At 49.8% G+C, this 60,948-nt stretch overlaps 3 protein-coding genes across 11 annotated transcripts; 1 reads left to right on the top strand and 2 right to left on the bottom strand.

The window, feature by feature from the left end:
• Positions 1–423: 423 nt before the first annotated feature.
• Positions 424–15,462, bottom strand: LOC102938505 (solute carrier family 22 member 6-A). Of its 2 annotated transcripts, none has more exons than XM_007070329.3 (10): positions 14,584–15,462; positions 13,152–13,255; positions 11,705–11,859; positions 10,313–10,481; positions 7,820–7,943; positions 7,049–7,164; positions 5,696–5,910; positions 4,676–4,784; positions 3,126–3,329; positions 424–2,846 (listed from the first exon to the last, which is right to left on the bottom strand). In XM_007070329.3, exons 1-10 carry the CDS (start codon positions 14,983–14,985, stop codon positions 2,762–2,764), a joined length of 1,683 nt encoding a protein of 560 aa, XP_007070391.2. In that variant the 5' UTR covers positions 14,986–15,462; the 3' UTR covers positions 424–2,761. The 2 variants fall into 2 exon arrangements, with proteins under 2 accessions (XP_007070391.2, XP_037761548.1); XM_037905620.2 differs by having other exon boundaries at positions 424–2,840.
• Positions 15,463–20,958: 5,496 nt separating this feature from the next.
• Positions 20,959–50,576, bottom strand: LOC102938287 (solute carrier family 22 member 6-A-like). 3 transcript variants are annotated; one of them, XM_043551972.1, is made up of 13 exons: positions 50,235–50,576; positions 43,538–43,765; positions 38,162–38,230; positions 32,861–33,719; positions 28,224–28,327; positions 27,450–27,604; positions 26,699–26,867; positions 25,939–26,062; positions 25,100–25,215; positions 24,229–24,443; positions 23,543–23,651; positions 22,934–23,137; positions 20,959–21,889 (listed from the first exon to the last, which is right to left on the bottom strand). In XM_043551972.1, exons 4-13 carry the CDS (start codon positions 33,260–33,262, stop codon positions 21,805–21,807), a joined length of 1,683 nt encoding a protein of 560 aa, XP_043407907.1. In that variant the 5' UTR covers positions 33,263–33,719; positions 38,162–38,230; positions 43,538–43,765; positions 50,235–50,576; the 3' UTR covers positions 20,959–21,804. The 3 variants fall into 3 exon arrangements, with proteins under 3 accessions (XP_043407907.1, XP_043407908.1, XP_027688329.1); XM_043551973.1 differs by lacking the exon at positions 38,162–38,230 and having other exon boundaries at positions 50,235–50,539; XM_027832528.3 differs by lacking the exons at positions 38,162–38,230; positions 43,538–43,765 and having other exon boundaries at positions 50,235–50,457.
• LGALS12 (galectin 12) lies at positions 41,574–56,424 on the top strand. Of its 6 annotated transcripts, none has more exons than XM_027832571.3 (9): positions 41,574–41,896; positions 43,613–43,701; positions 47,591–47,795; positions 48,818–48,937; positions 49,406–49,444; positions 50,572–50,598; positions 51,114–51,202; positions 52,313–52,475; positions 55,769–56,424. In XM_027832571.3, the coding sequence occupies exons 1-9, from the start codon at positions 41,843–41,845 to the stop codon at positions 55,913–55,915; spliced, it is 933 nt and encodes a 310-aa protein (XP_027688372.1). In that variant the 5' UTR covers positions 41,574–41,842; the 3' UTR covers positions 55,916–56,424. The 6 variants fall into 6 exon arrangements, with proteins under 6 accessions (XP_027688372.1, XP_007070390.1, XP_027688373.1 ...); XM_007070328.4 differs by having other exon boundaries at positions 41,581–41,896; positions 47,591–47,801; XM_043551975.1 differs by having other exon boundaries at positions 41,582–41,812; positions 47,591–47,801.
• Positions 56,425–60,948: the final 4,524 nt, after the last annotated feature.

Raw genomic sequence — 60,948 nt, 5'->3', positions numbered from 1 at the left:
ATCTACCTCTCCTCCCAGTTTAGTGTCATCTGCAAACTTGCTGAGGGTGCAATCCACACTTCAGTCAGGTGAGGTGGAGGGGGGGGCGCTGCGAGTCAGGACTCTGGGGCTCTATCCTTAGCTCTGCCACTGACTTTCCATCCTTTACCTCGGTCATGTTGCTCTGTGCCTTACTTTATTATTTCGTAACATGTGTACAATAATATTCACCTAACTCCCATGAGGAGGTGAGGCTTGGTTAAGCAATACACAAAAAGCCCTTTGAGAGCATAGAGAAGGGCAGAGTATGATTGTATGGGATGGCTGTGTTCCCTCCAGCACCCCAGAGACTGAGGATGTTACCAGAACCAGCATCTGTACTTGAACCCTGAGCCTAGCTTCCAAAGAATGCAGAACTCTCCCTTCAAGAAGAACTCTGCCAAGTGCAACAGAAACTGTTTATTTGTGACAGCATTTCACATAGGTATTTTCTTTGTACAGTAAATAGATGCTTTTGCCCCAGTTCTAGGTGGAGTTTAAACCTTACATGGATCAGGATGAGCCACATTTTGATCCTGTTAACTGGATTTTTTTTAACGTGGAAATGTGCATTTTATTAACACAAAGCATGGGGACAAGGAGACAGATTCTCAAATCCAACCTAGGCAGCTGAGTTAGGGTCTGTCTATGCTGCAGTCATAGGCTGCAATTGCAACTCGAGCAGACATACCCTAGCTTGTTTTAATCTAGCTAGCTTGGCTCCCAGAACAGTGAAGCTGCAGCAGTGCATGCTTCAGCATGGGCTAGCCCTGAGAATAATGACCCAGGGTTCCAGACAGGCTGGTCAGCCTGTGCTGAAGTATTGCTCTGGTACCTGAGCTAGGGAGAGTAAAGCTAGCTCAGTATGTCTGCTCAAGTTGTAGTCACACCTTCAGTCTTGATTTATACTGCTGTAATTGAGTGGTCTGGTGGTTAAAACTAGGCATCAGGACTCTTGGGTTCCATTCCCAGTTCCGTGAGGGGAGTAGGGTCTAGTGGTTAGAGCTGTAGGGGCTGAGAATCAGGACTCCTGGGTTTGGTTACCAGTTCCAGAACGAATGGAGTCTAGTGGGTCAGAGCAGCAGGAATGAGGGTCAGGACTTCTGATTTCTGTTCCCAGCTCTGGCTGGAGAGCAGTGTCTAATGGTTAGAGCAGATGGGGCTCGGAGTCAGGACCCCTGGGTTCCATTCCCAGCTCTGGAATGGGAGGGGAGGTTAGAGTGTGTATTTGTTGGGGGGTTGGGAGTCAGGACTCCTGACTCTGAGGGAAGTGAAATGTAGTGGGCTAGGGCAGGAGAAGCTGAGAATCTGGAGTCCTGGGTTCCCTTCCCTCTTTTCAAAACTGAACAAAGGAAATATCCTTTCTGACATGACAGTGTTAGACTGTGGAACTCATTGATACAGGATGACATTGAGGCCACAACTTAGCAAGATTCAAAGGGGAACTGGACATCTCTATGGGAAACAGGACTATCAATAATACAACAAAGAGTTTTAGAAGGCATATAAACCTCATGCTTCGGGCCTTAAGCCAATCTGTGACTAGTAGAGCTGTGTGAAATTTTTCAGCCAAAACTATTTTGGGATGAAAAATGCAGATTTGGTGACACTGCAATGATTCGTGATTTCATGTTGGTTTTGCTGAATTGTTTGTTTTGGGGGAAAATCCCGAAAAAGTCTAAATGTTTTGATTTTTCAATTTGAAACAACTTCGTTTAGAAATTTCCTTTAATTGTTTTTTTTTATAAAAAATACTAAAAAGTTGAAAAGCAATTTGCAATCAAAGCAAAATGTTTAGTTTGAAACCAATTTTTTACTCTTTTTGATTTGCTGAAAATTTTGAACAATTTCATTTTCAACCAAATCGTGTTTTTCCCTTGATTTTTCCAAATTGTGAGTGAGCTGAAAAATCCATTTTTGCCCAATTTTAATGACTGTTTAAGATAAAGTGAGACTTGATGGTGGGGAGATTATGACATATCTGCCCACTTCAGGGTTCTCACACCTTCCTCGGACGCATCTATTGCTGACCGCTGTCAGAGAGGCTCCATGGACCTTGGCTGTGATCAATCCAGCAGTTCCTATATTCTGCCACCATTTCTGTAATTATTCTTACAGAATTCCCTTAAGAATTGCCACCACGTGACTGTCCTGCAGTAGTGGGCTAATCCTCAACTACATGGATTAACACTTGCTGAGGATCTGGCCCAAAAGTATTTGCTGAGCTGTTGGGTACAATATGTTGGATCCCAGCAGAGTGCAACACCAGGTTTGGAACTACATGGAGGACCTACATAGAGTAATTGAGTCGTGTCCTCCACCTTGCACACCAGCAGGTCCCATGTATAAATTCTTGCTGTGATTTGGAGGTCAACATGCTGTTTGAAGAGGTTGATTCCCTGCATTAAGTGCAAAATTCAACCCCTATGGAGTTGTCACTGATGCCTGCATAATACTTCTGGCATGATTAAAACAGTAAAAGAGATAGGGGAGAGTCTTCAAACATGCCTAAGCCCCCTCTTTCAAAAGTGATTGGGAGCCACATTTTCAAAGGTATTTTGGTACCAAGAGATTCAGATAAGTGCCAAGTGGGATTTTCAGACGTGCCCAGGAAGATGAGGCACCTGTCTCTCATGGGAGTGGCTAAGTCACTGGTGAAAATGGAACATAGGCTCCTAAGACACTTAGGCACTTTTGAAAATTTTACCCATAGACCCTACAACAGTTGCTCGTTTTTCTTTCCTTAACTGGCTTCCTTGGCTGGGTCTGGCATGGTGGGTGTCAGAAGGATCTTCATCTGTTGTTCTTCACCTCTCAGATGCCTGGGTCTCAATGAAAAAGAATATCGGTAAATATTAACATTTATACAAGCATCAAGAGATGTACTTGGCTTAAAACATGCTTGGAGCTAAGGGGCCAGATCCCACCTGGTGTAAACCAGCCATAGCTACACTGGAGTCAATGGGATCAGATTATCTATCTAATCATGCCTATCATTTCTTGTTTGTGCTCTCTCTGTCTATCTCAGTGGACCCATGTCTATATCACAAAGCCCCCACATGGTGCATCATGGCGACTGTTCTTGCCTCCCAATAGATTCTACTAACCGTGTCTCCACCTCCTCTATGGTCTCAGGCAATGGCACGCTGAGCGTCTCTGGCAGGAAGGTTGCTGCAATGCCAGAGATGATTGGGGCAGCTCCATAAATGATCAGTGGCAGGAAGGGAACGTATTCCTCCAACATCTTCACCAATGGGGCAGTGATGCTGCCCAGGCGTGCCATGGTGTTGCTCAAACCCATGCCGGTCTGCCTGTGAATTTGAAATCATAACAAACAGAGCTATTAGCATAAGCCACAGTGATGAGAAAAATCTGGGCTAAGGAGCTCACGGACAATAAGCCAAGCAGTACCTCTCAGCTAGGCCCTGTGGACTAGTAGAGTGACTACGGAGTCAGGACACCTGGGTTCTTTTCCTTGCTCTGCCACCAACGCACTGCATGGCCTTGCGCAAGTCACTTCCTCTCTCCGTTCATTTCTTTCCCCTCACACCCTCAGTCTGTCTTGTCTATTATGATTGTGAGGAGCAGAGACTGCTGTCACTGTGTCTGGGCAGCACCTGGTACAATGGGGCCCTGCAGCACCTGGCACAATGGGGCCCTGATCTCAGTTGGGGTCTGTGCAGCACCTGGCACAATGGGGCCCTGATCTTAGTTGGGGTCTGTGCAGCGCCTAGCACAATGGAGCCCTGATCTCAATTTGAGTTTGTGCAGTGCCTCATACAATGGGGGCCCTGATCTCACTTGGGATCTGTGGAGTGCCTGGTACTATGGGGACCCGATCTCAGTCAGGGTCTGTGCAGCAGTTGGCACCATGGGGCTCTGGTGTGGTCTCTAGGTGCTAACTTAACAAATAGGAACTTTCCTTGGGGCAGGTTACCACACAAGTGCAGGGTTTCTTGCAGCTGGGACTGGGCTAGCTAGATCTTTGATCTGATGTGGCAATTCCTATTTCCTAGAAGGGCAATTTTGGGTGACTAGATTGAGATGCCTCAGAGGGCCCTCACTTTTCAGATGGCACATCCTCAGTAATTGCAGAGAATCAGACCCAGTTGCGGTGTCCTAACGTGGGCATCTCCTAAAATCCAAAGTGCCCAAAATCATTAGTAGAGCTGGTTGGGAAATTGTTTTCCTGTCCCATGATAAATTTTGAGATTTCAAACATTTTCCCCGTTCTGAATCTGGATGAAATATTGAAATTTCAAAAAATTTTGGGAATTCAACAGTATACAAAAATCCTGGTTTGGGTCCATCACATCATTTTGTTTCGATTTCGACCATTATGAATTAGTACAAAAAAGGATTTGCTGTTTTTTAATACACATTCCAAAACACAAAGTTGTTTCCATCCAGAAAAACTGAAATTTTCGTTTTGCAAATGTAATATCCAACCTTCCTCCACCTTCCCCCACTTTTTTCTAAACAGCCCTTTCCTGTGAAAAGCTTTGGCTTTGATGAAATAGCTTTTTCCGTCAGAAAACTACAGTTTGATGAAAAATTCCCGACCAACTCTAGTCACTAGTCACTTGGCTCTGGTTTTGCTGTTCCGCGGGGCTGCATGTGAAGTTTGAGCTGCACTCGCTGAGGTTTTTCTACCTACCTAATCACTGTGGGGTACAGCTCACTCGTGTAGAGGTAGACACAGTTAAAGGAGGCAGCGAGACAGCCTTTTCCAAAGACAGCCAGAACGGTGCGCAGGGTCTTCAGATCTTGGGAGAAGCACACAGTGGAGGAGGGGTAAGCACATGGGAAAAGGCTGACATGCTCAAGAAGGGTCAGGAGCTAATGGGATGGTGCCACTGGTGTCGATGGGGCCAGATCCCCAGCCGGTGTAAATCAGCGTAGCTGCACTGGAGTCAATGGGGTCAGATCCCCAGTCGGTGTAAATCAGCATAGCTGCACTGGAGTCATGGGGCCAGATCCCCAGCTGGTAAAAATTGGCTGTAACTTCATTGGAGTCAATGGAGCCAAATCCACAGTTGCTCCATTAAAGCCAAAAGGGGCAAGAAATCAATGGAACTGGGCTAATTTACACCAGCTGAGGATCTGTGCCTCAGTTTGCCATCTAGAAATAAGAGTGATATTCCTTTCTGTGTTGTGTCTGTTTAGATTGTGAGCTCTTTGGGGCAGGGCCTGTATCTCCCTTTAGGGCTTGGCACAATGGGGCCCTGATGTCATCTGGGGTCTGTGCAGCGCCTTACCCAATGATCAAATACTAATAACCATCCACCCAGCTTTGTTTGTGAAACTGTGTCTGTTACCCCTCCCAGACAGCGGCTCATCCACTTCGCAACCATCTTGCAACAGGCCAGCCTGGATCAGGCTGAATATGTCTCTCAGGTTGCTTCATGGGGAAGTGCCATGGCAACTGGTGTCATAAACACGTGTCAGCTGCTTCAATCCCTGGCTGCAGAAGGTGGTTCTGTACCCTGCAGTGCCTCAGCCACAGAACACAGCTGTGACATATCGGTTGGCTTGAGCCCCATTAGCCCTTATGGACCACTCTCCTGGCTCTTCTCCCTGCAGCCAACCATATTAGCCAGGTTTTGGACCTTTGGTTTGACAAAGGCTTGAACACTTCTGGATCTAACCCTGAAAATCCAGGATACCAAGTAACCACCTTGTGGGACAAAGATGTTGGCTAGGATAGAGAGTCCAGCCAGGATGAGGGTCAATGCCTGTGTGAACCGGCGCCCGATGAAGCTGATTGTGAGGACTGAGATGAACTTCGCTGGGAAATCAACAGCTCCAAAGACCATCTGGATCAAGAAGATATTGACACCGAAATTCTGCAGGTCCATGGCCAACCCATAATAGGCAAAGCTTGTGGAGAACCTGGAATGAAGAAGACAGGTATTGATACATAGAGGGTCCTTATCATTGAGTTTATTTGTTACAAGCATGTTCCCTTTCAGCAATAGGCCCTGCAAATGTGTTTAGTGGTTGAAGTAAGGACCCCTGGGTTCTCTTCACAGCTTTTGGGTGGCAGTGTAGTCTAGTGGGTAGACTGCACTGTGTTCTGTTCATGGTTGTGTGAGGGGATTAGGGTCTGGGGAGCAGCTGGGAGCCAGGATTCCTGGGTTCTATTTCCAGCTTTGGAAGAAGGGTGGGGCCTAGTGGTTAGAGCAAGAGGGGACTTTGCTCTGTTGTTAGCTGTTCAGAGAGGAATGGGGTCCAATAGCTGGAACAGGACACTGTAGGCGCCAAGGACTCCTGGGTTCTTTTCCCAGCTCTGTACTTTTGTCCTAGTAGTAGGAACAGGTGACTAGGAGCCAGGACTCTTGGGTCCTAAGCCTGCTTCTGGGTAGAAGTGCCTCCTGTTGGTTTTCTCTACATGCTGTCTCCCCAGGTGGGATTTACCGAAGTCTAGCTATAACATATTGCATTGTGATCTAGTGGGATATTCAATCAAGGTGAAATTGACTGTCATGCCGATTGAAATTGGCTGTCACTGACATGCCCTGGGGTGAAGTGGAGCATTAGTGGGGCTTAGTAGAGCTGAACAAAACTTTTCATCTAAAACTTTTTTCAGCTCAAAATGCAGACTCAGCAACATCAAAATGTTTAGGGAATTCATGTTCCTTTTGCTGAATTGTTTCAGGTTAAAAAAAAGCACCCCAAAACAAAAACAAAAATAAAAAAAATCTAAATATTTTCAGTTTTAGTTCAAAATGAATCGTTGTCTCAAACATTTCTTTAATTTTATTTTTAAAAAATCTTAAAATATTTGAAATCAAAACAAAATGTTTCATTTGATTTTTTCAACTTTTTGATTAGTCAAAAATTAAGAAAAAAATGGTTTTCTGTTCAACCCAAAATGATTTTTTACTGATTTTTTGGAATTGCCTGCAGGTCAAAAAAGCCATTATTTGCCCCGTTCCTCAGCAAATTGTCATGCCTGGTTTACTTGCTGCAGGCTGCTTCATATCATTGTCTCAGCTTCCGCTTTGTGCAATCACAAGAGCCGACTAACCATACAAAGCAGAGGCAGAAGGAGATCCGGCGTACAACAGGGGTCCGCACCAGGTCAATGAAGGTATAGCTGCTCTTTGTAGAGGCTATTTCTTTCTGCATGTTGGATCTCAAGACCTGGGGAGAGAAGAGAGTTCTGGGTAACGGCATGGAGCCTCCATCGTGGGAAAGGCCTGGAAACAGAGCAGGGGAATGGGAGAGAATGAGATTCTGGATCATCCAGTGGTGCCAAAATTCTTGTCTCAGAGCAGGCCTCAGTGCAGACAAAATAATGTGTACGTGTAGGAAGGGATGGATGGATGGCTAGATAGAAGGGTGTGCATGGGGATGGATGGATAGTTGAATGTATAGAAACATTTGTATGGGGATGGATGGATGGCTAGAAAGATGTGTGTGGGGATAACAGATAGATAGATGGAGATGAATAGAGATATTATGTTATGAATATACATTTATAAAAGATGTGTGTTTATGTCTAGAGATGGATACATAGATGGCTGGATAGGTGGTTATGTATGTACGGCTATAGGTAGAGAGATTGATAGAAGATACCTTGTACGTATGGGAATCCCATTGTACGAGAAAGAAGTCAGACCATGGTGAGAATACCATTGCTCAGGGAACACTAAAGCCAGTTGCACCACTAGTGTACATGTGCAGAGTCCCAATGACATGAGTGCAGCCATGCTGATTTATATCTGCTTGTCCCGCGTGCCTATATCAGCCGCTGAAGTTGGTGGGAACGCTCAGCCTCTCTGAGATCCAGTCTTACCTCTATGTTGAGTTTGTTTCCTTCTTCCTTCTTCCGGTTTATCCTGGCCACTCTCTTGAGCTGCTTCACTGCCTCGTCAGGTCTGCCAGCTAGCACCAGCCATCGGGCGGACTCCGCGAACCACCTGGGAAGCAGAAGAATTGAAAACACACCTGCACAGAACACGCGCATTGCTCTTATTGCACTGGGATCAGCCCCACTGGAGCACGGTGCAGTACTTCTACACTAGGGGCAGTGCCCAAAGCCAGTGCAGGGCACAAGCAGTGACAGAAGCAGAAGGGAGCATGTTGTGGAATAGCCTCAGTGGAACCTGCATTCTCTGCTTTGGAGCATGTTGTGGAATAGCCTCAGTGGAACCTGCGTTCTCTGCTTTATCTCCTCCCCCTGCTACCAGCAGCCCCCTGGTGACAGCCAAGTGTTACTGCACCCTGAAGCTCCAGTCCCACTAGGAGACTGCCCAGTGGCAGCAGATGGTACTGCACCTTGGCATGCATCAGGATGGAAGGATGGTTAGGGTGATAGCTGAGACCTGGCTTCAATTCCCTGCTCCCCTGCAGACTTCCTGTGTGACCGTTGCAAGTCACTTAGTTTGTCTCTGTGTCTGAATCCCCTCATCTGTACAATAGGATAATAGCACTGCTCTCCCTCAGAAGGGTGCTTTGGTTACAGCTGGTTGGCACTTTTCTGCTGAAATATTTTTCCATTGAAAAATGCGGATTTCTCCAAACTGAAACTCTTTGCAGGGAAAGGTCAGTTTCAATGAAGCTCTTGATTTAAAAAAAAAAAAATGGAAAAAGTTTCAAAATTTGACCTTTATCAAAATTAAAAGTTTCAACAATTTTGTTTCAAAATTTTTGATCATTTACACTTAAAAAAAGGGTAAAAAACAAACAAGCTCCAGATCAAAAAGAAAAATTTCAAAATTATCAAAAGGAAACATTTCAACTGACCCGACCAAAATATTTTTTCAGATTATCAATTCACAAAAGTTTTCCTGGTTTTGACTTTTGGCCAGATTCAGGATGGGAAAATGTTTCAAAGTCTCAAAAACTCTCATATTTTTTGCCAGCCAGCTCTAGCTGTGAGGATAAATATATTAAACATTGTGATGTGCCTAGATACTATGGTGGTGGGTGCCAGATAAATACGTATGATAGGTCAGTTCCTCATATTACTGAGTAGTGACATTATGGGTGGAGTAGCTTTGGTTTCACTGGAAATTTTTCACAATATTTTAAATTTTTTTCAGCAAAACAAAAGTTTTCATTTTGTCTCCATTTTGGGAGGGGTTTTTTTAAAAAATTATTTCCTCTCTTTTATTTCCTTTTGTCTTCATTTTCCACTGGAAAATGGGGGAAAGTGGAAAAAAATAGCTCCAAAACACTGAAATTAAAATTTTTGTTGTGTCAAAAAATTTACAAATTTAGAAATAATTGGTTGTTTTTCAGCAAACCCCCCCCCCCATCCTGAAAACTAAAATAAAATGTTTCCTTTTGTTGAAAATTTTTGAAGGAAACAGAATTTTGGGGGGGGAAAAGCCATTTTTCATGGAAAAAAATTTAAGACATCAAATCTTCAACTCTCTCTATTCATATGTTATCCTCTTAGTCTCGCCATTTCCCTGGTTTGCTGAAACAATTCCAGGTGTGAAAATCCACAGCTTTCATAGTTCTTTGTTCATTATTTGTATTGCCATAATGTCCTGAAGGCCCAGTCATGGGGCAGGACCCCATTGTCCCAGGCGCTGAACAAAAAGACAGTTGCTGCCCCAAACAGCTTATAATGTAAGGACAAGACAAGCAACAACAGGTGGATACAGACAGGGGAGCACAAGGAAACAGCGAGACAATATTGGTCAGCATGATAGGCAATGGTCTCTGCACACCAGCAGCCTAACTGTCGTCAGGTTTTTTTGTAAGCCTCACATTAAAGGAGAGTTTGAAGAAGGATTTGAAGAAGGACAATGAGATACCTTTGCCGATGTTTACAGGGGAACTCCTCCCAGGCATGAGGGGCAGCATGGTAGAAAGCACAAAGGTGCTTGTTTGAAAATTTAGCAAGCGGGCGACGGAGGCAGGCATCATGGGCCAATGGGAGTTGGGAGTTGGCATTGTGCTAGTGGATGACAGATGAGATAGGTACGGTGCAGTAGGGTATGAAGGGCTTTGAAAGTGAAGATGAGTAGTTTATGTATGATGTGATGAAGAACGGGGAGCCAGTGGAGGGCTGCAAAGAGAGAGGTGACATGGACAAAGCGATGAGACAGGGAAATGATCTTAGCAGGAGTGTTTTGAATGGATGTAAGTGGAGCAAGATTGCATTTGCCAAGGCCGGAGAAGAAGATGATGCAGTAATCGAGAGGCAAGATTATGAGAACCAGGATAAGAGATTTGTTTATTCTACTTGCTTAAAGTTTGTCTCATTCCTGCATCCAGTGAGAAAAGCAGGATGGAAGAGGAATGGATCAGAAAGGATAAGGGTGAGCTAACCTACCAGGAGTAGATGAAGCAGATGAAATAGGGCAAAGACACCACAAGCTGCAGCCAGCGCCAGTTGGGGATAGCGTAAGCCACCCCAGCCAGAATGAACTGCCCGATCGTGTAGCAGTATCCATACATGGTGCCCACAACAGCCCGTGTGCGGGTGGGTGTCCATTCCACAGCTGGGGAGAGACATACACAAAGGGAAAATAATCTCTCTGTCCTTGGGCTGATGACCTCCAGTGGTGAGAACAAGCATGAGTGGAGGCAGCAGGAAGCATGTACAAACAGCCTACCCCTGGCTCTTTGAGGCTGAGGTGAAATAGCTCCCCAGAACATGCATTCCCTGATCCATGCCTCCTCCCCCTGCTAGCTGCGTCCCACCTAGTGGCAGTAGGTGGTACTGCACACTGCTGGAGGCACTCCATCCCCCTCCCCATGGCAGCAGCCAGTACTGTGCCCTGCAGCAACTCCAGTCCCCTGGTGGCAGCAAGCAGTACTGTACCCTGCAGGGCTACAGTAGCACCAGTCCCCCAAGTGGCCACAGGCAGTACCGCTCTCTGCAGGGTTACAAACACTCCAGAAGACCCCACAGCGGCAGCAGGCTGTACTATGCCCTGCAGGGTTGCAGCAGCTCTAACACCCTGCAATGGCAGACATGCACCCTGAAGTACATCAGCCACAATACACAGCTGTTATATAATTGAATAGGCTGAGTCCCATTAGCCTCTGATACCCAGCTGCCCCTGGGTCCTCCAATTCCTAGAGGACCTGTATACCTTGTATAGTGCAAGGGACTTTCTAGAAATGAGGAGGGCATTCTGTAGCTCCTGGCTAATGCACATAGCCTGTGCCTGTTCTGTAGAAGATGTATTGTGGAATCTCTGTTCTGTTGTGGAATCATTGTCATTTGATGACGGCACACCGCTCAAAATAGCTTCCATTCCATTCTTGGGGACCTGCATGCTATTGGAAGCTGCCCTGTTTTGTGGCATCTCCTGTGCTCTGGCACTGCAGAAGCACACAGAGGTGGGATTGTTCCAGAGAACTCAATTCTCGTTTAGGTACCACATTTTCAGAGAGAACAGGGCCAGATTTCGAGGTGCATAATACCTCCTAAATAACGTGTTCAGGTCTTTGTCAGCTGTGGCAATCAGTGACCCAATGGGAGCTGCTGAGTGCTTTGGTAAATCCAGGTTGGAATGGGAGCTAAGATTCTTGGAAAATCTAGCTCACAATTTTTGGTGCTGAGACATTGGACATGCCACCCAGGCTATGTGTGCTTCTGGTCTCTCTGTGCTCCCACACAGAGTAATTTATCAGCAGCGGGAACAAGGCACCTCTGTCCATCCCCAGTAACCAGCTCATCTTGTGTCTGGGGATGGCAGGTGCCGGACACACTTACACAGAGAGACACCGTTCAACACAATGCCCGAGAAAGCCATTCCGGTCAGGAAGCGGAAGATGCAGTAGGCAGTGAAGCTGGGCGAGAAGGCAGTGCAGGTGCCCGTGACAGCCATCTGCAAGTAGCACCAGATCAAGAGAGACCTGCGGCCAAACCTGAGCCAAAAAAAGCCAAGAGAACAGGTGAGGGAAACCCAGGTTACTGCGGCAAGTATGTTCAGAACCTGGTGCAAGGAACTATTGGTGCCATTGACAGGCATGGCTTCCTGGCTAGGGGAATGGGCAAAGAGGCAGGAGGCCCCAGTTCTAAAACCAGCTGTGTGGCACGTGACAAAAGGTTATTGATGAAAATACTTAATGTCAGTCGTGCAGTAGCTGCTGCTGATGAGGCCTGCAGGGCTGAATTAAGGCAATCTAGGGCCCCTGGCAGTAGGGTTATCCCCTGGCTGGTATTTGACCGTTAGAAAAACATCCAATCTTGATTTAAAAATCTCCAGGGACAGAGAATCCACAACAGCCCTTGGGCCGTTGTTCCAATGGTTAATTCCTTTTGCTGTTCGAAATGTACATCTTATTTCCAGTCTGAATTTGTCTAGCTTCAATTTCCAGCCACTGGATCTTGTTAGATCTTTGTCTGCTAGATGGAAAAGCCTTCTGTTATCAGATTGCTGCTCCCCGTGTAGGTACAGTACCTTTATAGAGAGCCACATGTTTTTTGCAAATGTGAAATAATATGAAGTAAAGCAAAAAACTCACCCTGCAGTGGCAGCTCCTATCCTGTGAAGCTTGGCCTGGCTCCCCACTCTGAACGGGGAGGGGGTGGGGGGAGCACCTTGCCAAACTTAAACAGCACTGCAACCCCGTGTACCAGGTCACAACACCCTGAGTCGAGAGCCAGGCCCAACCACACTGCACAGGACCCCAACAGCCACTTCTGCAGGGTGAGTGCAGGGCAGGTTCGGGGGTGCAAGACTCATCTCCCCCAGAGCCTTCCAACCCCTGGTGGCAGGACTCAGCCCCCCTCTGGGGCCTCCCAATCCCCAGGGGCAGGACCCGATCCCCCTGCATGGATAAAATTAACAAAACAAAAATAACAAGAAATTCCCCCAAAAATAAAATATACAATTATAAAAAGAATTCACCGGGCTTCACTTACAGACTGTGGTCAAATCACCCCTTAACCTTTGCTTTATAGATCAAGCTCCTGGAGTCTCTCACTGTAAGGCACATTTTACAAGCCTTTAATCATTCTTGTGGGTTTTCTCTGACCGCTCTCCAACCTACCAACATCCTTCTGGAAGTGTGGACACCGGAACTGAACACAGGATTCCAGTAGCAGTCGCGCCAGTGCCAAATACAGAGATACAGTAACTTCTCTCCTCCTGCTCGAGATTCCTGATTCCGCCAGGAATCAGCCTTGCTCTGCTTCATAATGACATTGCTCTCACCTGTCTGACAGACCTCCAAAGATGATGCCTCCCGCCAGGATCCCAGCCATGTAGATGGACTGAGCCATCTGCTTCAGCTGCCGGGAGTCACACACCAGGTCCCACTGTAAGGGAGAGAGAAAACAAAGCTTGGCTCCAGGAGGAAGACTGGGTTGTAGTTAAGGCCCCAGACTGGGGCTCAGAAGAGCTGGGTTTGATTCCTGGCTTAGGCTGAGATTTTCAGAACCAGTGATGGCATTTAGACAGCCAGTTTCCATAGCAATCATTACAATCTGCAGGGCATCATAGCCTTAATCTCCCTGAGGTTCAATGTCCATCATCTGTAAAATGAGGGAGGATCATCCTGTCTTTGTCTCTGTGCAGCATGCAGCACAGCTGGGCCCCAGTCTCAGTTGGGGGTCCACCCAGCACAATCTCAGTTGGGGTCTGTGCAGTGCCCAGTGCAATGGGGCCCTGATTTGAGCTGGGGTCCATGCAGTATCTGGCACAAGGGTTCCCCAGTCTGAGCTGGGCTCTGTGCAGTGCCAGGCACAACAGGGCTCCACTCTCAGCTTGGGTCTGTGTAACATCTGGCACAGTGAGTCTCCAAACTCAGCTAGGGTCTCTGCAGTTCCTGGCAGAATGGGTCCTTTAGATGTTAATGTAGGATCAAATATAATGATCCCATGTGAGGCGGATGGTCTTGAATGGAGTGAGCATTCAAGAGACCAGGACCTCTACTCCTAGCTCAGACACTGACTTGCTGTGACCTTGGGCAAGTCATGCTGCCTCGCTGTGCCTCAGTTTCCCCCAGCTGTGAGATGGGATAGTAAGGTTTAGTCTCTATTGTAAAGCCCTTTGAGATCCAGGGGAGAGCAGGGCTAACTCTTAGCATCATTCATGGTTCCTTTAATGTGGATTAGTGGATTATGTCCAGTTTAATTGAGAGGAAACTGACTGCACAATGGATGGGGGAATTCCCACCCCAGCCAGTGCAACCACAGCTTCCTCCGACCGATACACTGAAGGAATCAAGACTCTGTAAAGCATAAAGGCCGTGTCCTGCTCTCCTTTATGCTTATGCAATGGCAGCCACTTGAAGCTGCATGGACTGAAATCACCAGGGGTGCCAGAATGTAACTGAGAACAGCACATGGCCCTGGATGAAATTCTGCACTGATTTAGGCTGAAACCAAGCTGATGTCAATAGACGTGCAGGGGCTGTAGGTTGGTGCAAATTTTACGGTCAGATACTAGGAAGAGGAGGATAAATAGATAGATACTATGACGCGCTCTGCCCATAGGACTGTGAAACTTAGTTGCAAAAATCTATGAAAAGGCATGATTCCAACAAAAATATTTTCAACTCATCCACCCCAACTTCCACCCCATGGTTTCAGCATCCTTTTCCAAGCCAGTTACCCGCACTGCAGCAGGTCTTGCTCTCACATACCTCTGTAATAATGGTGCTGGTGAAAATGCTCTTGTCGTACACCCACCCATCAGCACAGGGTTCAGTCTCCAGCTCGGTTAGGTTTGTGACGGTGGCGTTGGAGTCTAGGAGCTGCCACTGCATGGTGACAAAGCGGTGACACTTCTCTGGCTGCTGTTTGCTGTCCATGGGGACGGAGACCCTGAGGAGGTCCTTGGCAGCAAGCTTTCCGGTGAGGTTGGTGTAAGGAGTGTTGCTGATGTTGATATGGACATGGCAGTGGTGCGCAGAGATGGCAGCAGTGAAGTTCTGCAGGAGGTTATGGCTAGCCATCATGAAAACTGGGATAGCCAGTAAGATAGTATAGATGATTTGGAAGCGACCCATCCCCCCGACGTGGTCTAAGAGCTCGGCAAAACTCATGGTGCCGGGTTGGGAGATTCAACACTAACCGTCTGGGTTAAGCAAAAGTGATGGGTCTCGAATAACCGACGTTACCTGAATAGGTCAATTACTTGTAAAAATTAAACTTTGTGCGATCAAAATATCTACACAGAAAGACGTTAATTTGAATCCAGCTTGTATTCCACTTCACAACTTCAAAGACAGCCAAAAAGGGCAGCACTTCTGAGAAGAAGTCAGCTGTTGGCAAATAGTGTCTGTGGATTCTTGAGGGTGTAGTTTCCAAAGAAGAGGCATTGAGTTGTATTCTCCCTAAATAACTGAGTGTGCTACCACGTTGCTTCTCCTTTGTTGCAAAAATGCCCATGCAACCATTCCTAGTTTCCTGTCAGCTGCAGGAAAACTCCACACACCTTTTTTATGAACTTTAGATGCATAAGGGAATGGTTTTGCCAAGCTTAACTCCACGTTGATCCTTGCATTTTACCCTCTGGAAAAGCAGGTGGGGTTTATATATTCCTCGGAGGGTTATATAAGGCATTAACCAGGTCACTTGGTTAAAACTGTACTTTGTTTTGCATGGATTAAGTCCAAAAAAGAAAAAGTCTGAAAGCAATGTGCTAGATACAGCGCCAAATGCTTCCAGTGCAGAGGTGACAAACACACTCATCCAAGCTGTTAAACCAGATTGCCTTTGGGTGAGTATATTATTCACACCACAGGGCTAGAAATTAACTTAAACGAAAAAGGATCCAGATTTAGCTGAGATACCACAATCCCGCCTCTGTCCTGAGTCGTCACTATTCTTAAAATACCACCTGGATATACCCAGCTGAGATTGGGGCGCCGTTGTGCCAGGGATTGTACAACCCCATAGTGTGAGACATCCCTGTCCCAAAGAGCTTACAGTCTAAATAGACAAGACAGACCAAAGGGAGGGTTGTAATTAGCGCTGGTCTGAAAATTTTTAGCAACAGGTCTTTGCAGGAAATGTTCTGCAGGAAAGTGTCATTTTTGACAAATGTCTTGACTCTAAAACATCTTAAGAAAAAAGATTTGAAGATGAAAAATTGGAGATGACAAATTTCAGTTTTTCAGTGTAAAATGACTTTTTGTTTAGAAATTTGAGCTAATTATAGTAAAAAATGTTTGGAAAATACAAAATGGTTGAAAGATAAACAAAATGTTTCGACTGACCAAACCAAAATTTTTTATTTCTTTTTTTGAATTTTGAAATATTTTGAGATGTCAACTTTTCATCCTGATTCCAGGCTGGAAATATTTTTATTTATTTATTTTAATTAATTTTCTCTGGATGGAAAACCTGCCCTGCTCTATCATTATCTTCCTTTTACAGATGGAGAAACTGAGGCACAAGGAGAGCCTAAATGACTTGCTCAGGTGTCTGCGACAGAACTGGGGATGGAGCCCTGAATTCGTGGTTCCTCATCCTATGCATTAACTCTGAGGCCATTCTTCGTCACAAGGCTCTTCTTGCTGTGGTGTAGTTTTGATGCCTGATGAGTTGCTTGGTATGTCCAGTACTGCCAGAGTCAACCTAGTTGGCTGATTGGCTTAGTGGAGGTGTCCTTTGTTTGTTACATGCTGCCACTTATGCCTTGCAGTTCAGGTGCTAGGGGTCTCAATCAAGCCATTTGGGGGGGTTTAATGAAGGATAATATCTGAGTAAAAAGGAAATGAGATATGATCCTAAGACTGGTGCGTTATGGGTTGTTGTTTGTCTTGGTTCCCAGGTACCAATGACTGGCACAGATAGATTGATACATATAGGGATGGGGGATGTGTGGGGGGATAGATGGATGGACAGATATTTCTTTTGGGTCATGTCGTATGTTTCCTGCGGGGAGGGAAAAGCTGAGGAGCTCAGCAGAAGGGGGGCAGTTCTGTTCTGTGGGGTTGAGCAGGGCAGTGTGAGCTCACATAGCAGGTCTGTGCCCTGCCCCACAGCTCTGTGAGGGCCCCTGTCTGACCTGGGCAGACTCAGAGGCAGCTCTGCCATCTGCACTGCAGAATCAATGGCGGCTGTCACGGGGAGGGAAGTAGGAGCGGAGGCTACTGCAGGAGCAGCTACTGAGTGCAAACCATGGCCCAGCCCCTTTCTTCCTCCTCCCGCCAGGGGCACTGGAACAATTTCTACAGTGGGGGTGTTGAGAGCCATCGAACCAAACTGTAAACCCTGGATATGATGAAAACCACTTCAAGCCAAAGGGTGCTGCAGCACCCTCCACAGCTCTAGTTCCAGCACTTATGCCTCCCCCCTGTCCTGCAAACCATGGCCAAGACCCTCTCTTCCTCCTCCCCCACCAATTTCCACCCCTTTCTCTTGTTTCTGTGGTTCCCTGTAGGTGCTGGCCAGTGCTGCGTGGCTTGCAGGAGCAGTGGTTTTAGGTACAACTGATACCCTGGGGCCCACCGCACCGTTGGGGCAGAGGTGCTGGGATTGCTGGGAGTAGCCAGTGTCAGGAGCTGGATCTCGCAGGGGAACGATTTGAAGGGACTCGGGGATTGGGGTGCAACGATTGGTACCCTGCAAGGCCAGGTTAGGGCTGGCATTGCCCAGAGGCCAGTGCGTGAGGGAGGGAGCTGACACCCAGCTACCACAGGGAACGCCCTTTCGTTGGAGGCAGGGGTAACAGGGCGATTCACAGTCCTGAGCACAGTCCAAGAACCTCCCCTCCCCAGAACAATGGGATGGCTCTCCTGCTCCTCCCCCCTCCTTTCTCCCTCCAGCAACACCTGGCCTGGAAAGGGGCCAGGGGAACCTCACTGCAGCTGCCCCTTCTAGGCCTGGGAAAGGGGGGTGAAGAACCCCTGCAGCTGCAGGGGGAGCAGAGATGGGGCTGGGGGGCAGAATTGCTGTGGGGTTTGGGACAGTGCATAATTCATTGCTGGGCTGGCAAAGGGGCAGATGTGGGGTTGGGGGTAGAGCTGGAAGGGGAACGTTTTTCCCCCTCCCTCCTGAAGCGTCACGATTTTGAAATTTTTTCCCATCTCGTGTTTGGACAAAAAAATTGCAATGTCCAAAAAGTTCACGGACCGATAAACCTAAGAAAAAATTCCAGCCAGGTGACTGAAAACGCATCTTTCAATTTCCACCTTTTTCGTCTTTTTTTTTTTTCCCAGTAGAAATAAAAAACGCAAGACAGCCATTTAGAAACTGAAAACAAAACGTTTTGTTTTGAAAAGGGCTATTGGGACAAGTTAAACCACTCCCCCACCCCCCCCACCTGTAAATCTGGGATAACAGCCCTGACCTCCTTTGTGAAGCGCTTTGAGAACTATGTATGCAAAGCGCTAGGCACGAACTAGGGATTATTAACAGCAGCCATCAAGTGAGTCCTTTTTTCTCATACTGTCCTTTACTGGTTCGGGGGGGCTGCCTGACTGGTAAATGGAAAAATCCCAGTCTAATATTCTAACTAAAATCAATTTACAAAAGTTGAGCATAGTTCTGTATGGACCCAACAACAACAATTTAACAGCCTCTCTTCCTAAGAGATCTTTATTTACAAATAAGCTTCAAGTGTAGTTTCAAGGTGCATTAAAACCAAAGATATGGGGTTCTCAAACTGTGGGTCACGACCCCATTTTAATGGGGTCACCAGGTCTGGCGGTAGACTTCCTGGGGCCCGACGCTGAAACAGAAGCCCGAGCCCAATTTCCCAGTGCTGAAGCCCTTGGGCTTTGGCTTTGGCCCTCCAGCCCAGAGTGGTGGGGCTCAGGCAGGCTCAGGCTTCGGTCCCCTCTCCTGGGGTTGCGGTGTAATGAAGTTTGAGAACTGCTGAGAAATAATCACAGACTTTTCTAAAGCTGATGGGTGTGCCAAGCACTGTTTCAATTTGTGGAAGAAGCAATTAAGCCCCTTTATACAGTAGCACCAGCTACAAAGAATGAAGTGACCCCCTCTGGGAGCTCAGGGCTAAGCCCTGCCTGCTGAGGGGTTTCCCAGATTGCAGACACATGGGCTAGGAGGATGGTTTTGCAGCCTGTGTGTGCTGGAGGCAGGAAGCCAGAAGCAGTTGTGGGAGCTTGAGAGGAGGCAGAGAGGCAGGGCTTCTTGGGCACAGAGCCTGTTGGTGGGGCAGACTTGGGGATTTCTGAGCAGAGAAACTGTTGGCTGTTGTTATTTTCTTCTGTGCTTGGGGAAACAGGATTGTGTGTGCATTCTTTGTGAATAAACTAGATCAGGGATTCAAACTCAAATCACCACAAAGGCCACATGAAGACTAGTACATTGGCCCGAGGACCACATCACTGACACCTTTTCATACAAAGATACAAAAGCGCCCCCCCTCTGCCCCTGGCCCCGCCCCCACACCACCCCTTCCATGAGGCCCTGCCCCTGCCCCTGCCCTGCCTCTTTCCACCCCTTCCCCCACCCCCATTCCAACCCATTCCCCACAGTCCCCGCCCCAACTCCGCCCCCCTCCCTGCCCCTATTCCAACCCCTTCCCCAAATCCCCATCCCAGACCTGCCTCTTCTCCGCCTCCTCCCCTGGGCGCGCCGCATCCCCGCTCCTTTCCCCTCCCTCCTGGAAAGTCCTAAGCACTGCCAAACAGCTGTTTGGCGGTGGGAAGCTCTGGAAGGTAGGCGGAGGAACGGGGGTGTGGCGCACGGGGCAGGAGGAAAGGGGAGGTATGGCAGGCCGCAGGAAATAACTCCATGGGCCACATGTTTGAGACTCCTAAACTAGATTATATCATGAGCTCCCAGTGCGATGCGATCCTTAGTTGTATAAACAGGGGAGTAGTGAGTAGGAGCAGGGAGGAGATTTTTACCTCTGTATAAGCATTGGTGAGACCCAGAGTGGAATACTGCATCCAGTTCTGGTGCTCACATTCTTGAAAGGATGTTGAAAAATTGGCGAGGGTGCAGCTGAGAGCCAGAGAAACGATTTGAGGGCTGGAGAAAATGCCTGACAGTGAGAGACCTGGGCAGCTCATTCTGTTTAGCTTCTCAAGGAAAAGGAGATTGAGAGGTGACTTGACCACCGTGTACAAGGACCTTCATGGGAGAAAATCCCAGGTACTAAAGGGCTTTTTAGCCTACTGGGAAAGGCAGAACAAGAACCAATGACTGGAAGTTAAAGCCAGACACATTCCAATTGGAGGCAACAGTGTTTCCCAGTGTGAATGATTAGCCATTGGAACAAACTCCTGAGGTGAGTGGTGGATTCTCCATCGCTTGATGTCTCCAAATCCAAACTGGCTGCCTTGCTGGAAGATGCTTTAGCCAAATGCAAGTTATTGGGCTCAGTATAGGTAATCAGACTAGATTATATAATGGGCCCTTCTGACTTCAAACTCTGTGAATTTATGAAAACCTACCCAGAACATACCTGTCTGTATCATCAATTTCTCCTGATAATGGAAACAACCCTACAAGGCCCTGAATATTGGCAAACCACTGGGGCCGAGGGGAACAGCACTACAGAGAAAGCTTCACCTCACAGCTTCTCCATCTATGGAGCTTTCTCGCCACAGGGCCTCACAATGAGGAAAGTATTTGCAATTAACAGCTATGGGGATTGAGCATTATGGGTTTCTAGAGACAGGAGAATGGGGCAGACATGGAGGAGGCAGCTGGAAGCAGCCAGTCGAACCATTGATGCCCAGTGCCACGTGACCTAGAGGACTGAGCGTTGCCCTGTGGCTTAGAAGACCTGGCTCTGCTGCTGGGTGATCTTCAGTAAGTCATTTTCCCTTCTTTGTGCCTCAGTTTCCCCACCTTTAAACAGGGATAATGATACTCCCCTCCTTTGTAAAGCACTTTGAGCTCTGCTAATAAAAAGCACATTATTGTTACTACTGTTTGAGTTAGAACAGCTCAGCCTGCTGTTGTAGTTGCAAGAGGAAGACACTAGGGGGCAGACAGGCTCACATGCACTGTTGCATGTATTTCCCCCCAGTCTGTTGCATCTCACTGGACCAGACCTGGGCTCAGAGGTTAAGTCATCACAAGACACTGTGCTGTGAAATGACTGTGTGTTTATTATAGGGCCATGTTTGCTCCCCACTATACAACGACTTGTTTTCTCCAGTGCATAGGCTGAAACACAAGCTTTGGGACAGATCCATCCCTGCTGTATTTCCAGTGGGGTCTATAATCTTTATCCCCCTCTTGTGACAGGCAGGTGCAGAGCAGCCTCTGAGAACAGCAGGGAGCATGTCATACCCCACTGGAGTCTGTATCTCCTGTTCTGTGCCTCCTCTCTCTGCTATCTGCAGCCCCCCAGTAGTGGTCAGGTGTCCTGCGCCATCAGGACATGCCTCAGTGGCAGCAGGCAGTGCTGCTGTACATCAGCCAGATAACACAGTATAATGATATCCGTGTCGGTGCTGAGTTACATTAGCCCCTGGTCCCATTCCCTGTGCAGCTGTGTGGTTGCTGGGCATTAAGAAGTGCATGGTTCAGAGTTTGTCCCGGACTCCTTTCAAAGCAGCGGGGGAACAGGTTGCATTACAGAAAGCTGATGTCACCATGGAGATAAAGGGCATCTCTGTGCTCTTTGGCACGCTCAGAGCTTTGGTTAGCCCTGGGGGTGGGGGGGTTCCTGCCTGCCCCTGAGGGCTTTGAATCAGCCCGCACATTCCTTTCCCAGTAGGTTTCTCTTGCAACCCTTCCCCGAAGCTGTGGTGCAGATTTAACCCCTTTCCCCCCTGAATCCTTGTGTGCAAAAACCTGCCCTGTGTGTGGGTCTCAAGGGACAAGTTGTTACCTGTGAGAGTCATGTGTAATTGGATGAAGGAATATTTGAAACTGAGCAGCTGCGACCACCCACCCCAATGGATCCCGAAGGCATCTGGGGCCGAGTGCCATCAGCAAGTCTCTCTGAGCAGAACTTTCTCCTGGTTCTGAAGGGGAATCTTCTCTTTGGTGTCTTCACCCCTCTTCATTCGGGACCTTTGATGAAAGAAGGGGGGAAATACCAATGAAGCAGAGAGGCAAAACAGGCATAAGTTATTTTTCAGCCAGTTTGAATACTAAAATGAGGCTCAGAGATTAGTCACCAGGGCTGAACTTCACTAGAGGAACAATACAAGGGCATTATACCACTCAAAAACCCTGTGGTCTAGTGGTTGGTGCTCTGGCTGGAGACTGAGTTCTAATCCCAACTCTGCTATTGACCTACTGTGACACTGGGCAAGTTCTGTTTCCCCCACTCCCCGCATTGTCCATTTAGACCAGTGGTCCCCAAACTTTTCATTGTTGCACCCTCTCTTACCCCTGTCTGTGCACACACACACCCTGAGCTGGGACCGGGAGCAGGGCCGCAGTTCTGAGGGGTGAGGGGGGACACGGAGAGGGGTAAGGGGGTCCCCAGCTGGGGGCAGGTCTGAGGCTAGGAACGGAGCCGTGGACAGGGGCTGAGGCTGGGGCCGGGGCCAGGCAAGAGTTGGGAGCAGAGTTGGGCTGGGTGGCACTCCCTCCCTGCTCCCCCTGGAAGCTGGCCCAGGCCCTGCCGCCCCCCCCAAATGTTCCTCTGGCACACCCCACATTTTGGACTATCACAGATTTAGACTGTCAGATCTTCAGGACGAATCTGTCTCACTGTGCGTTTATACAGTGCCCAGCACAACAGGGGCCCCAACCTTGGATAGGGTCTGTGCAGCGCCTGGTCTGATGGGGGCCTGGATAGCTATCTATCTTTCGATATACAAGCCCAGTCTCTTTCCACTCACTGGAATCAGTCAGTGGATAGAGGATATCAGGAAACCCTTTTTATAGCACCTAGCACAACAGGGTCCAGGGCCATGACTGGACACCTGGGTGCCAGTCATACAAATAATAACAACTCTCTGCACAATTTGCCTGGCTGGCTGCAGGGCGGACAGGGCTGATCCCAAGCACCAGCTGAGTGTTTTGGCCTTTGGAGCCCAAGCCCTGTCTTGGCCGCAGGTGCCAGAGTCAGACAGGAAGAGCAGGGAGACCTCCCATCAGACCAACCTGCTCTCCACCTCCTCCACAGTGTCTGGCAGTGGTTGGTTGAGAGTCTCCGGGAGGAAGGTGGCCGCGATGCCAGAGATGATTGGGGCAGCACCGTAGACGATTGGCGGCAGGAAGGAGAAGTATTCATCCAACATCTTGGCCAAGGGAGCCACAATACCTCCTACCCGGGCCATGGTGCTGCCAAAGCCCAGTCCGGTCTGCCTGGCGTTGCAGGGAAATAACCATCCAGAACAGAGAAGGATCAGCTCAGTACTGGGAGTGCAGAACTGCTGGGTGGGAATGCTAAACAGTGACACAGCAGGATGTGCTGCTCACCCTTCACAGTGCTGACCCCAGCATGGCACTAGGGGGCGCTGTGCTGCCGGGAGCAGGGTGGGGGCTCAGTAGGATATGCTGTCTTCTCACAGCCAGTGCGGACCCCCGTGCCCCAGCATGGCACTAGGGGGCGCTGTGCTGCAGGGGGCAGGGTGGGGGCTCACTAGGGGTATACTCTCCCCTCTCAGTCAGTGCTGACTCCAATGCTGCAGTGCCATGCTAGGGGGCGCTGTGCTGCAAGGAATGGGGTGCAGGGCTCAGTAGGGGTCAGCTGGAAATACAGCAGCTTACCTGATCGGTGTGGGGTAGAGCTCGGTTGTGAATAGAAACACGCAGTTGAAGGCGGCCGAAAGACATCCCTTCCCAATCACAGCCAGTGATGTGCGGACTATTTGCAGCTCTGCAAAGAGGGGACAAGGAGAATCCAGGGCTAGAACCCTGTTGCAAACTCTGAGCTCTCCCTTGCCTCCCTTCCATTCTGCATCCCAGCACTGTAACCTTGGCAGCCTCTCTCCTCTGCCCTGTTTCACCTGGCATATCCCCAACCCTGCTCTTTCTTCCTTCGTCACTTCTCCAAGACCCGGCCTTTCCCCTCTCTCCCATGGGTAAGAATCTCCTCCATCTCTCATCTTGATTGTTTTGTCCTCTTCCGCTCTGACCTCACTCGCGCCTACCTCAGGACTATTCAGATAGGTGGCTGTGTATGGAGATAGATAGGTGGTTAGGTATGTAGATGAGCTGATGGATGGATGGATAGATGGTTATGTATGTGGATGGATGGATGGATGGATGGGTGGTTATGTATATGGATGGATGGATGGATGGATAGGCGGTTATGTATATGGATGGATAGATAAAGAGAGAGAGATGCATACTGAGGGAGTCAATTACTCTTTGTCTGAGTTACTTTAGACTCATTGACATTTCTTGGCGGTTACGCGCTAAGCATTGTCGTATGTGGACTGGACCAAACCCACCTCTGGGCACAAAGATGTTGGCAATGATGACAAGCCCAGCCAGGAGGAGGAAGGCTGAGAGCGTGATCCTGCGCCCAATGTAGGACATGGAGATGGTGACCAACACTTTGGCCGGGAAGTCAACAGCTCCAAAAATCAACTGGATCACGTAGATACTGACGCCAAAGTTCTGCAGGTCCATGGCCAGCCCGTAATAGGAGAAACTGGTCGAGAACCTGTCGTTCACCATAGAGAGGGAGGCAAAGAGATGAGTGAGAGTCCTGTTGAGTGTGCAACCCGGTGAGATTTAGCTCCAGGCCTAGTCACAACTTAAGCCCAATCTAGATGGGACTTTAGCACTATCTAGGCCCTTGTGCCAGCCCTGTGAACAGCCACAAGGCCCTCCCCCCTCCCAAGTTAGAGTTGGCCAGGGGAAATTTTAGTGTAACACTTGTGGGTGCTCTGGTTGGTGCGTGCAGTGATGTAACACAGTGTGGAGGGCATTATTCAAAGCAGGGATGCCCAGGATTGAATGGACACACAAAGGGCCCTAAAATGCACCAGCTTTAGAGAGAAAACCCACAGACCTGATAAGAACCTGACAGACTGGAAGATAAGAGCTAGATAGACACATAAGGTAGACAGACAGACTGAGTATGTCTAGGGATGGATTGAAGCATGGATGAATAACCCTTAGGCAGACAAACGTCCAAAATCTGTGGATTATCTATGCTTGGAAATGGACTAAGTATCGATTTGCAGGCGATACCATGATGGAAGAGGTTGCAAGCACTTTGAAGGGCAGGATTAGAATTCAAATCAAGAGTGGGTCTGCCAAACCTAATTTGGATCCAGATTTAGGATCAGGGACGAAGGGAAGGAGTGCTCTTACCACACAACTGAGAGGCAGCAGAATATCCGGCGTATGGCAGGTGTGCGTACCAGATCCGAGACAGTGTAGGATGACTTCACCGTTGACAGTTCCTTCTGCATTTTGGAATTTAGGATCTAGTAGGGAACAAAAGGGTCAGTCAGGAAGCACATGACAGCCCAATGGATTCAGCTGTGACGACACAGGACCTGCCAATGGCTCCTTGCTTCAGCAAATGGTAGCTAGTCATTCCTTACTGAGGCAAACTCTCATGGACCTCAGGTTTCAATTCAACAAGACCTACTTGTGATTGGATATAGAGTCCACATGTATTGACCATACAGGCCTGATATTATTGATACTATTAGTAATATTATGGTAGCACCAAGAGGCCACAACTAAGATCAGTGCTCAATTATACAGCTCTTTCCCTCCCCCACTCAGCTATTTGAACACTACCCCCACTCACTCTGCCAGTGCCCCTCAATCCTGACCCACAGCCCTAGCTGCTATCCCAGCCCTGCGCCTCCTTTGAGCCCAGACTACCAATCGTGTGAAATGATGTGCTGGTTTTATAACATAGACAAATATCCACAGGGGACTAAGTTAACATCTCTTTGGAGCAAGGGAGGAAGCCAGAGCTGGGCCAGCTTTCTGTTGAAATCAGGCTTTATTCAATCTCCTTTGCCCAGTGCTAGAAATCTGGTGGGACAGGCCCTAGTTCTGTGTCCTCTGATAGATTAAAAGGTTAAATGGCCTGATCCTCAGCTGGTGTAAATGAATGACTCCAGTGGAGTTGTGTCCATTTAGACCACCTGAGGAGCAAGCCCTTCATTAAAGACTCCATTGGGTCTCTTTACCTCTGTGGTAATCTTCTCCCCTTCTTCCCGTTTCCCATTCACTCTGGCGACCCTTTGAAGCACCTTCACTGCTCTGTCAGCTTTACCTGCCAGAAACAGCCAGCGGGCAGATTCTGCGAACCACCTGTTGAAAAAGGATAGTCAAATGTTTCTTTTGCAGAACCAAGGTCAATGATAAGAAAAGGAGTACTTGTGGCACCTTAGAGACGAACAAATTTATTTGAGCATAAGCTTTCATGAGCTACAGCTCACTTCGTCGGACGCATCCCATGAAGTGAGCTGTAGCTCACGAAAGCTTATGCTCAAATAAATTTGTTCGTCTCTAAGGTGCCACGAGTACTCCTTTTCTTTTTGCGGATACAGACTAACATGGCTGCTACTCTGAAAGGTCAGTGATGTGACCCACAACTTCGATGGGGTCCTCAAAGCAGGATCAGCTGAAATAATGCAGCACAAGATAATTATCTGTGTTTCAGAGGGGGGAAATGAGGCACAGACAGGAGCAGGAACTTGCCCAGGGAGTCAGCAGCAGAGCCAGGAACAGAACCCAGGAGTTCTGTGCACCATCCTCTTGAAACCCAAATGCCTGACTCCTAGTTCCCTGCTGTAACTCTGCTTCTCTGAGAGCTGAGAATAGAACCCAGGAGTCCTGACTCCTAGCTCTAACCACTAGACACTGCCCCCCATCCTGTCTGCTAACTACCACAGGGAAAGAGGACAGCACTTGCGCCTAGAAGGAGAGCTCTCCAGAGACACATACCAGGAATAGATGAGGAAGAAGAAGAAAGGCAAAGAGACAGTCAGCTGGAGCCAGCGCCAGTTGGGGATGCCATATGCCAAGCCCGCCAGCAGGATCTGGCCCAGGGTATAGACGAATCCTGTGATGGCAATGGTGATGGTGCGGAACTGAGTGGGGATCCACTCCACAACTGCAAGGAAAGGAACCTTGTTTAACCTGCCCATGAGCAGTGACCAGGATACTGCTAGCCCTGACTCTCCTCGGACCCACTGGCACCACGTGTTACTGCACCCTGCAGGGCTGCAACAGAGAAGAGGCAGCAGAGGGAATGTGCAAACAACTCTGTACTTTGAGCTGAAATAGCCATGCTGGAGAAAGCAACTCTTGCCCCTGCTACCTTCAGACCCCCAGTGGTAGCCAGGGATATTGCAGCCTCCAGAGCTGCAGCTCCCCCAGTGGTAGTAGATGGTATTACACCCTGTGAGGCTGGAGCTGCTTCAGCCCATAGCCCAGTGGCAGCAGGTGGTAGCAAGGAGAATGTGCAAACAGCCCAATACCCTGAGCTAAAATAGCCCCATGGGAGCCTGCTTCCATGCTCTGCACTTCCTCCCTTTGCTACCTGCAGGCCCCTGGGTCATGCAGGTGTACTGAGCCCCCAGGAGATCCCCAGTGCCAGCAGGTGGTATTGCACCTTTTAGTACATCAGTCACAGTATCTGTTACGGGTTGAGGTGAGACACTTGAGACCTAGCTGCTAAACAGGCAGGGCTTACTCAGGCAAGCGATGCTGAGCCCAAAGCCAGATAGCGCCATCCCACCCAGGAAGCGGAAGACACAGTAGGAGATGTAACTGGGGGAGAAGGCCGTGCAGGTTCCCATGACAGCCAGCTGCAGAAAGGACCAGATCAGCATTGCCTTGCGTCCAAACCTATGGCAAAGGGGGACAGAGAAGGGAATAAGTAACAGGCATTGAGTTAACAGAGAAGGGAATAAGTAACAGGCATTGAGCTGGTCAGGGCTCAGCTGTGGGTCAAATGGGCTATGATGTGATTGGAGAGGAGGTGATTCTTGGGGCTGATAGGACCATTGGCTTCCAATGGCATGTCCAGCTAGACGACAGACCATGAACCAGATGGGGACAATGTGGAGTGATGGTTGACAGATTTTAAGGCTAGATAGGAGCATTAGATTGTCCAGTCTGACTTTTGTATAACACAGATCATTGGGCTAATTCACCAGGACCGGAGGTCCCAACTGAAACTGGGGCTCCATTGCGCCAGATGCTGCACAGACCTACAGTGAGACCAGAGCTCCATTGTGCCAGGCGCTGCTCCGCCCCTGACTGAGATCAGGGCCCCATTGTGCTAGACACTGCCCAGAGCTGAAGTGAGAGACCATCCCAGAGAGCTTGCCCCAAACAGACAGAGTACCAAAAGGAAAGGTGGGGCAGAGAGAGAGGGAGGGACTTGCCCCAGGTCACACAGCAGAGCAGGGAATAGAACGCAGGTTTCCTGAGTCCCTGCCCTGTGCTGCCCAGGTCAGCTTACCTGTCAGAGAGACCGCCTAGCACGAGTGCTCCCAGCAGCACCCCAGCCATGTAGATTGACTGCGCCATCTGCCGGAACTTCCGCAAGTTACACACCAGGTCCCACTGCAGGTGGGGGAAGGGAGACAGAGAGCAAGTCAGTAATTTCTGCAGAGGCCCAGTGGATGGTGGTCAGATCCTAAAGCACTGGAGCATTGCAACAAGTCACAGCCAGTGGGCTGTGAACTCACCAAGTGTCCTAGGTGCCTGGTGCCCATGTACAACAGTGGTTGCTGTCATTACACATGCTGGGGTTGTGCAACACAGTCACTGGTGTCCTGTTCTCATTACCCTGCTGCAACTCCCACTGGAATCACTGGGGCTGATTCTCACTCATGCTTAGGCCCCTCTGTGCCTCTCTGGCAACATAAAGGAGCCTTAAAGTGAGTGGGTGTGGCCCCCTAGGAATCCCCACTGAGCTGGATGCCTCTCTGGCTGGTGTGGAGCTGGAATAAGGGCTGATGCAGGGGGAGAATGGGCATCTGGCCAGAATGCACGGCACTCTGGCTATTCTCTTCCTCCCAGGGGCTGTGGGAAGCAGCACATATGTTGGAGCAGCCCAGGGGTTCTTGTCCCTGGCTGCCATCCCTGCCCTGACCATTCTCCCCTCCCAAAAGATGCACTGGTGATGCTGATTTTGCAAAAGCAATTACAGTAACAAACACCATGGTAATAGGCCTACGAGAAACAGAGAGGGGTTTGTATGGTGATAGATGATGGGTGTGTCTGGAGATAGATATTACAGACACGTGGAATGTCTTTCACACTACTATATCACCTGTATAAATGCTGTCCGTTATCTGTATGGGCTAGGGTTGGTATTCCAGGTTCCTGGGTGAGTAACAGGGTTAAACAAGTCTGGAGAAGCCTCAGCCCTTGGGGAAATTGCATAACCTGGTTTGAACTGGTTGACAAAGGTGACCACACAGAGGACTGAGAAAGGTCTGAAGTGATAATTCTCACCTGATCCAAGAACTGGTATAATGCTGTGCCCAAAAGGCACGGGGAGGGTTTGAAGTACTGTGTTCCTACCTCATTTGGACGATGGGTGACTGCCAGATAAGACAGGCATGTGTATAAACTATTGATTGTTTTCAAGGTATGGTTTTCTGTAATGCTTTAGTTCTGAATAAATTGTACTTTGCTTTCAGATGGCTGGCGGGGCCCTGGGTAAGCAGAGCTGCAGATGTTGAATTCAAGTCAGGCCTGCAGGGATAATCACAGTGAGTTGCAAGAAGAATTGCAAGTTTACTCTGGGGGGAGAGAGTTGTGGGACTCCATCCCAATAGAGGTGAGGACCGGAGGCTTGAGACCTTAGTGGGGGTGCCCTAGAGGAGGCCACGAAAGGGTCGGACATTTAGTTACCACAGGAATTGTGAGGACATGTAGAGGGATGGATGGATAGATAGAGGGGTGCGTAAGGAAATGGATGGATAGACTAACAAATCAAAATCTCTGCAGATATGTTCTCGGCAGTTTTTGCCAAGAACCCCAGTCATTAGAGGAAAGCATTTGTGGGCATGTCAGCTCCCAGCAGGTAGCCTGAGAGAGCCCAGTGCCGTGTGGCCAGGCAGTGGCCTTTGTACTTCCTTCAGAGTAATTTTGGACTGTAGAGTTTCTGTGGTGTTGATCAGTATCACTGGGATTCATGGAAGTGCCCATTCTGGCCTCAAGTTGTTCTGCAGTCTGCAGTCCGCCATAACCCCCAGCTCATTCCCAGCAGTATGACGGCTTAGACAGTTAGTCCTCTTTCTGTAGCTGTGCATTGGATTTTTCCTTCCTAAGTGCAGGACTTTGCACTTGCCTTTACTGAATTTCACTGTGTTGATTTCAGACTGTAACAAGCTGCCCTGCTTTCCAGCTCCCAGAGACCCCACTGCTGCTCCCGGAGTCTCTTCTCAGGCACTTTTATTTCGCCAGGCTTTGGGCAAACACAACACAAACAGTTCCTCAGCCCACCCTGGGCTACAGCTTCCAGCTAGGGTGACTGTATGTCCCAGTTTGGCCGTAACGGTCCCATTTTTCAGCTCTGTCCGGGCTGTCCCTACTTTTCCCCCAAAACAGGGCATTTGTCCCGGCTGCAAGGCAGAGTGGAGGGTGGGGGCTGCTGTCCAGGGGCTCAACTGAAGGCAGCGCTGCCTGCCAGCAGGAGAGCAGAGAAATTTGCTGCTGGCGGGCAGTGCTGCCTTCTTCAGAGCTGACCCCCTGGGCAGCGTGGAGCTCGGTGGGTCAGCCCCAGTCCCGCCGCAGGTGGCACAGAGCTCAGCGAGTCCGTCTCAGCCCTGGACGGCATAGGGAGGGCAGCTCTGGTGAGCTCTGTGCATGGGGGGGATGGGGGAGAACAGGGGATGGGGGAGCGGCTCGGGGAAGCTCTGGGCCATCCCGTTTTTACTTTAAGAAATATGGTCACCCTACTTCCAGGGGTTTTTCCCCTTTACCTTTCAGTGGTTCCAGCAGGAATCTTCCATGCTCTGTTCCCTGAGCACCACCTCCCAGGGCTTTCTCCTTGGAAGGCCCTTCCCCCCAGCAGGTTTCCACTGCCTCCCCTCCCAGGGATCGCTTAGGAACTCCCTGATTCTTGCAGCTCCCTGGCTCTGTCTCAGCAGATCTCTCCCAGCAGGTTCCCACGGCCTCCCATCCACAGAACTTCCTGCTTCTGGCCTGTGTCCCTATTCCCAGGGAGCTAGCAGCAGCTTCCCATGTCTACTCTCTCTACGCCCTTTCCTAACTGATGAGACCTGATGCACCCAGGTGTCCCCCCTCTAATCATTATACGCTGACCAAGCACAGGTGCATTGGCCCTGCTCCCTCTTAGAGAACTGATGTCACCCTGTGACATAGACATTTCTCCAACTTATCAAGGTCCTTTTGAATTCTAATCCTGCCCTTCAAAGTGCTTGCAACCCCTCCCATCATGGTGTCACCTGCAAATTTGATAAACATACTCTCCACTGCATGATCCTAGTCACTAAATGAAAATGTCGAATAGTAGCTGAGGGACCCCACTAGATACATCCTCCCAATTTGACAGCGAACCATTGATTACTATTCTGAGAATGGTCTTTCAGCCAGATATGCACACCCCCCCCTTATAGTAGTTTCATCTAGACCACATTTCCCCAATTTGCATGTCATGTGGGACTGTGTCAAAAGCCTTGCTAAAATCAAGACCTATCACATATACTGCTTCCCCTCATCCACTAGCCAGTTACTCTGTCAAAGAAGGAAATTAGGTTGGTTTGTCATGATTTGTTCTTGACAAATCCATGTTGGCTATTACTTACAACCCTATTATTCTCTAGGTACTTACAAACTGATTGTTAAATAATTTGTTCCGGTATCTTTCCAAGTATTGTAGTGGGCCGACTGATCTATGATTCCCCAGGCCTTCTTTATTCCCCTTTTTAGAAATAGGTACATTTGCCCTTCTCCAGTCCTCTGGGACCTCACCCATCTTCCTTGAGTTTTCAAGGATAAACACTAATGGTTTCGAGATTGTTGCAGGTAGTTCCTTAAGTACCCTAGGGTGAATTTCATCTGGCTGTGCCAACTTGAATACATCTAACTTGTCTAAATATTCTTTAATCTGTTCTTTCCCTATTCTGGCTTGTGTTCCTTCCCCCTGCTTCTTAATGTTAAATCTGTTAAACATCTTGTCACAATTATCCTTTTCAGTGAAGACTGAAGCAAAATGGGCATTAAACTCTTCAGTCTTCTTAATGTCATCCATTAGCAGCTCTCCTTCCCTGCTAAGTAAAGGACCTACATTTTCCTTTGCTTTTCTCTTGCTCCTGATGTATTTATAGAATCTTCACTTATTGCCTTTTATATCCCTTGCTAGGTGTAACTTGTTTTGTGCCTTAGCCTTTCTGATTTTGTCCCTTCATACTTGCACTATTCTTTTGTACACATCCTTAGCCATTAGTCCATGTTTCCACTTTTTGTAGGTTTCCTTTTTGATTTTCAGGTCATTGAAGATCTCCTGATGGGCCATATTGGCCTCTTACCTTTCTTACTGTCTTTCCTGTGTATCAGGATGGTTTACAGTTGTGCCTTTAATATTGTCTCTTTAAGAAACGGCCAGCCATCTTGAACTCCTTTTTCCCTTAGATTTTCTTCCCCTGGAAGCCCACCTACCAGTTCTCTGAGTTTGTTAAAATTGGCTTTTTTGAAGTCCATTGTCCTCATTCCTCTGCTCTCACTCCTTCCTTTCCTTAGAATCACTAAATCTCTCATTTCATGATCACTTTTGCTCAAATTGCTTTCCATCTTCAGATTCTCACCCAATTCCTCGGCTAGTCAGAATCAAGTCTAAAATAGCCGACACCGCTCCCCCCTCCCCCCCCCCCGCCACTTCCTCACCTTTTGAAACAAGTTGTCTCCAACACATTCCAATAACTTATTGAAGATTTTGTGTTTTGCTGTATCTCTGTCCCCATACAAACCGCTGTGTCTCTCTGTCCCATACACATCCCTTTGTCTACCTAGTTATGTATGCGATCCTCCTCTCTCTGATCCCAGAGCACCTGAACATTAATGGCACCTGGTGCCCCCAACATGCCCATTCCACCTAGTCCCTAGCAGCGGAGTATGTCTCACCTCGGTAATGATGGTGGAGGTGAACACGCTCCTATCGTAGGTCCATCCCTCCGTGCAGGGCTCTGTGTCCAGCTGAGTTCCATTGGGCTCAGTGACGTTGGGGTCTAGGAGCTGCCACTGAGCGGTGACAAAGCGGCGGCACTTCTCTGGCTGCCGGTTCCTGTCCATGGGGATGGTGACCTGGAGCAGGTCCTGGGAGTCCAGGTGCAGGGTGGCATTAGCGTAGCGGGTGTTGTTGGCATCGATATGGACTTGGCAGTGGTGCCCAGGGATGGCGGCGGTGAAGTTCTGCAGGAGGTTGTGGCTGGCCATCAGCACGACGGGGATGGTAAGCAACATTGTGTGGATAATTTGGAAACGTCCCATGCCGCCCACCTGGTGTAAGAATTCGGCGAAAGACATGGTCCTGCTGGAAGCACCTTGCCCTCAGAAATAACCCCAGGCTACAAAAAATACTCTAGGATCCAAAATACTTCTAGAGCTGCATGGATCTCAAACCCAAATGGTGATTACAGGGCTGCTGCTGCCTCTGAGCTAATGCAACTCCTTCTGTAATTGAATGTCACGCTCCTAGATCCAGCAGTCCAGAGGTCACTCCCCTCAAGGGGAATCTGGTGTGCAACAGACTGGGGCTTTAGAAGGCTGATGGAAGAGTCCGTGGAGCCCTGGAGAGATTTGGCGTCTACCTAAGACGCTGCTGCGGAGTTGCTCCCAGTGCTGAAATATCCACAGGAGAGCTGGCAAAAGAGCTTTTTAGTTTGATCGAGGTGCTTCTGCCATGGATTTGTACCTGTGGCTTGAGATTAAAGTCCCTGTGTCTGTGAATCTTCCATGTAGCCCAGCAGAACTGGTGTCCCTTCTATGGCAAACAAAACAGGGCTTGTTAAAATCCACCATCAGTCACCTGCTTTGCAAATGTCACTAGGCACCTTTGCTAGGGGGGTGAAACCTTCCTAGATTCCTGTTTTCCCCCTTGCGGCAAAGAGATCCTGATTTAAGGGTCTTTGAGAGGATTATATAAGCTTTAATCAGCTCATTTGGTTAAAGTTATACTCCTGTTTTAAGGGATTAGTTCAAATGAAAAGGGAAAAAAAGCTCAAAAAAATTAAAGGGGAAAATGGAGAAAAATGCAGCAGAGGAAAGTGCACTGGGTCTTGCTGGAGGACAGGTTCAGTCTAAGGCTTGGGGCTCAGAATTGTGACATCCCCACAGAGCAAAATCAGGGGAAGCCAGCCTTCTGGAATTGGAGAGGGGCTGAGAAAGGAAATGCACCAGTGCTCTCTGCTGGAGGGACTGTGTTCAGAAATGTACAAGCTTTTTACACGACCAGGGCTCTGGGTGGCTTGGTAAAAGGCCTGTGGGTTCTAGAGGTCAAAGTGCCCAGGTCTGGTCTCTCCCACTGGGGAGCGTTGCGGGTGTCTTGTGACACATTTACCTGGGTTCAGCCATCAGAGACGGCTGCATGAGCATGTTGATCTGGGAAAGTGGAGGAAAAATTAAATCTAAGATGGCCCTGCAGGTAAGACAGTGGACTGGGATGCAGGTGACCTGCGATTAGGGCCCTCCACCTCCACCCCTTCCAGTCATGAAGGATGCTCCACAGAGCCTGACCGAGATCAGGACCCCCCTCTTGTGCTGAGTGCTCCATGGATCCTGACTGAGATCAGAGTCCCCTTCTTGTGCCAGGTGCTCAATGGACCCTGACTGAGATCAGGACCCCCCTCTTGTGCCAGGCGCTGCACAGACCCCAGTTAGATTGCAGGCCACCCCGGTGTGGTAGGCACTGCATGGGCGCACAGCAAGAGACAGTCCCTGCCCTGAAGAGCTCAGTCTAAACAGCCAAAGAAAGATAATTCTCCCCCATTTTACAAACAGGGAAACTGAGGCACAGAACGATTACGTGATTTGCTCAAGGGATCTCCTGGGTCCCAGTTCTTTCCCACAAGGCCATTGTTCATCTGCTGGTTAGGAATGTCAACCAGTGCATCGGTTCAGCAGAGCCAGTGGTAACAGGTCAAAGCCAAATGTAGTTACACAAGAAGCAGAGGAGGTAACAGATGCAGGGGACTGCATGTCAAGACCTGGGGGTGGAGCTGCTCCATTCAAAGCCTGAACTCCTTAGCCTGGGAAAACACCCACTATAGGCCAGTCCCTGGGGGTGGGAGGGATATTTGCATGGCCTTAGTTCTGTGTTGGAAGGATGGTGTTATGGGTAAGGCACTGGACCATGACTCCAGAAAAAATCCCAGATGTAAAACTCCTCGTGCCTCAGTTACCCCAGCTGTCTGTTTAAACTGTGAGCTCTTTGAGCCAGGGTCAGTCTATCGCTGTGTGTCACAAAATGGGGCCAAGGTCTGTGCAGCACCAAACACAATGGGGCTCCAATCTTGGGCGAGGTCTATGCAGATTCTGTTCTATGAAGGTTCTGATCTGCCTTCATCACTATAGTACCTCAGCACCTATCTTTGCACTACCACAGTTCCCACTGGCTTCAGCTGCGACTGAAAACTGGGCCATGGTTTGGCCCCCCCCGAATTCAAAGGCCGTGAAGATGTTGGCATTTACCTCCCAGCTGCATCACCGGTTGACCTGCCAATCAATGCATCTCTATAGGGCCGCATGCCACAGACAACTGACATCATTCAGAGCCTCGATAATTTACCATATAATGTTTCATGGCTACTGCCTCCTTATTCAAAGCCGGTCCAACTACGAGGGCCAGATTAGATGGTCACACTGAATAGAGTTTGGACAGTGTTGGGGGTTGCTAAACTGGCAAGTACTTGCTAGTCACTAGTTAAAGGGACCCTGTCCTAGTACGAAGAACACGTTGGGCCTTGGAGTTTAGCCTTAGTAAGAGCTGCAGGATTTGTCCCAGTCGGTGACTGGTGCTTTGTAAGAAGGAAACAGACACACCGGTCTCTTTTATCGCCTATTGCAGCTGCAGTTTGTCCTCTTCTACCTCTTCGATCATTGATATTTATGTTACAGTAGCGCTCCCAGGTCTTAACAGAGATCAGGGCCCTTGTTGGGCCAGGCACTGCACAGGCCCCCTGATCGAGAGCAGGGCCCCATCGTGCCAGGCGCTGCACAGACCTTGGCCAGGATCAGGGCCCTGCCATGCGAGGTGCTGTGCAGACCTTGGCAGAGATCAGGGCCCCATCCTGCCAGATGCTGCACAGATGTATGGTGAGAAACAGCCCTTGCGCCAAAGATCTTACACTGGAAATTGACAAAGGAAGAATCATTCTCCCCATTTCACAGATGAGCTGAAACTGAGGCCCAGAGTGATGCAGTGACTTGCCCAAGGTCACACAGGAAGAATGTGTCAGAGCTAGCAATTGAACCCGGATTTCCTAAGTCTCAGTGCAGTGTCATAACCCAACTCAAAGAAAGCCAAACTAGCTGAACTTGGACACCCCACTCCGTTCTGCACTGTGTTATGGAGGGGGCCGAAGGCCAGCTTCTCAGCTGCAGCTCATTGCAAGGGGGCTGCACTGGGGGAATTCGATTTGGAGTTAGGGTGAGGCAGAGGCTATGGCATAAACCCCCTGCCCCATCCCCAAAGACCCTGCCTATGATGGGAGGAAGCAGCAGCCTTTCTCCTGGCGGGGCCAGCAAAGCAGATTTGCCGATGGCTGAACTATTTAGTCATGTTGTAAGTTGCTGGCTTATTTGAAGCTTGGCACAAGCATTAGACAGCAAGAATGGGGCCAGTGACGAGCCGATCTGCCAACTCCTTACTGCTGTGCAGAGCAGAAAGAACACTCTCTCCTCCTATCGCAGGGAATAAAACCCAGGAGTCCTGACCTCCAGCCACCCCTGCTCTAACCCGCTAGGCTTCCAGAGAACAAAAACCAGGAGACCAGACTCCCAGTCCACTTTGTCACCACTAGACCTCACTGCCCTCCCACAGCTGGGACTAAAACCCAGGAGTCCTAGTGCTTAGATCCTACAGTGAGAAGGCCCCTACTTAGCTTTCCCTTGGTGTAACAACTAGACCACCAAGCTAGTTCAAGAAATACCCACCCAGCCCATGCAGCCAACTGACTAGCTCCGGAAGGTTCAGCTGCTGAATTCACTGGGATAGGAGCTAAGGTGATGCAGAGGCTGATGCCACATGGTTAGGTTTTCAGCACAGAGCCAGCTCACCAGTACCCTGTGGCAGAGTCAAATTGATCACAGAGCCCCTGCCATGGGGGGAAGGGGGAGCACACAGAGCGCCTGCCCTGTGGCTGGGAGGGCATGAGGAAGGGGCTGGGGAGTTGCAGTGTGTCCCTGAACTAGAGGGGGTTGGGATGGTGGCACTCAGGAAGCTGTGGAGGGAATGGAGGGATGTAAGGAGCCCCTAGTGTTTGCAGGGTGCTCCACCAGCAGAATCTACAAAGTGGGCGACCCCTACTGTCTAATGTGGCAAAAACCATGGCTCCTGAGCCCTGGTAGCTGCTGCATAGGTGAATATTAGGCTTCCTGTGGGGCAAAGGAGGCCTGTCTTGTGGTTGAGGCACTGAGCTAAGACAGAGACCTGGGCCCAATTCCCTGTGTGACTTTGGGCAAGTAGCTTGCACTCGCTCGGTGCCTCACTTTCACCCATCTGAGTGTAGCATAACTCAGGTGTGATTCACCGGGGCGGTGGCTCTGTTACAGGTATCCGCTGGAAAGTCTGCCTGTAGCGACTCGTGAATTCAGCTCTGGAGGTTCCCAGCTCAACCCTGCTGTGCTGGTCATGATGACATGTATCAGCCCAGCACAGTGGATTTGCCCAGTCTAGACAAGGCCTTGGTGAAAGACCTTGCCCTGGTGAAGCTTACAGGGTGGGGAGGGGAAATGACTTGCCCAAGGCAATTTGGGGCAGAGGCAAGCCTAGACCTCAGAGCTCTCAGCTCCACAGCCCATCGCTAGTTCATGCCATGCATGACCGCCTGCCGACTCACGTGACCTTTTCCCTTCCACCTCATTCCTACACCGCTCTCCTGACTGCAGCCACCCTTTGGACCAGGCTGGAATTTGTTGGGTCATCTTTTTTGAGCTGTAATCAGAACCCTGGTGAAGGTTCGCTGACCAAGGTCGAGGACCCATGATGCACTGGTGTCATGGTGGGGTGTTTTTCCAGCTGGTTCAGGAAAGTTAGTGGGTCAGATGGAACTTGGCAGAGTGTTAAGCTAGTTTCCAGAGAGGACACGCAGCCTCATGACTAGGGCCCTCCCCTAGGACTCTGGAGATCGCGCCGCCATTCCCTGTTCTAGTCCAGATATTTGAGCAAGTCGCTTGTTGTCTGTGATATTTGCACTATCATAGCACCTTTGAGCAGGATCCGATTGTGCTAGGCCCAGCACAAAAAGATGGCCCCTCCTCCAGCGAGCTGCCAATCTAAGGATAAGACAAGAGATGGCAGTTGGATACAGCCAGACGAGGGAGCAGAAGGAAACCAGGAGACAATCACGGTCAGCTTGACAGGCAGTGGGCTCAGACCGCCAGTGGCCTAACTGTTGTCAAGGTGTTGGTAGGCCTCCCAGCAATGGAGCATTTGAGACGAGTTTGAAGGTGGACAGTGAGGTGGCTTTATGGGTGTTTACAGGGAGCTCCTCCCAAGCGCGAGGGGCAGCAGGGGAGAAAGCATGAAGGGGTTTGTGTGAAAATGTAACTAGTGGGCACTGGGCGATGGAGGCCGGCATCATGGGCTGGCTGGAGGCAGAAGTCTTCACCTCCATAGCGGATGAGAATGATAGGTCAAGTGGGGATAGAGCATGAAGGACCTTGAAAGGGAAGACAAGTGGCTTAGGTCTATGTGAAAGAGAAGGGGGAGCCAGTGAAGGCATGCAAAGACCGGAGTCAAAGCGATAGGCTAAGAAAATTATCTTTAGCTCTTTACATAACACGAAGCAACCACACAGGCACAATGGGGTCCAAATAACAGTGGTTACTGAGGACACAAAACATGCAAGGCCTAGTTACATTCCCTGGTTGGGTTCTAAAACATAGAACACGGTGAGCACCACTACAGCACCAATTATTTAAAGGGATACTACCCTATTCCTAAACACTACTTCACTTATGCTCTGTGCCTCAGTTTCCTACCTTTTAAAAATAGCCGTAATGAACGTCCCTGCCTCAAAGGGGTTTTATGAAAAGGGGCTGCTAAAAACTTTTTCCACCTGAACTTTTTTTTTTTAATGGAATATTAAAGTTTGACTAAATGGAAATTGTCATTATGTTTGCGTTCCTTGAAAAGTTTTAATTTTTTTGTTAGAAAATTGAAAACCAACCCCCCAAACTGAAAATTTTTCAGTTTTCAGGCAAATTTTTCTGCTTTCCGGAGTTTGGGGCCAAAACTTTTCTATCAACCAATTGAGAGGGGTGTGTGCTGAGAGAGGATGGGTATATCAGGATGGATATCTATATGTAGATGGATGTGTGGGGAGGGAGGGAGGCAGGGATAGATCGATCCATTTGTATGTGAGATGTAAAACAGACCCCAATGCTTAGTGTTCTCTCAGTTCTAGATCTCACTCTGGCCTCTCGGAGACAGCGTACAGATTCATCTACACATTGTCCTGGAGGCCAGCAAGGACTATTAGATCATCTAGCATAACACAGGCCAGAGAATCCCACCCCAGCTATTGGTGCAATGGAGTGAGTTCCCTTCCCTACTATGACAGGTTTCAGAGTAACAGCCGTGTTAGTCTGTATTCGCAAAAAGAAAAGGAGTACTTGTGGCACCTTAGAGACTAACCAATTTATTTGAGCATAAGCTTTCGTGAGCTACTTATGCTGAAATAAATTGGTTAGTCTCTAAGGTGCCACAAGTACTCCTTTTCTTTCTTCCCTACTATGAGTGTGAGTGAAATCCTACCCCCATTGAGGTAATTTGGAAAACTCCCATTGACTTTGTGGGGCCCAGAGTTTCACTTTTGTGTCACCGCAGTGGGGCGTTTCATGGCACATTTGGGTATGATGGCCCCTGTCAAGACCATGAAAAACTGAGGAGAAACAGCTGGATCTGCAGGAGCAACATCTGGAGAGCCAGTCGGTAGGGAGATGGCCTGGGGGCAAATTTGCTTGTTAGGGAATGATCCTAACAAGGAACCTGCTTGGAGACCCATTTGGGAAGATTGTGATCACCCCACAAATGAGTTGTAAGCGCAGTCTGGCAAGTCAACAAACAAATGAGCATCAAAGTCCAGCCCTGATCCTTCCAAGCAGCTCCTGGGACAAAAGCCACCTGGAAGTTGCTGAGTCTGTTTTTTTCTCCGGGTAATAGGATGGCCCCTTAATCTACAGTTGAACATTTCCAGGGTCAAAGGTCCTGCACCAGCTGTGCTGCCCTAGCCTAGAAGAGCTGGGTTCTGTTTCTGGTTTTTATTTGCCACTGACTCCCTGTATGACTTTGAGGGTTTCCCTTCCCTAGTCTTAGTTTGTTCTGGTTACAAGGATTGTCTTTCACTCTTCGTGCAGTGCCTGGCAGAATGGGGTCCTGATCTACTTCAGGGTATATGCAGTGCCCAGCATGATGTGGGCCCCATTCTCGGTTGTGCTCCTGTAATACAAATAATTACAACTTTACTTAAAGTTATGCACAGGCTTAAACCTTTGCAGAATTGGACCCTGTTATGTTGTATCCCACTTGGGTGGAACTTAGCCACAAAATCACATGAAAAACTTTTGGGACAACACTACCATCTGGTGGAGGGAAATTAAATTTTTAAAAAGAAAAGAGTACTTGTGGCACCTTAGAGACTAACCAATTTATTTGAGCATCAGCTTTCGTGAGCTCAAATAAATTGGTTAGTCTCTAAGGTGCCACATGTACTCCTTTTCTTTTTGCGAATACAGACTAACACGGCTGCTACTCTGAAACCTAAATTTTTTAAATAATTGTTTATTTAAGTTTATTGTTGTGACTGATAAAAGGGCATGAATTTATGCAACACTTGGGGAGCATGCTTCTTCCTCCAAAGAAATTAAACGAGAGGCCAATCATGCAAGCTATTCCTGACACATTATTATTAATTACTTATATTACTTAGTTACAGTGGTCCACATTGGCATTAGCCAAGATCATGGCCCTGGCATACTAGGCAAGGCACAGCCCCAGGGAGAGACAGTCCCTGCCCCAAAGAGCTCCCGGTCAAAATAGACAAAGGAAGGATTATTATGTCCCCATTTTACAGATGGGGAAACTGAGGCACAGATCCATTAAGTGACTTGGCCAAGGTCACACAGAGAGTGTGGGGGAAGAGCTGGGAATTGAACCAGATGCCTTGCATCCTCAGTTAGTGCTTTAGCTGCAAAGCCAGTGAGCCACACTCAGAATCTCATGACTTCCACACGAACTTAGGAGCCTATACGGGCAGGAACTGGGGTTCAAGGTCCACCTCAGATCCCAAGTAAAATGAGTTTTCTAGTCTCAGCTGAATTCCCTGCAGGGGAAATCTGTCATCTCACACCCCCCCCCTAAAATATTGCAAACGCCAAAAGAAGCTTGATCCCTAAAGGCTTAAAAACAATAAATAAACAGAAAGTAAATTAAATAAGCCCAGCATTTATTAGTGTGTTTTTTTCTAATCTTGTGATTTTTAAGCCAATCTCATGATTTCTTGGAGGGAGCTGATTCATGATTTATGAACTCCTGGGGCTGGCAATATTGCTGACTCATGATTTTTTTACCCTCAGTTTTTAGCGACACTGCACGAGTCAGCAGCGCAAACACTCAATGGGTCAGACCCTCCACTGGTGTCAATGGCTGTAAGCCAATCAACACCACCTGAAGATCTGGCTCAGCATTTCCCTGACAATGACGGAGGGCACTAGGACCCTGCATGGAATGTGAAAGAACCAAAATCTGTCTAGGAGGCAAGCTGGGGTGGATTGCTATTACAAATTTCTCTCCACCCAGTGTGATTGCATCATGTGACTGCTCCAAGCTCTAAAGTTCCCTGCTGGAAGCTGAAGATAACTATTGGGTTTTAGGATTTTCAAGCCATGGGCCCCACTCCTCCGGTAGATTTCATCCTCCAGCCCCCAGTTTTCCACCCGGTGAGTAATCTCTGTGCCCTGGGGCAGCCAGCGTGCAATGAAATTGAAGATCAGTTCACTTCTACTTCCGGCCTTTGCCCAGTTTCATGTGTTCTTATAGCTGAATCATGCTGTGTTCGGTGGGTGTCAGTCCAGAGCCAAGGTATTGAACTGAAAGGAGTGGCTCCAGCCCCCAGGTTTATAGGGGTGCATCTGATCTGAGAGCAGATTATAGCTCCTGCACTCCCGTTGTTTGTATTGTGGTAGTAGGTTAGAGCCTTACTCAAGGACCAGGACCCCACCGTGCTAGATGTTGTACAAACAGAACAAAAAAGCAGTCCTTGCCCCAGAAAGCTCCCAAGCTAGTGTTCCCCCCCTCCTCCTCTCTCTTTCCCTCATGGGCCAAGTTGTGTTTTGTTTCCCCAAAAGAGGCAATTGATCTCTGAATGTCTCAAACCTTGGGGTGCCTGACACAAGGCCCCTTACAAAGGCTCTGATTGCCCAGAGGGTGGGTGTTTGCCATTTGCTTTAAAACATGCCTTTGTGGGTTTTTGTGTTTTCTCAACGGATCTCAAGAAGGGTGCTGTCAGATATCTGACAGCTGATCTCCCTTCCTGGCAAGCTGGCTCCTTGAGTCCCTACTGCAGCAGGGACTGTCTGGCTTGATCTTAAGTCTAAAGAAAACCTGACTTTTAAAGGGTTAAACCCCAAGCCCTGCATGTGTGACTAGTTTAGCTGGAATCTCATTTTAAGCTCCTCTGTGCAGCTGTGTTTGTTTGTTTGGGGGGAAGGGGCTAATCAGGTTATCACTAAACTTTTTGGCCATCTGGCTGTTCTCTGCACAAATGTCTTTCTGTTGAGCCTTTCTGGACTGATCATGTGAGACTCTGTAACGTACAGAAACTTCAGCCGAGACCAGGCAGGCGGTTGCTAGTTTCCTTAAATCAAGTCAGTTCCTAGCTCAGGAGGTTGGAGTTGTGGCTCTGCTAAATCCAGGCATCTGCTTTACAAAAAGGTGCTGGTTTTTTAGCTCCTGAATCCATTGTACCCTCAATTCTCCCCAAAGTTTAGTGGGGTTCAGATAAAACATTCTGGCTTTTAATCATCTGGTCAACTAGCCTCCACCAATGGGGAGAAGGGCTAGACTTAGGGGCTGTATTATTTTCATACCCTTGTGTGTCTGATCACACTTTCCCCCGCCCCCCCCCGTCCCCCACCCCTGTAGCTTTTGGTTTGACTAGATTTTTTTTCCAGCACTGACCATTAGCCATTGTGCTAAAGCAATAACTAGTGTCTGATACCCTGGGAAACCGAGGCACAGAAAGAGGAAGAAGTGGGAGTTTCTTGTGCAGGGTCACACAGTGAATCAACTGGAGATAAGACACCCAAGTTCTAACTCCCAGTTGCCCCAGCTAATCTGCTCCTGTTTTAAGATGCCATCCATTCTCCTCCCAAAGCTGGGCATAGAACCCAGGAGATCTGTATTCACAGCACCCCTGCTCTAGCTGCTCTCCTCCCCTCCCAAAGCTGGGAATGGAACCTATGAGTCCTGTCTCCCAGCCCCAACTGAGCACAGATGAGAGCCTCCTCTCCCTGCCTTCAAACTCTCTATATTTATTCTCCTCCCAGAGCTGGAGAGAGAACCCAAGAGCCCAGTGTTACCAGTCAGAGCTCCCAGACTCTCCCATTTCCAGCACCAATATGGGTCCCTCTCCTCCACCTCTCTGTCCATTCCAGGTGCTCCCGTACATCACGACGATCTTCGGTGGCTTGACCCATGGAAAGATGGTTCTGGTGCAGGGCATGGTCCTTGCAGAGGCCGAAAGGTAAAAGGCTATTTCCCTGGGGCTCAGGCTTCTCATCCTACTCAAACCCCTTGATTCATGGCTCCTGCAGTCAGACAGAAAATGCACCAGTTCAGTGGCTGCTAGGAGTTAATTGTGTTAAACCCTCTGATTTTACAGTGCTCAGGTGAGCTGTAGCTAGAGTTTCCTTTAGTCAGGGAGTTTCAGGATCCTTCCAGTCCCTTACAAGGCTGGGCCAGGAATTTGCTTATCTGTGCCACTTTATGGGCCTGATTCTTAGCTACACTGAAGCCTTTCTTGCAGCATAAGTTGGTGGAAATGCTCTCCTGATATAAGGGAATCCCTGACTGGTGTAAGGCCAGAGGAATCATGGCAAAGCACTGGACTGTGACTTGGAAGACCTGGGTTATACTCCCACCCCGGCCATTGTCAGAGTGCATTATGCTACAGCTAGTACCTGCTTTCCAGGTGGCATGGGGGAGGTATGGATTAGAGCAGCCTAGAGGCAACTCTAATTTATTCCTGGGGACAAAGTTGGTTTAAAGTAGAGTTGGGCTTTTTTCTACTTTGTTGGTGATTTTGAAAATGACCCCTTTTTAGGGTCAAATGGGGATGTTCACTTGGATCCAAAACAAAATGTTTGAGTTTTGATGATTTTTTTAACATCTTTGAGTTTAATAACATTAGCAGCAACTTCAAAACAAACCAACAAAAATCACTGAAAATATCAATTTAAAAAAAAATGGATTCCCCCCCCCCCCCCGCCCCCAAAACGAACAGTTTGGCAAAATCTTCTAGTGTTGCTGAATCTTCATTTCCTTGCCACCCCTCCCCCCAACAAAACAAAACAATTTCAGCCAAAAATGTTTTCCCAGTTCCAGTTTGAAGCTACCAAGGGTTGGGGTTGGGCAATCCCTGGACTCCAGCAGAGTCAGCCTCCAAGCAGGGAGTTAGGGGTTCTAGTCCCTCCTTGACCAGTGGCTAGGGTGCTCTGTGCTGTTCTCTTCTTCCTAGGGAAGCATGAGTGAGAACCACTCCGGGGTGGCTCCACTTCACACAAGTGGTTTAAGCATGAAATGGGGTTAATTTTATGAATTTGCTGAAATCTAACAAACTAGATTTGCCAACTGGATATGTGTTATAGACAATGTTAGAATGGAATGGAATGGCATAAACTCCTTTTTATTGAGTCCAAGGAGCATTAGCTTATTAATTCAGTGCTGGGTTCTTTTCAGGTCAACTTTTAACTTGAATAATATTTGCTTAAATCAAGACACTTGGTTATTCTCAACCAATCAACAGTTCAGTTATTCACTCAGAACCACATCAGCATATAATCAATAGTTCATTAATCAAGTGTAGACCACCAGTGTTCTAGTCCTGTACTGACCACACGGTGTTGTCTTGCATGCCCTTGTGACGGACTATGGCTGAGGCTCAGCAGTTACACCAAGGACCAATGAAAATCACCAAGATTTCTTATTATTTTTACTTATGCCACCAGTTCTTTAGGACCTAACACACTTATCACCCTTCCAGTATCTCTCCAAGGAGTAAGGAGGCATTTGTCTCTTAAGGGAGCGGGCCTGCCTGTTCGGATGGATTGGTTTAGAATAGCAAAAGCAATTGCTTACATTTACAGTTCAAATCTCTTAGGTCAGTTTGCCTGGACTTACGAAGGAGGCCATGTCTATAGCAATAGTTACAATCTCTAAACCCTGGTTACTTGAGGTCTTGCTAAAGAGCATTGGCTCAGCAAGATAACCTACAGGAATTAATGCTAAAAACAGAAGAAATACAATCCTTGAAGTGAAATCTCGCTGCTTTTTCTTCTGTTAAACCTCTGAGTATTGGTTTCACTAGGGATTCTGCAGCTTCTTTGTGGGTTCAGTCAGCTCTTGTTAGTCCTATGACCCTGTATGACAGGGGGATTCATCAAAACTCTGGGGTCCCACTTGGTGACCTCAATTTTTATATACTCTGATTTGAGGGCTTATTGGAGGGGGCCATCCTCTGATTTCTATTGGTCACTTGCCAAGTGGCTCTTGGCTTTCAGGTTTCTCAGTTTCTCTGCTGCTTCTGTCCATGTCCGGTAGATAGGGCTCACCTACGGTGGCTCCCAGTCAGCGGCGCAGCGGGGGTGCTAAGGCAGGCTTCCTGCCTGTCCAGGCACCATGGACCACACTGTGCCTTGGAAGTGGCCAGCAGGAGGTCCAGCTCCTAGGAAGAGGCACACAAGTGGCTCCGCATGACTCTTGCCCGCAAGCACATCCCCCCCCCCCCCCAGCTCCCATTGGCCAGGAACCAGCCAATGGGAGTGCGAAGCCGGTGCTTGGGGCAGGGGCAGTGCATGGAACCCCGTGCCCCCTCCGCCTAGGAGCCGGACCTGCTGCTGGCTGCTTCCGGGGCGCAGTGCAGTGTCATAACAGGTAGGGACTAGCCTGCCTTAGCTGGGCAGCGCTGCCAACAGGACTTTTAAAAGCCTGGTCCGTGGTGCTGATGAGAGCTGCCGTGACCCAGTGTCTTACAGTACTGGGTCGCGACCCACAGTTTAAAAACCACTGGTCTAGTGCACAGACCTGTACAAAGGAAACAAACCCCCTTGTGTTAATCTGGTAGATGTGTTCTGCACATTCTTTGATGAACTTGAATACTTTTATTTCAAATCTTTCAAGGCGTATTGTAGGATATGAAACATTACATTAGAGGAACAAGACAGATTGTTCACAGATGTAGATCTGATTCATAAGGCAAACAGATCTATAGTTTTGGAGTTGGGGTGCATATTATATATATCAGCGGTTCTCAACCTCCAACTGAATTAGCACACAGCTGCCGCCCAGCTCAGCAGTGTGCTAAAGGCTGCCAGCATGCCAAGGTCACCAGGTTCCCGGCTGCCTTGCGCGCAGGGTTCTGGGCTACCCAGTGGGATCTGGGGCTCCCGGCTGGCCCAATGGGGGTGGGAGTCTGGGGCACCCACCCTGTCCTGCAAGCTGTGGGGTCCGGGGCCGCCACACGGCAGGGGACTGGGCTCGGGACAGCTGGCCAGCCCCGCATAGGGAGGGTCTAGGGCTCCTGGTTGGCCCTGCGAGCTCTGGGGTCAAGGGACGGGGCAGCCGGCCCACTGCACGTGGCAGGGTCCGGGGCAATAAGTTGAGAACCACTGCTGTAAACTAACGGCATGTCTATGCTACCATGGTGCAGCTATGATGCTTCAGGTGCCATAGTGTAGACACTTCCTACAGTAACAGAAGGCAGTTTTTCCATCGATGCAGCTAATCCACCCCCCCATGAGGTGGTAGCTGGGCCAATGGAAGGATTCTTCTCTTGACCTAGCCACGTCTACTCCAGGGGCTAGGTCAACTTTCCCACAGCGCACAGGGTGTGACTTGTCACAGCCCCGAGCGAAGTAGCTAGGTCGATCTAAGTTTAAGTGTTGAGCAGGCCTAAGAGATGAAGTCTTTTCCATAAAAATTTTTTGGGAGTCTTTGGTCTGAGAAACCAGCAATAGCTGGAAGGTTCCTTCTCCAGTGCCAGAGTTCTCCTTCCCTGGGAACTGTGCATTTTAACAGAAGCTTAACTAATGCTCCCCAGACAAAATGTCCCACCTCTTGACTCTCCTAGTCTTCAGCTCCGAGAGGGAGCTAAGGTTTGGAGTAGGCGTAAGAGCTACTGCCGACAGATAGGCAAATGGGCAGAGAGAAGTTTTCTACATCCTATTTTCAAGGTGTATTTGTAGGTCTGTGCTTCTCACAGCTACCTTCATTCCCCCAAATTGAGGTTCAGGCCCCAGGTCTTCAAATATCCTGGACTCCAGCAGGGTCAGTCTTGTCATTGCCTAGAGCTGGGGAGAGAACCCAGGAGTCCATGTAGTGCCCCCTGCCCACTCTCACTCTGCTCTGTCCCCCAGGTTCCAGGTGGATTTCCAGTGTGGCTGCAGTCTCATGCCCCGGCCAGACATTGCCATCCACTTCAACCCCCGCTTCCACTCCCGGCCCCACGTAATCTGCAACACCCTGCAGAACGGGCGCTGGCTGGAGGAGACCAAGTTCCCCCACCTCCCCCTCAAGAGGGGAGAGGCCTTCCAGCTGCTCTTCCTCTTTGGGCAGGATGAGGTACAGGTGAGGAGTGGTGGGTGGAGACCTAGCTTGTAGCTGGGTGTTGGGGTCTTATTGGAAATCCTGGGAAGTGGGCGGGCACAAGCCCACCCATGTCTAAAGGCCCTTCTCCCAGCCTTGCCGGATGGGTGTTGGGATGCTTGGGCGTTCCTGTGGCTCTACATGTGTCCCCACCCCAATGGGGGCCAGGGGTTTCCATGGCTACAAGCCCTCCCTTCTGGTAGGCTGAGGGGTTCCCGTGGCTATGTGGCAGGTCTTCTCCCCCCTTGCCCCCCGGCCTTCAGTGGGCTGGTGGTAGCAGTTCCAGGGTGGTAACTGGAGCTGCCGTGGGATGATGATCTCCCTTAGGTGACAGGAACAGAGAGGCCGCAGGCTGTCTCTGATCCCTGTTATCAGCCCGTACGGGCAAGTATGCACCCAGTGCCTCCCCCACCAGGAGTTCAGGTCCCAGGGGCCCTGTCCAACATTGCCCTGCAGCCCCTTAATGCCAGTGAGTGCTGGTGCAAAGGAGGCCACAGGGGAGCTTGGGGGGGGGAATGGTCCCCTTGGAGTAGCTCTGGTGCAGGGGACTCCCAAGTGTAGAGGTGGCTCCTCTGCAGCAGCCCTGGCACAGGGAGAGGACATGGACAGGACTGCCCTCTGGCTATTCTGTGCCCCTGGGGGGGCATTAAAGGTGGGACAGCCCCTCAGCCTGCCCATGCTAGCGCTGGCAGCTCCTGAATAGGGGAGACATACAGGGGTGAGCCTGGCTCTCTGCTGGCTTAGCCCAAGGTCTCACTGGCATGACTTCATGGGGGCTTTCCTGAATTACACTGGGGTGACTGAGAGCAGCATCAACCCAGTAACTTAGGGGTGGGGAAAGAAAAGGGGCCAGACCTTCAGTGTGTGTAACTAGATGTAGCTGGTGGCTGATTTACACCTGCTGGTGTAACTGGCCGCTCTGACGCCCTGGTGACCATGGTTACTCCAGCTGGTTGCCCATTCTGGGAGCTGAACTCCTCCCCTCTCCCTCTCTCCAGGTGAGCGTGAATGGGCAGCATTTCCTCCAGTATCGCTCCCGCCTGCCCCTGGCCCGAGTGGACACCGTGGGCATGTTTGGTGACATCATGGTGAAGAGCATGGCCTTCCTACGCAGCAATGTAATCCCCTCTGTGGGGCAAACCAATAGGGCGATGGGGCACCCTGCATCGGGGAGGGGAGTCAGTGGGCGGGGACAGGGGCACACAACTTCTGTTGGTAGGGGGAAGGGAGGATGAGGCCCTGGTGTAGGGGGAATGAGGGTGCACACAGAAGCATGGGGGCAGTTGGGGACACCCTGAGCCCCTGGCATGAGAAAGGGAATGGGAGTTGCAGGAAGTCCCCGAAAGAGCAGGGGATGGGAGGGTAGCAGCCAGGGAGCTGTGAGGGGGAGGGGGGATGGAGGGATGTAAGGAGCTCTGATGTGCACAATGAGTTCAGCCAACAAGCGATGAGGTGTGAGACCCCAATTTACACCAGCTGGGGTCTGGCCCCAGGGACGCAAATGGAGCAACCCCTAATTTACACCAGCTGTGGATCAGGGCCCCAGTCCTTATCTCTCTCTCTCTCTCTCTCTCCTGCATGGGCAGCCCTTTGACGCCAGCCGAACTGAGTACCCTGTTGCTCATGTGAGTCCAGCTGAATGTCTCAGCACCAACCCAATGGGCCGGCGGGTGTTCCCTTGTAGTGCTCCCTCCATCGTCGGCACCAGCTCGAGCCTCCCTCCTATGAGACAACCGCGGTCTGTTTGCAGGGGCAGCTGGCTGAGGTTTTCCAAAGTGCCTGGGGACATTAAAGGGGGGGTGCCTGGCCGTAGACACTCCCAACGGGGTCTGATTGTTGAGCCAGCACTGGTCGCTTTGAACATCAGGTGCCTGGAGTTGAGCAGCAACCCCTGAAATATGAATCACCCCCAAATCGCCAGCCCTTCTGGGAACTCTTGGTCTTAAATTTAGGCACCTGTCCCTGATAAATCCCAGCACACGCCCCATTGTGGATAACTCAGCAGAGGACTATCCATCCCCTGGTGTGTCAGCTGAGTAGGGAAGCCAACTTAGGGGCCCTTCAGCCAGCCCTCCCCGATCACACACATCTGGGCTTGTCTCTGCTTCCATGACCCCCATGGGGCTCTGCAGGGGGGCAGAATAGCCAGAGCATGGGCCTGCCCCAGCCACACCCCCACACACCCTGGCAAAGCCAAGGTGTGGGTGGGGGGACTTGGTGTCTTCCCTTATTTGTATTATGGTAGCACATAGAAGCCCCCGTCACAGACCAGGACCCCACTGGGCTAGGTGCTGTACAAACACATGGCAAAAACCCAGTCCCTGCCTCAAAGAGCTTCCAATCTGTGGTCCTTTTGCATCTCATAGCTGACGGATCAGGGGAGGAGAGGGTGTTAGCGTAGAGGGAATGACCTACCGTCCTGGGTCCTGTAGCAACCCATCTGGGGATCTGTGCCGTGCCTGGTGCCGTTCCCTGAATGCAGCTGATGCCGGAGCCTCCAATCTGGCCCAATGACTTCAGCCTCTAATAACGCATCACTGCAGCAGTGCAACAGTCTGTCTGACTCTGAATTGTCCACGCAGCCCCATGCAGGCGGTTCTGAGCGACAGACCATTCCATGGGTGTGTGTGCTGGTCTCTTTCCCCCCCCAACCCCCGGCTAGTGGAGGACTGTGTGCACGTGCAACAGGCATGTCCTCATGCAAGTGCAGCTCTCTTGTTCTAACTTTTTCTCCTCTCCTTCCTCCCTTTAGCCAATGCAGCTAAACAGCTCCAAGCTGGTGAGTGAAGCCTGCCTCTGTGATCTCTAACGGGCAGGTTCCTGCACCTGTGAGGCAGCTGGGTTTGATAGGATGGGGGGGATGGCTGAAATTTGAGGTCGGGTTGCAGCTGCTAGCAGAAGTTATGTGCGGAGGGTTGGGGCTGCAGGGGGGACTTCTGCACTGGATGCCAGCACTGCTGTGCTTTAACCATGGAGGGTTGTATTGTGGGGGCCTGCTGGATTGGTCCCAGTGATAATTTGGGGTACCCCAGGCCTGATCCCAAGGGACTGGGTTTCCCACAAACTGGGGCGATCCTCTGGATCCCATGGGATCCAGAAGTTCCAGTGACAACCCCCCCTTCCCCTCCACACAAACACACTTCCCACCCTCCCATGGGTTCATAATCTCTACAAAGCCATCATCAGACCCGTTCTTCCCGCCCCAGCTTCCTACATAGGGTCCCACTGGGGCTCGTACTCCCTGCTCCTGTGGCTTAAAGGCTAATAATGGCACCTGGGTTTTTCCTTCCTCAGGCTGTGCCATACTGCCACCCACTCCCCTGTGGCCTTGCATCAAGAGACACCATTACAGTGAGAGGACTGGTTTGCCCAGTGCCAGAGGAGTAAGTATCTGTCCAAACCTCACTCCCCCTTGACCAGCATCTAACCCCCAGCTCCCTATCTGCTGCACTAGGTGTGACTCCTCAGGGACCATTCTGATCAGCCCGTCTGGCCTCTGGCTTGTGCTATGCAGAGAAATCCACCCAGGGATTCCTCAGAGAGCCCTGGAGACAGTGCTATGGCAGAAGCGTAAACTGCCACCCTGGTCAGGCCTGGAACCCATGACAAAGGCCCAGGGCCCTCTTGCTGAAGCAGAGGGGAATCCTGGTGAGTGACATCAGTGGAAAAGTCTTTGGCTGCAGCTCTTAGAAGAAAGTAGTTCTGCACCACGTTCCATAAATACATGCTCTCCCCAGCAGGGGGCAGCTGTGACACACACTAGTGTAGGGGTCTCCAACTCAAATGACCATGAGGGCCACATGAAGACTAGTGCATTGGCCCAAGGGCTCCATCACTGACACCCCCCCCCCACTTGCTGCCCCCGGCCCTGTCCCCACCCCCAGGGAGTGCAGGAGGGGTGCAGGGTGCGGCAGGGGGCTCAGGGCAGGGAATTGGGGTGTGGGATGCAGGAGGGGGTTGGAGTGCAGGGGGCTCAGGCAGGGGGTTGGGGTGTGGGGTGCAGGAGGGGTGTGGGGTGTGGCAGGGGGCGGGCAGGGAGTTGGGGTGCGGGAGGGGTGTGGGGTGCGGGCTCCAGCCCAGCACCGCTTACCTAGAGTGGCTCCGGGGTGGCAGGGGTGTGCACCAGGGCCAGGGCAGGCTCGCTGCCTGCTGCCCTGGCCCCTGGCCCTGCGCTGCTCTGCTCTGCTCCACTCCAGGAAGCAGCCGGAACCACGTCCCTCGGGGGGGGGGGGGTGCATGTGCTGCTCTTGCCGCTCCTCCAGGTACCTCCCCCAAAGCTCCCATTGGCGCTTCAGGGAGCAGCGTGGAGTTCGTGGCACCATGGGGTAGGCAGAGGGGTGCGCAGGAGGCAGGGCGTGGGGAGTTTGGCGGGCTGCACTAAAGAACCCTGCGGGCTGCCTGCGGCTTGCGTGTTTGAGACCCCTGCCAACCTTCCGGTGGCCCCACCACCACCACCCCACCTACCGTGTCTCTGAGCTAAACCTTCCCTGCAGATTCAGCCTCAGCCTGAGGGAAGACCCGTCCCATGTGCCCCTAAGACTCAGCGCCTGCTTCAGAACCAGAGCCCTGATGTGGAGCTCCTTCCCAGATGAGGCCCTGAGCCATGCGGAGAAAGTGGCAGCCTGCTTCCCCTTTCATCCCCAGCGCTTCTTTGAGGTAACGCTCTATTGGCACGGAAGGAGCAGGGTCTGTCTCTTGCAGGGGTAGCAAATGGGGCTCAGGCTGACTAATAACATCCCTATGTGTAAAGAACAGGAGTATCTGTGGCACCTTAGAGACGAACAAATGTATTTGAGCATAAGCTTTCGTGGGCTACAGATCGGATGCATAGAGTGGAACATATAGTAAGAGGATATATATACATACAGAAAATATGAAAAGGTGGAAGTTGCCAGACCAACTCTAAGAGGCTAATTAATTAAGATGAGCTATTATCAGCAGGAGAAAAAAGCTTTTGTATTGATAATCAATATTGTTAATCTTTCCAACTATACTCTTAGCCCAGCAGAAGAGTCTGTCCTATCTCGGGGCCTCTCCTTTTGTCCCTCCAGGCCCACGAACATGATACAGTTCTGCAGTGACCTAGAATCCTACTCTCGACGTCTCCGACTCAGACTATTTCCAACACAGCTCTGAACAACATACTAACCCACAGAACCCTTCCTACCAGCAGTACAAAAAGAAGGATTCTGCATGGACTCCTCCTGAAGGTCGAAACAACAGACTGGACTTCTACATAGATTGCTTCCGTCGATGTGTACGGGCTGAAATTGTGGAAAAGCAGCATCACTTGCCCCATAACCTCAGCCGCACTGAACACAATGCCATCCACAGTCTCAGAATCAACTCTGACATCATAATCAAAAAGGCTGACAAAGGAGGTGCTGTCGTCATCATGAATAAATTGGAATACAAACAAGAGGCTGCTAGGCAGCTCTCTAACTCCACATTCTACAGGCCATTATCCTCTGATCCCACTGAGGATTACCAAAAGAAACTACACCATCTGCTCAAGAAATTCCCTGAAAAAGCATAGGAACAGATCTGTACAGACACATGCCTAGAACCCCTACCAGGGGTATTCTGTTTGCTACCCAAGATCCATAAACTTGGAAATCCTGGACACCCCATCATCTCAGGCATTGGCACCCTAAGAGCAGGATTGTCTGGCTATGTGGACTCTCTCTCCTCAGGCCCTACGCTACCAGCACTCCCAGCTATCTTCGAGACACCGCTGACTTCCTGAGGAAACTACAATCCATCGGTGATCTTCCTGAAAACACCATCTGAGCCACTATGGATGTAGAAGCCCTCTACACCAACATTCAACACAAAGATGGACTACAAGCCATCAGGAACAGTATCCCCGATAATGTCACCGCTAACCTGGTGGCTGAACTTTGACCTTGTCCTCCCCCACAACTATTTCACTTTTGGGGACAATATATACCTTCAAGTCAGCAGCACTGCTGTGGGTACCCGCATGGCCCCACAGTATGCCAACATTTTTATGGCTGACTTAGAACAATGCTTCCTTAACTCTCGTCCCCTAATGCCCCTACTCTACTTGCACTACACTGATGACATCTTCATCATCTGGAACCATGGAAAAGAAGCCCTTGAGGAATTTCACCATGATTTCAACAATTTCCATCCCACCATCAACCTATGTCTGGACCATTCCACACAAGCGGTCCATTTCCTGGACACTACAGTGCTAATAAGCGATGGTCACATAAACACCACCCTATACCGGAAACCTACTGACCGCTATACTTACCTACATGCCTCCAGCTTCCATCCAGGACAAACCACACGATCCATTGTCTACAGCCAAACTCTAAGATACAACCGCATTTGCTCCAACCCCTCAGACAGAGACAAACACCTACAAGATCTCTATCAAGCATTCTTAAAACTACAATACCCACCTGCTGAAGTGAAAAAACAGATTGACAGAGCCAGAAGAGTACCCAGAAGTCACCTACTACAGGACAGGCCCAACAAAGAAAATAATAGAACGCCACTAGCCATCACCTTCAGCCCCCAACTAAAACCTCTCCAGTGCATCATCAAAGATCTACAACCTATCCTGAAAGACGATCCCTTACTCTCTCAGATCTTGAGAGACAGACCAGTCCTCGCTTACAGACAGCCCTCCAACTTGAAGCAAATACACTCCAGCAACCACACAACAAAAACACTAACCCAGGAACCTATCCTTGCAACAAAGCCCGATGCCAACTCTGTCTACATATCTATTCAAGTGACACCATCATAGGACCTAATCACATCAGGGACTCATTCACCTGCACATTTACCAATGTGATATATGCCATCATGTGCCAGCAATGCCCCTCTGCCATGTACATTGGCCAAACCAGACAGTCTCTACGCAAAAGAATAAATGGACACATCTGTCATCAGGAATCATAACATTCAAAAATCGGTAGGAGAACACTTCACACTCTCTGGTCACTCAGTAGCAGACTTAAAGGTGGCAATTTTGCAACAGAAAAACTTCAAAAACTAACTACAAGGAGAAACTGTTGAACTTGAATTGATTTGCAAACTAGATACCATTAACTCAGGCTTGAATAGAGACTGGGAGTGGCTGGGTCATTACACTAATTGAATCTATTTCCCCATGTTAAGCATCCTCACACCTCTTGTCAACTGTCTGAAATGGGCCATCTTGATTATCACTACAAAAGTTTTTTTTTTTTTTCTCCTTCTGATAATAGCTCATCTTAATTAATTAGCCTCTGAGAGTTTGGTCTGGCAACTGTAATACTGTCTGGGGGATCTCCTGAGGGTCCAGCCACTGGAGACTCCAGCACCCTGTTTTTTACCTGGGGCTGCATGTAGCCTGGGGAGGAGGCACAGAGTACAGGGCTTCTGCACATGTTCTCTGCAGCCCCATCACCTGCGCTGGGGTAGCTGCCACCAGCATGCCCTGTAGGCTCATCAATAGGACTGAAAGCCCCCTCCTCCAAGGCCCCCTGCCCCTGAAAAATTTCAGGCAGGGTGGGTTAAACCTGGAGCCCAGAGCTTCAGTTCCCTGCAACCCCTGGGCTCCCTCAGTCCTTCACAGACAGACAGTGGAGTCCCTTGATCAGAATCCCCCCTCTATCCTCCCCCATGTTACAGTTCCCTGGCTCTTGTCCTCCCACCCTACAGGTGGCTGCAGCTCTGCAGAGCTATGTGAAGGTGGGGGGGGGGAGGGGAGGAGAGTGACGTGCCACTCCAGAGGTAGCTGCATCTCAGCAAGCCAACTGGGGAGGGGGTTTAGGGATTGTAACTGCTACACAAATACAGACTCACATCCTCCGCTGAGATAGTCCTGTTTCCATTGACTCCAAGGGAGTGATGCTCATTAACACCAGTTGGGGATCTGGCCCATACCTGCCATCACATTCTCTGCCAAACCTCTCCCAATCCTCTTCTAGCTGCTGCTTGTCTGTGAGGAGGGGAGTTTCAAACTGGCACTCAACGGGATCCCCCTGGGCCAGTATGACACGCCTTCGCTCTCCTGGGACCGGATCACAGAGCTGTGGATAGAGGGTGACGTCACACTCTACAGTGTCCTCTCCTGACCCCTTCACTGCCAGGAGTCTTGTGGGCTCTGCTCAGACTGCATGGACTGGACTGGGCCCTGTGTGTTTGAAGGAACTATTGCATGGGTGGTGGGGCTGTCCCAGTGACATAATCCAGTCTCCCTTCCGGCTGATTCTCCACTCACCTGAACCCCCATGGACTGGGCTGGCTAGAAGATAGGCCCATTCCTTAGCATTCATTCCATTCTTTGCACAGGGTGGCAGAAGCAGGTAAGCGAGGGGCAGTCCTAGAGGCATCCTCTAGTGCCCTCCTGGGTGGCATAAAATGCGGACAGGACTCTTCCTTGCATGGAGAGACAGGTTCCAGCACTGGACATGCACCGCATGGTTCTAGTGGGACAACCTGGTTCTCTCCAGCTGCCATATGGCTTGCTCTAAAGGGCTTGGTTATGTTCCTGGGCACCAGCTCTTCCTTGGCATGTATATTTGCTCTCCATCAAGGTTAGTTTGTTTGCTATTTTAATTGTAATAAAGTCCCTTTTCTGCAATGCTCTGACTCTGCTGAGCCACTGGCAGGGGTGGGGGGAGGGAGATGCTGAGTGCTGGGGGTGGGATGTGGAGCCGTCCCACATGAAATGTTAAACACCTTGGGGCCTTGAACCTATTGGCCTCTGATTCCCACTTCCTGTGCTTCTAGCTTTAAGAAACATCTGTCCTTTTCCCACCTGTACTCTGGGGCCTGATGGCTCCCTGTGGCCCTATGGGCCTTGAGGCAAGCAGCCAGTGAAGGGCATGCCGCAGCCAGTGAAGGGCATAGTGGCATAGTGAAGGGCATACCAGCCATAGTGAAAGGCATACTGGCCACATCCCCAATCCACCCCCTCACAGGTGTAACCTGCACCCACTCAGTGTGGTGGTCTGTCTTCTGTTCGTGATGGTTGGGCCACAGGCGAGTTGACGAACCTATTACAGCCTCAGCTAACTCAGGGGGGTCTTATAGTTGAGGCAGTGGAAGCGCCTGCTTGGGGATCCCAAGTTCGGTCCTTGCTGCGTAACTCAGGCATGGCCTGTTGAGCGCTGGTCAGAAACAGCTGAGTTGGGACAGAGCCAAAACTTCCAAAGATATTGCAAAACCAGCTTTGTGGTGTGTGGGGTTTGCGGTGGGGTTTTTTTGGTCCATAGAAACAAAATGTTTCCATTTCCACTATTTTTTCAATCTTGTGTTTTTAAAAAAGAAGCAAATTTGAGAAACAGAAGGTCTAAAATGTTTCTTTGGAAAATGGGACCTTTTGACAGTCAACTTTTTTTTTTTTTTTTAAATCAGTTTCATCAAAATCCAAACAACTTCACTAAGAGCTTCAGTTTACTCAAAATTCGTTTTCTATCAGAACGTGCCACACTTTGACCAGCTCTCATCCAGTTACACCAGCAGCTGTTCTCAGGGGATTGGTTTCCTGTAAGAAGGGCTTAGAGGCCTTGGTGTAACTGTAGATCAGGCCCTGCCTCCACACGGCGGGATCTGAGCTTCCCCCCCCCTTAAGCACAGAGGCCTTGTACACAGAGCTAATCGCCCTGATTAGCGCTGGTTTGGTTTCTCTGTAAGTGGTGGTGTTACAAATCCCCTGCCTTCCCCAGGAAACGCATTACTGGGGGCTTTGCATGAGGTTAGCTCCCAGAGCCACATACTGAACATCTGGTGTCTTAGAGCCAGGCTGCCTAAAACCAGAGTAAGTGCAGGGGGAGTGGGGCAGTCTTGGATCGGGTTCCCCCACTTATCTGCCACTTTTCTCACACCAGCAGCAGCAAGCCCTGCCTCCAGTTCAGAAACCAGGCTCTTTATTTGCAGATCATGTACAAAGGGGGAAGGATCCCAAGGGGTTAAATGGACATAGAATAAAAACAACTCAAGATGGAAATTCCTTGCCCCTTCCTCTGAAGCCGCTGTGTCTAGCAGCTTTTGGAGACAGGATATGGGGCTAGCTGATCCCACTGGTCTGAGCTCCACCTGGTTGCTGTAAGTCTGCAATGGATCACCCAGCCAACTACACAGGGAGAGTGTATGCAGCAAAATTTTAAGGTAGAGCAGAATAATACAGGGGGTTGGTTGTATTGATGGGATTGTGGTGTTGGCAGACCAGAGGCCAGCTCATGCCATGGTCCCCATGCCTCAGTGGACATTGACAAATACATGGCTGGAACCAGTCTGGCTCACTTGTGTGTTAGAATTGTAATACCTATTTTCCACAATACTAAGAATATGCTTAGTGTTTAGACTTCATTGAATTCTTGTGGGTGGCTGCATGCAGTAATCTCGCTCACAGCCACTGTATCCCATATTGTAAGGTCATGTTTAAGCTTCTGTAACTGTAAATCACCAGACAGGAGAGAGACATTAGATTAACTAGTGTGAAATGTTGGTGGCCATGGAAGGAGTTATGTCCTGCCTGACAAGGAAGGCCCATCCATGCCAGCAGACTAGAGTGGAACATTAGAGGACAAAAAACTGTTTACTCTCCCCTCTCCCATGAAGATGAATTGTCCAAGTAAATTCCTCCCATCAGCTGAGCTTGCAGCTCAAAGCAGAAGTGGGGAAGGGAATAAAAAGCCCTAACAAGGAGGAACTGTATCTTCATGCTGCTTGGACTCTGGGGGGCAAGAATTACCAGGCATAAGCGAAAGATGCCCACTGCTTAGCCTAGGTTAGCCCTAAAGGACATACAGAGCTTTCTTACTGGCAGGCCTGCCGACGGGGGGTGGTGGGGTAAAGGGGGCAATTGTCCAGGGGCCCAGGTTAAAATGGCCCAGCGACCCCTGGCCACTGCTGCTGCAGTAGTGGTGGCGGCGACTGGGAGCCCCGGGCCCTTTTAAATTGGCCGGGTGGGCCGCAGGGTTCCAAGGCGCGCGTGAGGTGCCAAATTTTTAATCTGACAGGGGGTACTCCCCCTTGGCTCCGCCCAACCCCCTCCCCACTCCACCTCTCCTCCAAAGACTCCACCCTGCCCCACCTCTTTCCTGCCCCTTCCCCACCCAGTTCCTCCTTCTCCCCCATGAGCACGCTGCACCCTCACTCCTCCCCCCAGCGCCTCCAGATGCCGGGAAACAGCTGATCTTCAGTAGGCAATGGGGGGGTGGGGGGGGGGCATTGATTGGCAGGGCCCGCCAGCAGGCATGAGGCACTGGGGGGAGGGGGAGGATCTGCTCGGCACCCACCATTTTTTCCCGTGGGTGCTGTAGCCCCGGAGCACCCACACAGTCGGTGCTGATGTACCGGTGACAGCGAAGGCAGCTGGGCGGGCATGTGGAAGCCCTGGCCGTGCCAGAAAAGCGCAGCCAGCGGCTCGCTGGGCCCCGGCAGCGCCGGTGCAGCGCTGCCCAAACGTCAGGCGGACCGCGTCCGCAGCTCGTGCGTGCACCCTGTGGGCCAGCTCCTTGGCGATGCTGGACCACGGGGTGGTCCTGGCTCCAGCCCGCCCTGCACGAATCAAACCTCAGCCATCCCTTTCTAGGGGCCCTATTGACTGTTCTGCCCTGGGGCCTGGAATTGCTGTCGGTGGGCCTGCTTATTGTAGATGCTTCTATTACCTTTCTGAACCTTAAGATTGGAACTCACTTGTGTGTATCTGTTTTCCTGCTTTAACTTTGTAAATAACTCTCATTTCCTTTTCCTGTATAATTTAATAAATCTTTAGATAGTTTATTATAGGACTGGCTACAAGTATTGTCTTTGGTGTAGTGGATTTGGGGTAAGTGACTAGTCCTGGGGACCTAAATATTGCTGTGATTCTTGGTGTATAGGACCATCTATCACAAAGATAAGGTTATGTGCATGGAAAGACAGACCAGAGTACTCAAGGGGACCGTCTGTGACTCCATGTTAGGCTGTTCTAGTGCGTGAGGAGTGCACACTTGACAATTGATCGGTGAAATGGAAGTACGGAACCCACCGCCACTTTGGGATTTGTGCCCTGGTTCTTAGCAGTCGGGCCTAAGGCTGGTACTCATGCTCCTGAGCCACTGCTGGACAGCTTGATAGAGCTCATTATATGTTCTCTTTAGACATGGCTATAATAGGTTGCTATAACAAGCTGGTCCTATCCATATGCACATGATCCAGTTGTAACCCTGATCCTTATACAGGACTGCAGCATACCATAGCAGCATGCTGGCCCTGTCTGTACAGGGATGATCAACCCCTGTTACAACCCTCATATTTTCAATGCTGTAACAGGCTGGTCTCAGCCATGCATGATCAAATCATGTTATCACCCTGACTCTATGTGGGTTGGATGCTTGTCTGGCCATAGGCCAGCTCATTGGCTGGTGTAAATTGGCACACACCCCCTTGACACCAATACTGATTTACAGTGGCTGAGGAGTTGGTCACCATGCTTAGAACCAGATAAGCAAACCCCACACTGCACTTAACTAGAGAGGAATGGGGGCCTTGCTAGCTAGGCTATAGACTGGGATTCAGGATGCCTGGGTTTAATTCTCAGCTCTGCTGCAGACTTCCTGTGCAGCCTTGGCCAAGTCACTGCCAATTCTGTGCCTCCATTTCCCCAGCTGTGAAATGGGCTGGAAAAAGACGCCATCTCTTGTTTACACTATGGCAGGGTAGGGTTACCATACTTCCATATTTTCCCGGACATGTCCAGCTTTTTGGTTCTTAAATCGCCATCCGGGAGGAATTTTTAAATATCTAAAAACGTCCGGGATTTTGCCATTATTATTTTTCCCCAAAGAAAAGTTGATCATTTGAGAAAGAAAGTGAATGCTGATCGCTCGAGAGAGTGCCCGCTTTTTCCCCCTAACTCCCAGTGCTTGCGCCGCAAAACAGCTGTTTCACGTGGCTAGGGGGGAGGAGGGGGAACGCGGTGCACTCAGGGAGGAGGCGGGGTCAGGGTGGGGATTTGGGGAAGGGGTGCAATGGGGCAGGGAGGGGGCGGAGTTGGGGCAGGGACTTTGGGGAAGGGGTTGGAATGGGGGAGGGGAAGGAGTGGAGTTGGGGCGGAGGGCGTGAGCAAATACCTCCCCCCTCAGTGGAGTCTCCTCTCTTTTGAATGTTCTAATAT

This window comes from Chelonia mydas, chromosome 7 (assembly GCF_015237465.2).
Source record: "Chelonia mydas isolate rCheMyd1 chromosome 7, rCheMyd1.pri.v2, whole genome shotgun sequence".
Classification (NCBI taxonomy): Eukaryota; Metazoa; Chordata; order Testudines; family Cheloniidae; genus Chelonia; species Chelonia mydas.
This window is presented reverse-complemented; position numbering and strand designations above follow the sequence as displayed.

What these genes read in the sequence shown, in the direction of transcription:
- LGALS12 (XM_007070328.4), top strand. Translation starts at nt 41,843, where the DNA reads ATGGGCCCCACTCCTCCGGTAGATTTCATCCTCCAGCCCCCAGTTTTC. An exon ending in TTGGGCAGGATGAGGTACAG is followed by an intron (nt 47,802 to 48,817) that starts GTGAGGAGTGGT and finishes CCCTCTCTCCAG; the next exon opens with GTGAGCGTGAATGGGCAGCA. An exon ending in TGGCCTTCCTACGCAGCAAT is followed by an intron (nt 48,938 to 49,405) that starts GTAATCCCCTCT and finishes CTGCATGGGCAG; the next exon opens with CCCTTTGACGCCAGCCGAAC.
- LOC102938505 (XM_007070329.3), bottom strand. Translation starts at nt 14,985, where the DNA reads ATGAGTTTTGCCGAGCTCTTAGACCACGTCGGGGGGATGGGTCGCTTC. An exon ending in CAACATCTTTGTCCCACAAG is followed by an intron (nt 4,785 to 5,695) that starts GTGGTTACTTGG and finishes GCTTCTCCCAAG; the next exon opens with ATCTGAAGACCCTGCGCACC. An exon ending in CTGTACCCCACAGTGATTAG is followed by an intron (nt 3,330 to 4,675) that starts GTAGGTAGAAAA and finishes TCAAATTCACAG; the next exon opens with GCAGACCGGCATGGGTTTGA.
- LOC102938287 (XM_043551972.1), bottom strand. Translation starts at nt 33,262, where the DNA reads ATGTCTTTCGCCGAATTCTTACACCAGGTGGGCGGCATGGGACGTTTC. An exon ending in GCTCAGCATCGCTTGCCTGA is followed by an intron (nt 26,868 to 27,449) that starts GTAAGCCCTGCC and finishes CTTTCCTTGCAG; the next exon opens with TTGTGGAGTGGATCCCCACT. An exon ending in CTCTACCCCACACCGATCAG is followed by an intron (nt 23,138 to 23,542) that starts GTAAGCTGCTGT and finishes CTGCAACGCCAG; the next exon opens with GCAGACCGGACTGGGCTTTG.